Source organism: Helianthus annuus, chromosome 11 (assembly GCF_002127325.2).
Source record: "Helianthus annuus cultivar XRQ/B chromosome 11, HanXRQr2.0-SUNRISE, whole genome shotgun sequence".
NCBI classification, from domain to species: domain Eukaryota; kingdom Viridiplantae; phylum Streptophyta; class Magnoliopsida; order Asterales; family Asteraceae; genus Helianthus; species Helianthus annuus.
This window is the reverse complement of record NC_035443.2, coordinates 40,747,624-40,819,712: the sequence shown is the minus strand read 5'-3', so window position 1 is coordinate 40,819,712 and position 72,089 is coordinate 40,747,624. Positions and strand designations below refer to the sequence as shown.

The following is a 72,089-nucleotide window of genomic DNA, read 5'->3' as shown; positions in this document are numbered from 1 at the left end:
TTACTTTTATCACTTTTGGGGTGTAACATGTTTTATCTATCAACAAACTTACACATGAACATTTTGCTTAAACACATGAACATTCCTATAACATGCTTGTATACGTGATGGCTTGATACTTTAAACTTGGGTGAAACTTATGTGTTGAATTTATCATTAACTTCGTACGAGCCAAACCGTGACATATGTAGCGCTATAGGATTAACGACCCGCCCTTTATCATCGGTAATGTCATGAGCATATTCCGTTTCCTTGGTTTGATATGTTAGACACATGCCATATTTAAATGTTTATCTTGAATCACATGCTTGCTATGAGGAATTGTTTAAAACTTATCTTTTGCTAAGTATGTATCAAACTTGTATACTCGCCTTTGCTTTTGCATTGAATTATTTTAAACATGTTACAGGTTGATGAGGATGATGCTAAGAAAAGAAGTAGCGTTGATGCCTAGATACACATATAGACGTTAGGGTTTAATATGTGGTATCAATTTTGTTATGTTGTCATGTTATTTTTGTTAAACTTGTTGTATTTGAATTTCTTGTAATGTTGACAATTTATCTTATGAAATGAAATCGGATTATTTAAATACTTGTCACAATTATTAGCGTTATGATGTCTCGAGCAATCTTCACACTTCGTCTCATCCCGATGTTTCCGCCATTGGTTGGGGTGTGACAAAGCCGGTTAGAGATGGGCATAACCATGGATACAAAAAGTGTTTCGTTTTATTGATAAAATTAAACATTACATTGTCTTAACATAGAATAAACAAGTTTTATATTGTCTATCTTAGTTATTATGTCACTAAGGCCTTGTCCAGATCCTATGTGACGCATGCATCCTAGAAATCAATCAAGCATCAACACCTGAAACATATGTAAAAACTTAGTCAGCAAAGAAATGCTGGCGAGTACATAGGTTTTATAAGAGTATTGGAATCATGGCTTCGTTTATATGTTGCAGTACTTAATTAGACTACAAGAGTCAAAATACAAACCTTGTTTTGAAAAATGTATTGCAACATAATTAACCAACTCAAATCAAGATGGTTATAGTTTATAAAATCTCGTAGCCATGCTTCTTAACCCCAAAAAACATTTGTTTTAGAAAACCAACTTGTAAAATATCTTGTAAAAACTCGTTAAAAACTCGTATAGTGTATATCTCTTAGAAAAACATCGTTGTGTGACATCGTTTCAAAATCGTTTACCCAAGTGAACTAAATAACGCCACGATATGTAATATGATGAAAACACTTATATATAGGAAGTACCAGCGGCGTATCCACCATGCTTTCATCACGTTACACCCGTCCCGTTATCTAAACACTAACCAAAAACCAATAGTTTACCCAAATCTTTTAGCTCGTTAAAATCGTTTCGAAATCGTTAACTCGTTTAAAATCGTTTAAATCGTCCTCGTTTTAATTTGTGAAAAACTATATATGGGCGTCTCGCTAACAACATTCAAACCTTCGTGACTCGATCACCTCACTTCTCGCTTCTCGAATTAACAAACCACCAAAGGGTAAGTTAACAAACATCAGATTCAGTCGCTACCCACAACCCCCACACATAACCATGGGTGTAGTAAAGTAACGGGATTTGTCAGATCCTATGGTACCATAACCTAATACTGGTCGGTTGGGCCACTATTAATGAATGTCATTTGTTATGTAACTACAACCATCAAGTTTTGTTCACATTATTGAAATCGTTATTAGTTTTGTAAAAATCGTTTTAATCGTTTTTGAAACCATCGTTTAAACCTTGAAAACATTTCGTACATATGAATCACCCCAAAGCATTTAAAAACAGTAAAATAGGGGAACTATGTATTCACATGAAGTGCAAAGTATCTTCAATCAATAGAACTCAAGCAAACTCAAGTAACCCAGAGAAATCAAGTAGCATCTAGTAATCGAACCACTAGTCAAACAATAGACGCCTAAATCGGACGATCGGATAGAATGAAGTCTCGCAAACCAAATGAGTGTTGGAACTCATGTGATATGGTTTAACAAAGCTTACATCCTAAATTGAAACCTAACCTAAGTGCTTTCGACCCATCACGACCCATTAAGGTAGCTTACGCTACTTTAACGCGTCGTGTGCGCAAAAGCGCGTTTAAGACGTCTAACTAGTCCTATGACAAGTATTATATGCCCATACATGTTTAATTATGTTACATAATCCGCTACGTGTCAAAATTTTAGGTTACATATGCTTAATTACCAATTATGTATGAAAAGGGTATTTTGGTAATTTACCAAAGGCATATAAACTACCTATCATGCGACTAATCAAACCTAAGTGACCATAAGGTATAACCTCGGAAGGTTATTCCCTACGCTACTATGGTCACTTAACATGTTTGGTCGGATCCTAATGATCGACCAAACGGGTCATGTTCGAAAGTCTAAGCGGGTGTTTAGTCCGCTTGACTTTCGGCTCCACACAAGCACTAATCTAAAAAAAAGTGACGAGCTAAACATGCTAGAACATGTTTAGTTAAGTTAGAAAACAGGTTTTGATATCAAAACAAACGGTTTTGATATCCTAGAGTAGTTTGGTTACAAAATACACGAGAAAACGCATTTTGGCCGAAACTACGACTCGATACTGAGCCTAGATAACGTGGTAATCAGTAGGTATAGTCACTAGGGACTATAACCATCGTTATTACGCTCACGTTATGAAGTTCAAACGAACTTCGCGTTGACCATAAACTGGTCAAAGCAGAAAGTCAAACGCAGTTTGACTTTAACGACAAAAACGAATGAAAAGAACGAAAGAATACTTACAGAAGGTCCCCGCAAGATTTGATTCCGATTTTTCTCTCAGGTAGGAAGCATATACTTCCACTTAGAGAGCATAAATCAGATTTCAAATTGTGGGTTTTGAAGTGAAATGGATGGGGTATATATAGGATTTCTAGAACCGTTAAGATCGTTCCTCGAAAACTGAGCTTTGATCTGGACCTTACATGTGTGCCCATGGTTTTCTAAAACCATGGGAGCCCCTAATGTGGACTATGTTCATTGAATACCAGCCCATGGTTTTGCAAAACCATGGGTGAAAACCATCAACACTTCAAAATGGACTAGGTTCATTGAATCTGCCAGAAATTTCAAAAATGGTCCCTACACTTGTAAAACTTGATTTTTTTGCACTTTTAAGTCCCTTTAACCCCATTTCAAGGCTCTAAAATAAAGTTAAACTATAGGGATCTTAAAATATGCTAAAAACATCTCGGATGTTAGTTCGTTTGGTCGTACGGTTGCGTTGTTCGGTTAATTACGACGGAAATCGTAATGAACGCAAAAACGATCCAAATTACGCGACGAATGGAATTTTATCATGCCAATCACTAAAATAAAATATTTTAATGATTACATAAATTTTTGGATGTCCGGATATATTCAGGACGTAAGATATGCGCAAAAATGCAAACTTATGCACTTTTGACGCTTTTAGTCTCTATTGATCAAATACGTTCATTTTAGCATACCAAACCCCTCAAAGCCTATTTCTAAGCTATGTAAAGGATATTTAGGGTATGTTTAACTTATGATCAAGTTCCGGAACGTTCGTTACTATACAAATCGGTATAGTTTCGCAGTTTGGCACAAATAGTCCCTGCGATCGAACAAACTTGATTTCAACACACCAAACCATCCAAAACTTATTTCTAAGTTATGTGGAGGTTATTTAAGGTATGTTAAGCCTATTTCACCATTCCGGAGTGTTTTTTTTTTGCATTAAACTGGTTATATTTACGAATTAGTGCACGTGTAACCTTCCAGAAAGCGATTTAGAGCTTGAAATCGGAATTGAATCAAATTGAAAAATCACAAAACACAAATACACACATAATAACACAAAAAACATATAATAACACCAAAGCACATTGTTTTATTAATAATCCACATTGTTTTACATTGAACGTCGATTACAGAGCACAATTGTCACAGTCTCCCCTACTTCAGGAAATTTCGTCCCGAAATTTTAACTAGAGGAAGCTTGTGAAAACAAATGCGGATATTTGGTCATCATTTGGTCCTTACGTTCCCAAGTAAATTCTAGGCCACGTTTGGACTCCCAACAAACTTTAACCAAATGAATCAGTTTGTTCTTCAACTATTTGAATGTACGGTCCACTATCTCCACGGGTTTCTCGACAAAGTGCATCGTTTCATTGATTCGGATTTCGTCGAGAGGAATGTGAAGATCAGCGTCAGCTAAACATTTTCGCAAATTGGACACGTGAAAAGTCGGATGAATATTTCCAAGCTCTGGAGGTAGCTCTAGTCGATAGGCAACCTTCCCAATTCTTTCCACAATCTTGAATGGTCCCACATATCGAGGTGCAAGTTTTCCTTTCTTTCCAAATCTCACGACTCCTTTCAAAGGTGAAACCTTGAGTAGGACACGATCTCTGACTTGAAATTCTAAGGGCTTGCGTCGTATATCCGCATAACTCTTTTGACGGCTTCGAGCTGTCACAAGATTATCGCGGATTTTCTTGAATTTGTCCGTTGTTTCTGGAATGAGCTCAGGTCCAGTAAGCTGAGCTTCACCGGTCTCGTTCCAACAGACAGGTGAACGACATTTTCGACCGTAGAGAGCTTCGAATGGTGCCATTTTAATGCTAGCATGATAACTATTGTTGTAAGAGAACTCGATCAATGGCAGATGAGAATCCCAATTACCACCAAAGTCTATCACGCATACTCTAAGCATATCCTCCAAAGTTTGAATCGTCCTTTCAGATTGTCCATCTGTTTGGGGATGATAAGCAGTGCTTAGATTTAGTTGGGTTCCCATAGCAGATTGCATGGTCTTCCAGAAATGAGATGAAAATCGAGCATCGCAATCGGAAATGATATCCAAAGGAACACCATGTCGTGAAATAATCTCGTCAACATAAATCTTTGCAAGTTTATCAGTAGATAGATCCTCGCAAATCGGAATAAAATGAGCTGATTTCTTTAATCGATCGATAACAACCCAAATAGCATCGTGACCTTTAGATGTACGCGGTAAATTAGTGATGAGATCCATCGCAAGGTTCTCCCACTTCCAAACCGGTATCTCTGGTTGTACAAGCAAACCAGAAGGTCGTTGATGTTCAGCCTTGACTTTAAGACAAGTTAGGCATTTCGATACATACAAGGCAACATCTTTCTTCATACCAGGCCACCAGAACTTAGTACGAAGATCCTTGTACATTTTATCAGCACCAGGATGGATAGAATATCGAGATTTGTGAGATTCGTCCATCACTAGGGTGCGAAGATCGTCTTGTTTCGGAATCCACAAACGATCCTTGAAGTAGAGTAAACCATCGCCTTTCCTTTCGAGCTTAAGCTCAAGCTGACGTGGTAATTCCTTACCCATCAAATTTTGTGAAACACAAAATTGCTGAGCTTGAAGGACACGAGATTGAAGATCAGATAAAGAGTTCGAACAGAATGAAGCTGGACTCGCTCCTTTCGACTAAGCGCATCGGCTACGACATTCGCCTTACCAAGGTGGTAGCGAATCTCGCAATCGTAATCACTTAAGAGCTAGACCCAACGTCGTTGCCTCATGTTCAACTCCTTCTGATTAAGAATATGCTGGAGACTTTTGTGGTCTGTGAAAACCACACACTTCGTTCCATAGAGGTAGTGTCTCCAGATTTTGAGCGCAAAAACCACAGCTCCTAACTCAAGATCATGAGTCGTATAGTTCTTCTCGTGAATTTTCAGCTGTCTAGATGCATATGCAATAACTTTACCTCATTGCATGAGGACGCAACCTAGGCCTAAGTTGGACGCATCGCAATAGATAACGAAATCATCGCTTCCCTCGGGCAGAGATAGAACAGGAGCATTACATAACTTCTGCTTCAGCGTTTGGAACGCTTCTTCTTGCTTGGGTCCCCACTCAAAAGGCTTATTCTTCTGAGTCAAAGCAGTGAGTGGAACCGCAATCTTCGAGAAATTAGAAATGAATCGACGATAATAACCGGCAAGACCAAGAAAAGATCGAATCTCTGTAGGCGTCGCCGGTGTACTCCACTCCTTAATAGCAGCAATCTTGGATGGATCCACATGAATACCTTGCTCATTGACTATATAACCCAAGAATTGAACTTCTTTAAGCCAAAATTCACACTTGGAGAATTTAGCAAAAAGTTGTTCCTTCTTCAGGAGTTCCAATGTTAAGAGAAGGTGTTGCTCGTGCTCGGCTCGAGACTTCAAATAAACAAGAATAGCGTCGATGAACACAATAATGAACTTGTCTAAATAAGGCTTGCAGACCCTATTCATTAAGTCCATGAAGATGGTTGAAGCATTTGTCAAACCAAAAGGCATGACTGTAAACTCGTAATGGCCATATCTTATGCGGAATGCAGTTTTGGGAATATCTTCTTCGAGAACACGATGTTGATGATACCCAGAACGCAGATCGATCTTGGAAAAGCATGAAGCACCTTGCAGCTGGTCGAAGAGATCATCAATTCGAGGTAGGGGATATCGATTCTTGATGGTAAGCTTATCAAGCTCATGATAATCAATACACATTCGAAAAGATCCATCTTTCTTTTTCACGAAGAGGACAGGAGCTCCCCAGGGTGAAAAGCTCGGTCGAATGAATCCTTTATCAGATAACTCTTGAAGCTGCTTCGATAATTCTTGCATCTCGGACGGTGCAAGTCGATAAGGCGCTTTTGCAATAGGGTTGGCATTAGGTACAAGGTCAATATTAAACTCGACTTGATGAACTGGAGGCAAACTAGGCAGTTCATCAGGAAACACCTTCGGATAATCCGGAACAATCGGAATATCCTGAATACTCTTACTCTTGTCTTTCTCCTCGGTGACATGTGCTAGAAAAGCAACATATCTTTTTCGTAAATACCTTTGGGCTTCCATACACGACATAAGCTTCAATCCACCTGAAGGTTTCTCGCCATGAACCTCCAGAATATCGCCAAAAGACAAAGGAATACAAACAATCTTATCAAAACAAACCACCTCAGCGTGGTGTTTGGTTAACCAATTCATCCCAACGATGATGTCGAAGCTCCCAAGTTGCATCGGTGTGAGGTCAATAGGAAAAAGATGGTTATCAAGGTTCAACTGACAACCACGAATAACAGAATCAAGAACAAGAGGTTTACCAGTAGCAACTTTGACAGATAAGGGTTTCCTCAGTTTAGTTCTAGGTATCGCAAGCAAAGGTTCAAAAGACGATGAAATAAAACTTCTATCGGCTCCAGAATCAAAAAGAATAGATGCAGGTCGGTTGTTAACAAGAAACATACCGTTAACCAGAAAGGTACCATTGACAACGAGGTGGTCAGCTCGAGCCTCGTTTGCATTCAGATTGAATGCTCCTCCATGAGCGGGATCGATAATTGGAAAAACACAAGAGGCATTGAAAACATCAACAAAACACAAGAGAGGCGATTATTCGTTCGTTACCTCGAACAAACAAACAACACGCAGAGATTAATCAAAGTAAATGGATCAAAAATAATGTATCGCCGAAGACATGCTCGCCTATAAGTGGACACTCACCCCAAGAGTTCCCAGGTAAGAGTGACTGGTCCGATACTGCGGATTTGTACGAACACTCTAGCCTTAGACAGAAGACCTAGGGTACAGGCACCCACCCTTCCAGTTCGCATGTGTTCACACTATTTAGACCCAAACTTTGACGAGATTTTTGAAAACTTAAAGGGTTCAAAACCTTATAACAAAGGGTTCAAAACCTAGTAATCAATCATCCTAGAACAGATGATTAGTTTTCAAAGCGGATTCGAACTTATTGTGGTTATCACCTAAGGATAGGTGACGGTATTGTTTTAAAATCTAAACACAAGTAAACTTGCGTTAGGGTCCTAAAGTTATAGTCTAGGTCAAAGCATTACTAATAACCTAATTCCCTATAACCATTGGCTCTGATACCAACTTCTTCTGTCACACCCCGACCACGTAGGACAACAAACCGTGGCGGAAACGTCGGGGAGTGTTGTAACAGAAGCTATCATTTCATAACCATGGATACAAAAAGTGTTTCGTTTTATTGATAAAATTAAACATTACATTGTCTTAACATAGAATAAACAAGTTTTATATCGTCTATCATAGTTATTATGTCACTAAGGCCTTGTCCAGATCCTATGTGACGCATGCATCCTAGAAATCAATCAAGCATCAACACCTGAAACATATGTAAAAACTTAGTCAGCAAAGAAATGCTGGCGAGTACATAGGTTTTATAAGAGTATCGGAATAATGGCTTCGTTTATATGTTGCAGTACTTAATTAGACTACAAGAGTCAAAATACAAACCTTGTTTTGAAAAATGTATTGCAACATAATTAACCAACTCAAATCAAGATGGTTATAGTTTATAAAATCTCGTAGCCATGCTTCTTAACCCCAAAAAACATTTGTTTTAGAAAACCAACTTGTAAACTATCTTGTAAAAACTCGTTAAAAACTCGTATAGTGTATATCTCTTAGAAAAACATCGTTGTGTGACATCGTTTCAAAATCGTTTACCCAAGTGAACTAAATAATGCCACGATATGTAATATGATGAAAACACTTATATATAGGAAGTACCAGCGGCTTATCCACCATGCTTTCATCACGTTACACCCGTCCCGTTATCTAAACACTAACCAAAAACCAATAGTTTACCCAAATCTTTTAGCTCGTTAAAATCGTTTCGAAATCGTTAACTCGTTTAAAATCGTTTAAATCGTCCTCGTTTTAATTTGTGAAAAACTATATATGGTCGTCTCGCTAACAACATTCAAACCTTCGTGAGTCGATCACCTCACTTCTCGCTTCTCGAATTAACAAACCACCAAAGGGTAAGTTAACAAACATCAGATTCAGTCGCTACCCACAACCCCCACACATAACCATGGGTGTAGTAAAGTAACGGGATTTGTCAGATCCTATGGTACCATAACCTAATACTGGTCGGTTGGGCCAAAATTAATGAATGTCATTTGTTATGTAACTACAACCATCAAGTTTTGTTCACATTATTGAAATCGTTATTAGTTTTGTAAAAATCGTTTTAATCATTTTTGAAACCATCGTTTAAACCTTGAAAACATTTCGTACATATGAATCACCCCAAAACATTTAAAAACAGTAAAATAGGGGAACTATGTACTCACATGAAGTGCAAAGTATCTTCAATCAATAGAACTCAAGCAAACTCAAGTAACCCAGAGAAATCAAGTAGCATCTAGTAATCGAACCACTAGTCAAACAATAGACGCCTAAATCGGACGATCGGATAGAATGAAGTCTCGCAAACCAAATGAGTGTTGGAACTCATGTGATATGGTTTAACAAAGCTTACATCCTAAATTGAAACCCAACCTAAGTGCTTTCGACCCATCACGACCCATTAAGGTATGTTACGCTACTTTAACGCGTCGTGTGCGCAAAAGCGCGTTCAAGATGTCTAACTAGTCCTATGACAAGTATTATATGCCCATACATGTTTAATTATGTTACATAATCCGCTACGTGTCAAAATTTTAGGTTACATATGCTTAATTACCAATTATGTATGAAAAGGGTATTTTGGTAATTTACCAAAGGCATATAAACTACCTATCATGCGACTAATCAAACCTAAGTGACCATAAGGTATAACCTCGGAAGGTTATTCCCTACGCTACTATGGTCACTTAACATGTTTGGTCGGATCCTAATGATCGACCAAACGGGTCATGTTCGAAAGTCTAAGCGGGTGTTTAGTCCGCTTGACTTTCGGCTCCACACAAGCACTAATCTAAAAAAAGTGACGAGCTAAACATGCTAGAACATGTTTAGTTAAGTTAGAAAACAGGTTTTGATATCAAAACAAACGGTTTTGATATCCTAGAGTAGTTTGGTTACAAAATACGCGAGAAAACGCATTTTGGCCGAAACTACGACTCGATACTGAGCCTAGATAACGTGGTAATCAGTAGGTATAGTCACTAGGGACTATAACCATCGTTATTACGTCAAGTTATGAAGTTCAAACGAACTTCGCGTTGACCATAAACTGGTCAAAGCAGAAAGTCAAACGCAGTTTGACTTTAACGACAAAAACGAATGAAAAGAACGAAAGAATACTTACAGAAGGTCCCCGCAAGATTTGATTCCGATTTTTCTCTCAGGTAGGAAGCATATACTTCCACTTAGAGAGCATAAATCAGATTTCAAATTGTGGGTTTTGAAGTGAAATGGATGGGGTATATATAGGATTTCTAGAACCGTTAAGATCGTTCCTCGAAAACTGAGCTTTGATCTGGACCTTACATGTGTGCCCATGGTTTTCTAAAACCATGGGAGCCCCTAATGTGGACTATGTTCATTGAATACCAGCCCATGGTTTTGCAAAACCATGGGTGAAAACCATCAACACTTCAAAATGGACTAGGTTCATTGAATCTGCCAGAAATTTCAAAAATGGTCCCTACACTTGTAAAACTTGATTTTTTTGCACTTTTAAGTCCCTTTAACCCCATTTCAAGGCTCTAAAATAAAGTTAAATTATAGGGATCTTAAAATATGCTCAAAACATCTCGGATGTTAGTTCGTTTGGTCGTACGGTTGCGTTGTTCGGTTAATTACGACGGAAATCGTAATGAACGCAAAAACGATCCAAATTACGTGACGAATGGAATTTTATCATGCCAATCACTAAAATAAAATATTTTAATGATTACATAAATTTTTGGATGTCCGGATATATTCAGGACGTAAGATATGCGCAAAAATGCAAACTTATGCACTTTTGACGCTTTTAGTCTCTATTGATCAAATACGTTCATTTTAGCATACCAAACCCCTCAAAGCCTATTTCTAAGCTATGTAAAGGATATTTAGGGTATGTTTAACTTATGATCAAGTTCCGGAACGTTCGTTACTATACAAATCGGTATAGTTTCGCAGTTTGGCACAAATAGTCCCTGCGATCGAACAAACTTGATTTCAACACACCAAACCATCCAAAACTTATTTCTAAGTTATGTGGAGGTTATTTAAGGTATGTTAAGCCTATTTCACCATTCCGGAGTGTTTTTTTTTTTTGCATTAAACTGGTTATATTTACGAATTAGTGCACGTGTAACCTTCCAGAAAGCGATTTAGAGCTTGAAATCGGAATTGAATCAAATTGAAAAATCACAAAACACAAATACACACATAATAACACAAAAAACATATAATAACACCAAAGCACATTGTTTTATTAATAATCCACATTGTTTTACATTGAACGTCGATTACAGAGCACAGTTGTCACAGTCGTGTCCAGTCAAATCAAACCGGTTCTGTCGTATTATAACCGGTTGTGTTATTTAAATCAATATTTCTAAATCATAGTTTCATTTCATACTTTCAAACCTCTACCAAAAACCCACTATTAAACCTCTCTAATTCATAGTTTCATACTTGCTAAGAGATATGGCATGCAATGATGAAGTCGTTACGGTGTTGGAAACAAAAAGAAACCCGGCTATTTGGAGTTTGTAACTTTGGAATTTTTAGTAGCCATTATAGAAGAATAAGCTAGAAGAAGAAGATTAGGGAGAATTATGTGATAATCTTGAAAAAATGGCAATGTTTTTATAGGCGGAACCGGTTCCAACGGTCAGGAATCGGTTCTAACGGTAAGATTTGTATTAAATGTTGAATTTGACCGTTAGAATCGATTCCAACAGTCAGAAATCGATTGCAACGGTATGATAGTCTGTGGGTTTTGCTTGATGGGCTCTATTTTGAGAGTAGAAAGCCCAGCTTTATAAAACTTTAATAATTAAAGTGGCACCGGGTACGCATGGAAACCGGGTACGGGTAGGAACCGAGTACGCATGGAAACCGGATACGGGTAGGAACCGGGTACGCATGAAAACCGGGTACGGGTAGGAACCGGGTACAAGTTGGAACCGGGTATGGAACTTATTTTTTTTAAAAAAATATGAAACAGGGTAGGAACCGTCGGGTTTTTTAAACCGGAACCGGGTATGCTTTATATCGGGTTGGACTGGAACCGGTTCCGGGTAGGTTCTAACGGGTCGGGTTTGGAACCGGTTATTATGCCCATCTCTAAAGCCGGTGGGAAACCCACCAACTTTGTCCTTTAAGATTGTATACAATAACTATATAAGAAAATAATGGGAAAATTACTTTTTGAATCCATATGTGATAATAGTTTTAATTATTTGAGTCCAAAATCAGAATATCTAACGTCTTGAGTCCTTAAACGCTTATTTTGTAACCTTTTGAGTCTAATTTTTTACACCATCCACTAAGTCTGTCAAATAGGAGGGCAATTTAGTCATTTATACACAAAGTACAACTCTTTTATGCACATAAGTATAAGGAACAAGTGTCTAATGCGTAAAGATATTAATATTATATATAAAATAAATTACATATACTATTATATACACCTGAACACAAACATTTCACACACACACATGTCCATCCCTCCTCTCTCTCTCTCTCTCTCTCTCTCTCTCTCTCTCTCTCTTATCTAGACCCATACCACCACCGTTAACACCACTGCACCACCACCATCCCCACCGCACCTCCACCACTATCACCACCTTCCCGTAAACAGGACTGGGTTGCATTATTCAAGTAATTGAGTAGTTTGAATGTGCAGGTGCTCCAGATATTAGCTGAATGTCAACAAGGAGAGCAGAGGAGCAGTCTGGCACAGGAGGAGGCAGTCCCCCTGTAAATGAAAAATAAGGAGTTTCTTTGTTTTTGTATATAAATAAAACATAAAACATAAAACAAAAACCTAAAAATAGAAAAATTTTTAAAACTAAAAAATATGTTTTTATTTTGTCAAAAATGAAAAATGAAAAAATATGTTTGTTTTTAAATGTTGTTAAAAAATCAAAAATTTAAAAAAAAATATATGTTGCTTGAATATGCCGAAACCCTCACGACTGAACAAACATGATTAATTTCACAAGTGGTTGAAAAATGGTTTTCAAACTGTTAAATATCAGTGTTGTAAATCATGGGGGTACTTTATGCAAACAGAGCATGTGAAGTAGAAAATGGATGGCGAGATGAAGCTATCTACATTAGTTATCAAATTTTCTTTAAATGTTTTGGATTTTAAGGGGAGTAAAAATTTTGAAAATACAAAAACATTTGAAAATTTGAAAAGTAAAAAAAAAACATGAGAAAACTTAAAATGAGTTTTTTGTGTAAAAACAGGAAATGATAGTACATCAGTAAGACAATCACAGCATGCTAAAGAAATGGAATGTTAAAATGTGATAAACGGTCTCACTGATGATATGCCAGTAGATTTTTACACACTTAGTAGATTGATTTCGATACATAAACCTAAATATCAATAACTTACTTATCTTGTGGGGAACTTCTCTCGGATATATGGACTTAGTACTCCGAAATTTCCTTTGAGAGGTTGCCTGATTCTGATATATTAGGTCTTTATACTTATTGTCTTATTGATATCTGGGGTATTATACTTGGACTTCTGATTTTACGTCAGCAATGGCCTAGACTTCGTATAATGCTCTTTGCGTGCTTAATGCTTTCCCTCTGCATAAAAATTGAAAAATATCGAAAGATATGAATCAAGTGCAGTTGTAAAGAAGATTCCTAAGTGGAACACACCTCAAAGTCGAGCCTTCATCTCTTTGACTTAACGGTAGTTCATACCTGAGCTCTCAAGATCTCAAACTAACCCATAGTACAGATATCAATATAGTATATTCACCTGTAAGACCGAATCTAGGGAATCTTGATACGGGAGTATATTCTGAGGTGGGACACGCGAATAAGTTAAGTACATAAAACATTAATCTCGTATCTTGAATCAATTGAAGTTTGTGTGAAAATTTAAGTGGATCAGTATACTGATAATCTAAGTGAATCGTTTAGAACTTAAAGTCTTTAAAAGGTCAACGGTGCTCGTGATTTGTCATAAACTGATATGATCCTCTGACACGAATTCAAACAAAAATATGTTTCTAAATAGTTCTTTACTGCTTTATATTTCAGAAAAATCACCAAAAGATTTTCAGTGTGTTTTTGCATAAACCTTATTAAAATACAAAAAGATTTTGTTTCTGCTTTATTTTCAACAACTGATGTCTGAAAGCTGAGTTCAAAGTCCAAGTATGTTGAACATGTCTCAGAAAATAAATAAGTTCATTAATTTGAAACATCATGTTTTAAATGAAAATTCAAAAAAAAGTTTGTGAAATCTCCAAGGTCATTAATGTGGACTTGGATGATAATCTATGAGGTTTTTGGTAGTAAGATTCTTTCATTGTCAGATATTTAGTTATTTGATTGGGGAGAGAGTCAGTATGAAATCCTGGAGTTTTAAAATTATCAAAAGGTTTTCATAGAGCCAGGTTTCGATACCGGAAAATAATAATCTTTTAACTGTCAAATTTGTGAAAGCCAGATTACGATCCTGATAGCTGAGACTAAAGGGGAGTCTGGAGAAAAGTACAAAGTAAGGGGGAGCTTGCAATGGTTGAACCAGGTGACGATCCTAAAAAGCCGGAAGATTAAAGAAAGGGGAAGCCTGGAGAGATAGTTTACCAAAAGGGGGAGCAGCAGGAGCTAGATGCTAATCCAAGGGGAGTCTGTTAGAGAGGGAGTCTGTGGAACTGAAGCTGTTAAAGACTTCGTGAAGACTCAGAGAGAGAGAAAATAGAAAGCTACGAAATTGACTGCAGCAATATCCAAGGGGGAGTCTGTGAGTGCATATGTCTATCACTTCCGTCAATCACGTATCGTAGCTGAGAAATGATCAAGACATGGTGCTAATAAGTCAAACATAAAGTTCATGTGTTTAGATGTTGATTCGTACGAATCAACATGACTAGATTCGTACGAATGAGCAAAGTAGGTTCGTAGTTATAATTGTCCATTCATAAGTGCGGGTTCATACAAATGAAGGTCCATTCGTAGGTATCCTTGTACAAATCTACTGTTACTATAAATAGGTGTAGGGTCTTATTCATTGAGGTAACTTTGCTGACTTAGAGGGGAAATTCGTGCAATTTGATTTCGTGGTTGTAAACTATTAAAGCATCAATAGAAATTAACATTTAATTACTTCTTGTGTTCAATCTACACACATACTTGGATTCCGCACAAGATACGTATTCTACGCATTCAACGGTTACGGAATCGATCCTAGAGCGAATCCACAAGTTTACAAGAATCAGAAACAAGATAGTTATGTCAAAACAAAGCAAAGTTCATCCGAGTGGAAGTCACCGAGTGTTTAGCCGCTCATGATTGTCCTCACAGCTTCAGTTGTCATCCCGAATTGATTAGACATGCACGAGTAGCTTGAAAGATGAGAAGATAGTGATAAAATCGCCTTGGAATGCGTACCCGAAGGCTGGAATGAGAAAAGATGATCTAATAACCTAATTTGGGCGATTATAACAATTCCCGTAAACAAGGTCTGCCGCACGTCGCGGCATTACCCACACAACCCCCCGCGTGTCGCGGGGGTCACTAGTTGACCGCCATTGACTAACTTAACCGACGTTGACTCGATCTTCCCAGCGCGTCGCGGAGCCCTCCGAGCTACCTGCCGCGTGTCGCCTGTGCGTCCCAGTTGATTCTTTCCTTTATAGGTCTTGCGGTAACCCATCAAACCTGTTTCTCGACTCGCTTTCTCTTGTTCTCTCTTGTTTATCCTTTTTAATACATGTTAAGCAAAACATACAAACACACATTAAATAAATAAAAAAAATGTGACTTAACAAGTTTAACGCACTAAAAACCAACACAAATTAATATAAAATACACTTATTTTAACCCGACATCACATCACACCACCATGGTTCCACCATCACAGCCACTACCACAACCGCAACCACAACCTTCAGATAAGTAATTGAACAGTTTTTTAGGTAAATTCTCATCACGGTTGTTAGGATTCCGATGAGGAAATGTGAGGAACGAAGACGGCATATATACCTTTTCTCTTCACTTTAGATATAAAAAAACGTGTCTTATCGTCTGTTGCTACAGATTGGGGGAGCTGTTGTTTATAATCTTTTATCTCAATGTGGGGTATGGCTTAAAAAAATCCTATTGGTTATCGTAGATAATCGCGCCTGTAACCAGCTGATGTTTCATGAATGCAATGATTTGAGACCTCTCATAGTTGGTTTGCTTGAGATATGATATAGGGATTATAAATATTGGGTATATGAATAAGGGGTATATTAAGTTATGAATAAGAAGCTTAAATAGGGATTATAAATATTGGGTATATGAATAAGGGGTATATTAAGTTATGAAGCATATGAATAAGAAGCTTAAGTATATGAATAAGGGGTATATTAAGTTATGAAGCATATGAAGCATATGAATAAGAAGCTTAAGTATATGAATAAGGGGTATATTAAGTTATGAAGCATATGAATAAGAAGCTTAAGTATATAAATAAGAAGCTTAAGTATATGAACAAGGGGTATATTAAGTTATGAAGCGTAGTTTGGCGAATACCGGTGGAGAAACGCTTAGAGATTAGGTTGCAAATGTAGAAATATTTTGCATTGTTGATTTTGGTGCATATTAGGAGGAGTAGTTCGCCTGGGAGGCGTTTAATGTGATCGGTTTCTACTTGTTCTCCGGCGGATGAAGGTGGATGTTGCGGTTACGGTTGTGGTGGTGGTTGTGATTGTAGATCCACGATGGTATGGTTGTGTTCTCTAGAGAGGGAGAGAGAGAGGAGGAGGAGGTTGGGTTAGGTGTAGGTTTTATTTATATGTTTTTGAGGTTTTATAATTAAAATAAAATTAGATATAAAATAACCATTATCCTCTTCATTTAAGTGAGGAAAAAGACAAAAAAGGGAGTGATTAACAGAAATTTTTAACCCAGTTTGCCATTTGGATGGAAATGACAACAAAAATAAAACCTTAAAGACCCAGATACAAAAAAAAAGTTTCGTTTTTAGACTAACCTGGCAAAAAAATTAATAGTTTTGTCACAAAATTTTTATAAATTTTCATCCAAATCACTAACTCAGTTTATTTTTTCTGATAAGGTGAAGGATGTTTTAAATTTTATAAATTAAGACATAAATTAATTTACAGCTTCTTTATATAAATCAGTTTTATAAAGAGAAAACGTCATTAGTGTGCAACACATAATAATCGATTACAACTTTTAGTATTTATCAGTTGTAGAGATAGAAAAAATTTGTAAAACATTAAGTATTTTTTAAATGTATTGAGCACCTAGGAAATATGTTGATAGAAATAAAATATTTATTTAATTAAGATTATGAGTGTAACTAACTAATACTTATTCTAAGTGGCTTGAGTAAAGAAACTTTTGGTTCATAGCATTATAATTACAATTTGGTGGGTAATTTTAAGGTTTGGTAACGATACGTTGTTTGATAGGAGGGGGGCACTGGCTTCTGTTTTTTCCTTAGGAGCGAATTTAAAAGAGTAGAAGATGAATTACAAACTTGGGACATATGATAAGATTTTTTTATTTGAGATTTTCCAATAAGGTCATCAGCATTTTAGTTTTATAAAATTTAAAGGTTTAAGTAGATTTTATTTTTATAAAACTGGTCTATATAAAAAAATAGAAATTAATTTCTGTCTTAGTTTATAAACACCCTTCGCCTTAATAGAAAAATTAACTTAGTTAGTGGTTGGATGAAAATTTATTAACATTATGTGACAAAGCTATTATTCTTTTCATATAAAAATTGCATATATATTCTTTTTTTTATTATGTATGTAACAAAATTAGTTAAATAAAAGAAATTTAAAAGAGTTTGAGTAAATTGCCAAAATCGTCCCTGTGGTTTTATATTTGCCAGTTTCATCCAAATATCCTCAACTTAACAGAAAAAATAAACTAAGTTAGTGGTTCGGATGAAAATGGCAAAAAGTTACAAACGTTGGGGGTAATTTGGTACAAAAGTGTCATTTTGGACGAAAATGACAAACCTGCCCAAACCTCAAGGACGATTTTGGTAATTAACTCTTTTGATATTTTACTTTATATTAAAATGTAAGGTTGATGAAAGGTGTATTTGATAGATTAATATTGTATGTATTTTTTAGGGATATATATCTAGTTAGATTTTTCTATAATAAACCGCGTTCGTTGAATTTTTTCAAAAAAATAAAATAAAAATTACAACTTTTTTTAACATTTTTTCTCTACATCCTGGCATAAATTTTGTTGAACAACGCTATATTCAAGATAAGTATGTTTTTGTTATAGCTAGTTATACTAGTGTCGGTATTGTCGCGTATCAAACCGATTCTGATTGAACAATATCTGCATTAATATTATCAGAACCATGGTTTTCGATTGATGTTAAATGCTAGTTGACATGATGTGGGGAGAGAAAGAGTGAAAAAAGGGTAGAGAGAGAGAGTGCGCGCAAAAACTACAAATCAGACCAAACACCAAGGACCAAAACAAAACAAAACAAAACAACACTTTACTCTATTGTGAAATTGTTATTGGATTTTGGGTGTTCCATATCGAAATGACAAAAGGGTTTCTTAACGTCAATGTTCCCATTTCTTTTATTTTAAGGTGGAGGCTTATCCAAGAATTCTTATAGAACAATAGTTGATAAACATTGATTCTAATTTGATGTAACAACTATGTATTTAATTTGGTTCTTACAATTGAAACGAATTTTTTATGTTTTTAATGTAACAAAGTTGAGAAAAACTCATATTGTATGTAACGAACTACACCAAATTGTACCATATTTGCCGTTTAAAAACAAACTCTTACCATGTACTTACACAAAAAAGTTGCTATCGTGTGGCCTCTAGACGGATATGTGGCCTTTTTCTAAACAGAAACATGTTATGCATGTTACGGAAAGGATAATTAAATAAAAAAACATTTTTTATTTAGTACATGCATTATTAAGTTATACCTCGATTTAGGGGCTCTTTGTTTATCTCTTAATGAGTTTTTAATGGTTCAGACCTCTTACTGGTTCAGCACTTAATGGTTAAGACTGTTGCGCGAGCAGATGTTTGAATGATTCATACATTTGCCTCTGAATGATTAAGCATTATACTGAGTCTGAATGGTTAAGATCTCTAATCTGAATTGGTCAGACATTTACCTCTGAACAGTTAAGCATAATACTGGCTCTTAATGGTTCAAATCTTTACTGATTTAGCATTTAATGATTTAGACCTCTTACTGGTTCAGCACTTAACCATTCAGAAATTACCAAACAACCCCTAAAATACATCTCAAGTTAATAGAAAATTTGATTAAGCTAGGCAGCCAGACTCAAGTGACAACGAAATGTAAACTTCATTGTCATTTTGGGAAAAAAATAGAGAAAAATGCAAATCTGATCAAACACCAGAGACTAAATTCGCTCAGATCCATTTGTATAAATAGTAGTGAATAAGAAAGACAGGTACTTTTAAACTGCTTACGGAAAAAAGGATAAAATAAGGCTCAGGCGATTCACGCACGCCTCTTGACTATTTACACACACTGAAACGCCGCGCTTTGGCCAAAGCGTGGCGTTTTGGTGTAAAGTCAACAGGCAATGACTAAACCTGTCAGTCCTTGTCTGTTGACCTCATACCTAAGGGTTGCGCTTTAGCCAAAGCGTCGCGCTTAAGTTGGACTGTTTGTTTTTGGGTGGAAAATTTGGTGGGGTGTTGGTTTGTTGTTCGGTTGTATTTGGTTGTGTTTTTTGTTGAAAAGTTGTAGATTTTTGTTTTATTTTTATAAAACATATATAACTTAAAGTTGATTTATAACTGTAGTTTAACGTGAGTGTACCGGTTATAGTTGACTTATAACAGTCGTTTATAAGATACGTTTCATTATGCCATTGTTTTTATAAATATTAACCGATTTTATTTTGTTAAATTACACGAACATGTTTAATTAAAACACCGTACAATAAGTTGCAAAAGAGACGTATGAAATAAACGCAAACAATCGAAACAAACATCGTGTAAATAAAAGATCAACTGCATATATATATATAATCAATTTGTACATACAAAACAAAAAGTACATTTGAATGTCTAATACAAAAGTACAATTGAATCTCTAATAAAAAATAAAAATTAAAGCTACTGATCCTCTAGCGCTGGGGATGGTGGCAGTGGATGGGGCGGCAATCCCGCGTAAGCCCGGAGCTCCATTAGCGTCTCTATAATCCACATCTGATATCGCTCAGAACGTCGGAGGCGCCGATCGAAGTCCCGAGCCACCTCCTGCGCAGCAGGAGGCAGGTTTGCATAGACGTGTTGTGGGTACTGCGATGGGTGCGGAGGTGGCGCCGGCCGCGGTGGTGGGATCTCGTCGTCAACGACGTGATCAGCCGGAGGCGAATGCAGCGGAGACGGAGGCTGAGCCTAATCCTCAGGCTCATCCAGACCTAGATCCTCATGCTGAGCCTGCCGGGTCGCCTGCTGAACAGTCGGAGGCGCTAGTACTCCATCCCCAAGCTCAATGACTACTTGGATCACCTCCGGCGACACCTCGGGCTCCCAAACCTAGTAATCGCGCGTCCAAAACCGTAGGCCAATCCCGTCAAACTGGTGTGTCAAACGCATGCTTGATATTGACGATCGTCCTAATCTAGTCGACGGAATGGCCGGGGATAGCAGCGGGCCACTCTCGGGCACGATCCCTAAAGAGCGCGCGTCGTGTTTTGGTCGTACGGGCCGTGTCGGAGACATTCGGTATCGTGACGTTTATCGTCTTTTAGTGTCGTATTATTGCGTAGATTGTCTGTAAGTGTCATATTAGTGTGTAGATTGTTTTTTATGGCATATTATGTCTCTATTGTTCGTATTATGGCGTATTTTGGCCGATTCGGGTGGCATGACACATGATAGAAGCACATCTTTTGAACAATAACAATCACAAACACACTTTTGGATTTAATTGGATTACAATTATACATCATCATCATCATCATCATACTCAGTATTTCCCACCAATAGCAAAGCTAAAGTAGGGTCTGAGGAGGGTGAGATGTAGACAGCCTTACCTCTACCCCGTAGGAATAGAGAGGCTGCTTCCAATAAGACCCTTGGCTCGATTGTAGTTTTGCATCAAGCCTTGGACATAAGGCACATAACACTCAGCAATTGAGACAAACGCCGATTAGTGCATGTACCTCCTTGTCTTTGGGCTATCAACGCCACCACAAGATGCATGATTAACCATACCCTCTTTTAACGTTATTTTCACTAAATCAGTAAAATAACGTTAAAATTGGTGCACTTTCACTTTTGCCTCTCGAGCGCCCACAACTACTGATGCACTTTCATTTTCACGAACTACTGAGCGAAAAGTTCGGGGGTCGGCTGCCCCTTCCCGCCCTACTTAATCTTCGCCCATGGTACCAGTTAAATTGTTTGATAGAACCAGCTAAATCGCCCGATATACCGTTTCTGAGCCAAATCCGATACGATAAAAACCGGATTTTAAAATATTGGCAATAACACTTTATCAAGTAGGGATGGCAATCAAACCCGAACCCGTTGGGTAAACCCGAAACCCGACACATTTGGGACGGGTTTGGGGTCGGTTAATCGGGTTTGGGACGGGTTTGGGAATAGTTTTTTTTTTTTTTTTTTTTTTTTGCGGGTTAGGGATTTAGTGATATACCCGTTTACCCGACCCAATTACCCGATAAAGTGTACCTGTTTACCCGATTGTATACCCGATATAATTTCTTTTATATTATTAAATATGTATATATATAATACATCTATTTTTTACACATATAGGTATTCTATTACGTATACATTGTAGTTATTTGATATATATTTTTATAATGACAATACATTATGTAACCGGTTAGTAGTTACCCGATAAATACCCAATGAGTTTTGAGATGAGTATACCAACGAGTAATCTTTTTAAATTAACGGGTTTACCCGAAACCCACGGGTATACCCGATACCCGATGGGTATTTACCCGTTAGAAACCCGACGAGTTTTGGGACGGGTTTGGGACAAGCTTATCTAACCGGGTTTGGGTTTGGGATTACCTAAACCCGTCCCAAACCCGACCCATTGCCATCCCTATTATCAAGTACTTTTTGTTGAAATTAGCCTGCATTTATGATGATAAAGTTACAAAAACAAAAGAAACCATTCATTATCTTGTTTCATATCCAAACTGCTTTTCTGACAGTGAAACGTGATTTCCGCACCTGTATTGTTGATATATCAATGTAAAGTTCACACACTCGTGTATATGTATATGTATATATATATATATTATTGTTGTGTGTATCTAGAGGAAGAGGATGACGTCAGGGACGAGGATGCCGACGTAGAAGGAGCGAGAGAACAACAAGAGGAGAGAAAGGAGGAGGAGAGCCATCGTTGCGAAGATATTCACCGGTTTGAGGATGTACGGTAACTACAAACTACCGAAACATTGGGATTACATTATACATACTTAACATATATCTTGAATATCTGGGAAAACATTAAAGTCAACGGGTGTGTACATTAGCCTTCTATGTGCGTCGATTCGATCCTTGTATAAGTCATGCCAAGTTGCTGCACTCTTTGTTCTTTTCAAAGTCCAAAGGTAGTTCAGAGGAGGCATTGGATAGGATTCTTCAAGCTTTACGTGGATGAAATGTCCACCGTCGACGGGCACAACTGCAACCACTTTATGAGGTTCCTCAGCTTCCGGACCGCCCAACAGAGGGAAAATTGTGTCGTTGCCACGAATGTCCAATGTGTGAACAATCACACCATATCTTTGAGTAATAAGAAATCCCGTCCCAGGCATCACCATATAATTTTTGGACTCTGCTCTACCCAATCCATGAAAACTTATCCTTTTAAATAGCTCATCATAATGTCCTACATTTTTCGGATCGAAGACTTGCCTCCAAATACCCTCATTCACACGCAACTCCATTAAAAGTTGTCATCGGATAGACAAATACTTTGTTTGTTTCTGTCATAACCCCACTACTACCGATCGAAACCCACAGTGACCATCTGGTTTCACATCCTTTATTTTCGAAATGTATGGGTGAAACACTTTTGGAATTTGACATCCATAGTTCCCGATAGCTATATCCGACTTAGGACCCAACGTGATCATTGGGAAATCAGGGAGAAGGTTAAGCGATTGTTGGTTTTTTTTCGTCTTCGAGAGTCTTGGGATGATATATACGCGCTGTGACGAGGAAGATCGTACGAGGCGTCGAACCCACTTTCTTCATATGGTGTATACGAGCTTTTCTTGCATCTTCTGTCATCCTTTGTTCTTGCGTCTTCAATGTAGGACGGCCACGGGTGTTCATTTGAACAATAGGAGGTTTTTTGTATTGTTGCCTGGCATGATGATTTGTTTAAATTTTTCCAAGTAGCTCTTTTTCACTTGAGGGGGTGTTGGATTGATTTGTTGTTTGAGTTTTTCAAATTTCGCGTCTACATCGATATCTTCAATCTTACTCCTTGTCGGCTTGAAGTCAAGCTTCTTCCAGAACACGTCTATCGAATTGATTCGGATTTGCCCCCTATGAACGAAAACATATGGTAGTAAATTAGGTAGTGAAATCATAAAAGCCAATAGTCAATGTGTAAACATAACGTTTTTTTCTAACTTTTCCAAACGACAAGCACGTGGCAAACCACAACTGGTAAAAAGCTAGCAACCTCAAGTTGCACCATAGGCTCTCAACCCATCTTCCTTACGTCGTATCTCGAAAGCCATAAGTTCAATAGCATATATTGAAACCTTTTGAAGTACATTTGCAACCATAGGGTGAATCTTGTGGTGGTTCATTACTTTTCTAAGGCTTGTTTCAAAACCTCTTTTAATCTCTGTATATTGTTTCTCAACAATCTGATCAACAAACCCCACAAGTTTAACCAGCGCGTTGCGATGACTTGGAAGTGGCTTTTTAGCAATGCATGCATGCCCTCAACTCTGTTGGTTGTAGTCTGGTGAAAGTTAAGTGTTTTGTAAGTCCATGCAGCTACAAACTTTTCATGGTACGGATCCAACCATGATTTCTTCATATACTCAAAAACCTCTAAAAATATAACCATAACTTGTCAGGTATGTATGTATGTAAAAAAGTATTTAAATAATTATATAAGAAATACTCACGTCCACGACCAACTTCTTTCAGTTGTGCTTCAATGTTTGCCAAATTATACCTGTATATTTCCTCTATGGAAGACTCACATAATGTCGAAAATGAACGAAGAAATTCTTTCCGCCCCTTCTCAGTAAATTTCTCCTTGCTGTTCTTATTGATATTTTGATGAATATGGAACCGATAAAAATACTTGTTCGCTTTTGGGAAAACTTGTTCACACGTGTTCATTAGTGTCACACCCCAACCGATGGCGGAAACATCGGGGCGTGGCACTGAGCGAAACAGATTGTCCAGAAGTTTCCATAACAACTATTATTACCAATTATTTAAAGCATCACGTCCCATACCATGATATAAAAAGTAACATAATTATTACAGGCAAAGTCAAGACAAATTGTTCTGTTCCGACAACTCAGAATTTAAGTACAGACAATTCATTTATTTGTTTCTAGACCTTTCCTAGCCTCGATTTCACATCAAGCAAAGCATCTTAACAACTTAAGTACCTGCCACATACGTTAAAGTAAAAGTCATTGCACATAGTGTAAAGGTGAGCATACAAGTTTAATAGATATAATAGAGTTCGAAATCGTTTACGCATAACCAGCACGTACACAATGTGAAATGAAGCACGTAAGTTATTGATATGATTCTATCAATACCAATGACTGCGGGTTGACTGCCCGAGGCAGTTTGTAATACACACTCACCACTGTGAGCCATGTAATTAATTGTCCTTAACAACCCCTGAGTGAACAGGTGCTGAGTCCAAACTATAGTACTATCGTTGCTAAGGCAGGTAGACAGCAATCCATGTGTAAACATAACAAACACGCATTCATTAAGTCACGTATAACATGTGGTAACGGTTAGCGTTAAATTATTGCATAGTGTTCCATGTGATTTAGAATAAGTAACGTATGTAACACCCAAAAGTGCGTAAAGCAAAAAGGGTTCGAGTATACTCACAGCGATGATGGATTGAAGGGAGTGCTAGAGTACGTTTAGCCTGATCAGAATGATAGCACAAACGATAAGCGGCACGTAAAACGGTGCAAAGTGTCAGTGGATCGGACGGTAGTTTGATCGGGTGGCAATCCGTTCGGATGGTCATCCGATCGGGTGACCATTCGATTAGATTGTTACCTCGTTTGGAATGGATATGTTTGTGTATGATGGCTTGTGCTTTGAAGTTTTCGTTGTAGCATTTTAAAAACAGAGAAGTATCTCTACCTTTCAGGTCGGTCGGTCGATCGAACGGCTGTTCGATCGGGCGACAATCCGATTAGTAGGACACTTTAGTGAGAACAAGTTCACAACAGTTTATCACTCGATCGGATTGCAATCCGATCGGGTGGCAATCCGTATTGAACATGTTGAAAATTGTTTTAAGTCCCAACGTCACATGATCGGATGGTCACTCGGTCGGGTGGCAATCCGATCGGGTGGTAATCTGTTTCAACGTTTAGATCCTTTGAATAGTTTGTGAAATAGTTTAAGTATGGAACCAAGTGCAGCCCGATCGGACGGCAATCCGATCGGGTGGTAACCCGATCGGACGACAATCCGTTCCGACGGTCTGATCGTTCTAACACTGGTTTCTGTTTGAAGTGTTGTAGTTTTGAATGAGATGTCTTGATATCTTGTTTGAACAACAAGACCCTTATCTCGTCCCAAGTGACCCGACCGAACAGGAATCACCCTAGTCCGAACATTTCACGGTTCGAGTCGGTTGTTCATGTTTAAACCCGAAATCAACATCTCTCCCGGATAGAATTCAGATCTGGAACTAATGCATCACTAAGAATGAGTAGAAGATCAGAACAAGCTCCGATTCCATCGGGTTTGAGTGCATTGAGTGTAAAAGAGTTGAAAGAAAGTTAGGAAACCATCTTTCAATCCTTTTCTCCATGAATATGTTCAGATATATGCAAGATCTTTGTTTATTTATGTGGAAATCGTCCAGATCTAAGTTGTTCTTGGTGGATTGAAGCCAAAACATGAAGTTCATATGAACATCATGATGACGTCATCCTGTAACACCTCAAATCTAATGATTTCACGGTTAAAAGTTAAGATTCAAAAGATAGAAAGTTGTAGAAGTGCGTGTAGATCAAGAAAGTACAAGATTTAGGTTGAAAACTTACAAGAATCGCGAGAAATCGGAAGAAAAGTAGGCTGGAGCGAGCTGGTTGAGTGAGAGCTGTCAACATCAAGGGATGTTGACATATGGGGGGTATTTATAGGGTTTCCATAAAAGGAAAGGGGGAAAGTGGTTGGTCGATCAGGTGGCAGCGCAATCGAGTTGCAACTCGATCGGGCAGCGCGATCGAGTTGCTACTCGATCGGGTGGCAGCTCGATCGAAGTGCAACTCGATCGGGTGGCAACTCGACCGGTTGGCCACTCGATTCGAGTGTTCGGTGCGACGAGTTTTGCTGTTTCGATTCACGTATTGAGCGTTGCGATGCGATAGAGTTTCCCATTCAAATTACTTTTAATCCCAACTACTATATCTAACATATAATCATCATAATTAACTTGCGTTTAGCGTTTGCGATTCGATTGCGATTGCGTTTCGATTAATCACCACAACATAATATACATAAACATGCACAAGTAACACATAAGAAGCACACACACGTAAAACAATATCCAGAACGTATAATTCGAGTTGCGAGAGCGATTGCGAATAAGCGATAAAAGTGATAAAACATGCGATAAACATCGATTAAACCTCGAATATTAATAAGTACTCCACATAATATAACTAACGTAAAAGCATAAAAAGACTATCTACAAGTCAAAGAAGTCAAAACATCAGTTGAGCAAGGAGTGACAGATCGCAATTAGCAATTTTTTCTTCCTTTGACTTCAATCTTGACTTTGACTTTGACTTTCGAAACACAGGGTGTTACAATTAGCGCCAAGTCCCTGACTGTTATGATGACACGCGGCTCCATACAGTCCACCAACATAGACTTGATCCTCTCCAACACCCATATGTAGTTTTCTGCCTTCTCTACAGAAATTAACACAACAGCAACCAAAAATGACTGGTTTGTCGAAGTCATACCTACGACCTGCACAAACCGAAGATTGTACAAGTTTGTTTTGTAGGTGGTGTCAATCATTAGCACATGCGGGAACGCACACCACATAGTAAATGAAAGTTTGTGGATAAAGAAGATATCTTCAACTGCGTTCGTGGTCTCATTTTCGCGCATGTAATAAGTGAAATCTTTTTCGACAAGTAGGTTTTCGAGTTGTTGCATTGGAGATTCTCCGACCCTTTTTCCGGCATTGATCTTCTGAACATCATTGTGTACATCTTTCGGAATAATCTTTTTATCCGGGTTTTTTTCGTCATTGTACGCCAGATGCTACATTTTGGAATATCTTGCTCTACCAGCTGCTCAATCAGTCTTTTATCCTCCGAAGAAAGCCTTCTCACATACGCGTGACCCTCCAAGTTTTCAATAGGAGTGTGGTTGTGCCTCGCGTTCGTCACCTCTATCCTCAAAACACTTCCCTTTGATTCCGTAAACCCTATCAACTCAAACGGGCAGCCTATTTTCTTGCTACATGTTTTCCTCACTGTAGCTACACTCTTGTACTCCCCACCAAGACTGCATTGAAACCAATCCTTGAAATTACCTCCTCAATTATTCGACCTTTTAATCACAATGACGTAGCCATTGTCCTTTCCGTCTTCTGTACCCAATCCACCAACTCACCACGTGACGAAAAGGTCCGGTTTGTATCAAAAGAAAATATAATTGGGTAAGAGCCTTCCTCATCCTGTTCACCACCCTCTGGTCGGGATAGTCTTGTTGTACATAGCTCCGCTCACCACCGTAACCTTGGTCGGGATAGTCTTGTTGTACATAGCTATGCTCACCACTGTAACAGTGGTCGGGATAGTTTGGCTAATCATACGGATATTCAGCCTGAGGATATGGTTCACCTCCGTATCCGTAATTCGAATAGCCGTGTTGTGCGTACGAGTCTTCCACGGGGATATTCAAGTCCAGCTGCACCGTATTGTCACGATAACGAATGACAGATGCAACCTCCTCCTCACTCATGTTGTACGGGATCGGTTTATCGTACGAGGCAGAAATAGTGGTTCCCTCGTAAGAATCTGGAACAACGGACTCGTCAGATTATTCAACAAAAAGATAGTTGCTAAACCACGACATCGTATTTTGAAGAAGCGCTACTAAAACAACAAAAAACCCGAAAGAGTGAAACACGGTTTGCGATTTCGAATTTTCAATGAATATCGAATGCATGGCCAGCCTTCTTAAAAGCACCAGAATTTGGGGACGAAGAGCCGCGCTTTGGCCAAAGCGCGGCGTTTAGGGTTACGCATGGCACAGCTAACAACCTCATACAGAATATAACCTCGTATCACATTCACATCACCTTTTGTCTGGGAAAGAACCCTAAACGTCGCGCTTTGACCAAAGCGCAACGCTTTGGGGGTGTGGAAATAAGGATGCATGTGTAGGGATGGCAAAAATACCCGAGCCCGACGGGTATACCCGAAACCCAAAGAATTTGGGACGGGTAAACCCGATACCCGGCGGGTAATGGGTCGGGTATGGGTATGGAAAAAATATATTTCGCGGGTATAAGATTAGATGATACCTACCCGAATACCCGAATACCCTAAACTATATACCTGTTTACCCGAAATATATACCCGAAAACTTTGAAGTTTTGTATTTATTTTCATATAACTATAGTTTGGTAATCTTTCATCATTATAGCTTTTATTATTTGAAAAATGAATTTTTCATTTTAAATATATATTTTGATGGCAAAATTCATATTTATATGCTATGAAATACAAATTATTTTTTGAGATTAATATTATAATATGTTGATATCTTTAAATATATCAAATATTAACATGGTGATGATGATATTATGTTATTTATCATAATTTAATATATAATATAGATTTTTAAAGCACAAAATTATAAAGGAAAGTAAAAAATATATACATGAAAATCCCAACGGGTATACCCAATACCCACAGATATGCCCGATACCCGACGGGTAATGGATCAGATATGGGAAACGATTTTACAACGGATATAAGTATGGGATTAGCCATACACGACCCATACCCAACCCATTACAATCTCTATGCGTGTGTAAATATCATGGTCTTAAAATAAATGTCAAACTAGTGTTTTTCAATGACGCGCGTTGCGCGAAAGGCATTGGTGTTTTCGACCGACATCATTCTTCAAACGATTTGAGATAAACGATGCGTAACCAACCATATCCTGCATCGTGGAGTGTATTAAAAAGGGAGCAATTGGACGATTGGATGCTGGGCTAGGTGTTTCTTGGAATGCCCACGGATTGTTCGGGTCAAAACCACGATTATGAGGATTCATTTTTCGTATTGTGGTTGGATGAGATTTTTTTTTAAAAATAAGATAGAGATGATTATAGAAGAGGTGGAGTAGTTGTAGTAAAAAAATGAATAGAAGTGTGAGTATTTACAATGAAAAAATAATTTTTTTAAACACATAGTCGTTGGCCAACGGTTAGCCCAACGATCCCGTCATGTCATCTTGATAGCCCCGCCCAACGCCCGTGCTAAAACCCCCGGCCAAGGGGCCATGCCGAAACCCCCCACCCGGGATGGTGACTTGGACGTTTATACCCAACCCACGCCACCCATACCTTATATTCTAATATACACTAGATGAACTACTGCTCATTCACTTTCCTTTTTATTATATATATAGATTGAGGACTTTTAAACTACGAAAAAAAAGGATAAAATAAATGTCAAATTGGGGATAAAGGGACTTGAACCCTCATGATTTTTGAAATTGACCGAACATAATAGTTTAATATTATATGTATTTTTTAAATACATATTTATTTAAATTTTTCTATAACAAATTGCAGTTGTTAACTTTTAAAAAAAAAATCAAAATGCAGGGCTCCATTTTTTTCCTCTGCATTCCGACATAAGCAATACCGGTGTCCGTAATGTGGCAAATTAAAACGATTTCGAACGGATAATATTGGTATTATCATAACCAATATTCATTTTTTTAGTTTTTGATTGATCTAAAATACTTGTTGATGTCAAATGTTGATAATGTTAGGAATTAAATAAATACCGATTGAATTCTCGTCGCACAACACGAAAGAATCTCGCTAGTCACTATAGTTTTAAAAAGCATAAATTTTTTGCAAGAGTATTCTCTTCATACAAATTAAAATACTTTTAAAAGAAGATCCTCAATTTCACAAGTAGGGGTGTAAACAAGCAGGCCCACGCCCAGACCCAACTAGGCTCGACTTTGGCTCGTTGTGTTTTTATAAAGCTCGAGCTTGACTCCGTTCGAGTCTATTTATTTGAGCTCGAGCTCGGCTCGCGAGTAAACCCCAACGCTCGAGCTCGACTCGAGTTATTTTGTGAACAATCTCAAACGAGCTAAAATCTCGGCTCGATCTCGCTTCGATATCACTAAAACAAGCCAAAGCTAGGCTCGAGCTCGACTCATGAATGTTATTAGTTTAAATTATATGGGCCTAAATTGAAACCGACTTGGACTTTTTAGGATTGAGTTATAATCATCATTATCATTATATAAATATATACATATAAAAAAACTAAAATTTTATTTGATTTCCTTTAGACTTGCGAGCCTAAACGAGTTTTGTATTTCAGACTCGATAACTAAACGAGCTCTATTTCAAGTTCAGACTCGTTAAGGCTCAGCTCATTCGAGGTTTTAGTTATGCCGATCCCGAGTAGTTCTTGAGCCTTTACGCTCCTATCAAATAGGGACTATATATGTAATAAAAACAAACCAAAGGGGTCTCTATAGAATATAGATAGGCAAGTGGTTGGCTAAATTCAAATGAATCAATGTGTTGAACTTGAAGAGATCAATTGGTTGATTGTACGGCTTCACAATGTCTTATTTCCTGAAGCTAATTCTCGATTCTGCAAATCGTTTCAATTCCAGCAATTCAATCTCCAGCTCATCATCCAATTCGGTTTCAAGTAACGTGTACGATTCGGATCAGATCATCGTGTGCTCCACCGGTGAATTTGATCGGATTCCGATTGATATTTTTATCCAAATATTGAAATTAGTTGGACCTAAAGAGGCGGCTAAGCTGACAGTTGTTTGTAAGTCATGGAGGCTAATTGTTTCCGGTAATTTGTTGTGGATTTATTTCCTTCAGAACCAGCTCGATCCATGGGACTCTAAATTCTTCGCTGAAACCACCTTACGCTCCGGTTATCCGCTTCGGTTAGTTAGTTAGTTTCTGTTTCTGTCTGTTATTATAAATTTTTCATATATTGTTTGTATAGTTAATAATAATAATTCACCTTGATTGTTGTTATGAATATACCTGTGTTATTATTATTATTATATGTTATTGCTAGTTTGATATATGCTAAATTGCTAAGAACAAAGTCTGTGTTCTTCATGAGCAGGATTAAGTCAAAATGTGAGGGCTCTGTATGAAGACTAGTTTAGTTGTTAGGTACAAAGATGCCTATGTTGACCTTAACGATTGTTGTTGATTCTTTTAGATTAGTAACTTTTTTTTTTATCTGTATGAATTTTGATTAATGTTAGTTGTCCTGATTTAATAAGAGCTAATAAGTGGAGGAAATTTGATTTAAGTTGAAAAGGGGAAGTATTTGTTTTGTGGTTAACTTGTTTTATAGTTTGTGCTGATTGGTTCTCTATTTTGTTTATACTTTATAATACGTTGAGCCCATGGTTGCAAAAGTCGCTAGGCGCTCCCTAGTCAGTCGACTGGGGAGTAGAGAGTACTAGGCCTAGGCGGAGAGTACTCGGGGAGTACTCTGACATGTTTAATTATAAAGAAATTAGTTTTCGGAAATTTAATATATGTCAAATAACATAAATTTACTAATATTTATAACAAAATACATGAAAATGATATGCATTCTTTAATATGATAGGCATAGATATTATATTTTATTTTTTTAAGTCAAACTCGACCCGAGTTGACCTACTAGATCCGAATCTGGCCGAGGTTGACCATGTTTTATTGATTCCGAGTAATTAGGCGGAGTTGAAGAAAGTCGCATCGGCAACCTACCTTGTAGCGACTACTCGGCCTTGGAGACCTTGTTTTACTTGAGCCTAATGTTCTTGATTTGTGATTACAGAACATATCCTTGTCAGATGCAATCGTTTATGCAGATCTACGGCCAAAGAGCGCAGGTTCCTGGAGCCATCATCATTGACGGTATATATGCGCATTTTATGTTGTGTAATTGTATCTCTTATCGTGTTTATGGAAGTGGACGTATAGGTATTTCTTCGTTTGGGGGGGGGGGGGTCACTTTGTTTGATTATGTTACTCTCTTTTCTTTTCTTTATTTTGTGCACTCCATCTTTATCCACATTTTTCATACCTTCTAAATGGGACCCAAAACATGAAAGTGATGAATGCTCAAATTGATTGGTTAAGTATTAAATCAATCCTCAAGATGTGTATGCTTCAACTACATCTGCTATTATGAACATGTTAGTTGATTGTGTTCATGCTAAACTTGAATAGTTTTTTACTCTTATCCTCACTAAAGGTGGTTCTGGCTATTGTAAATTTGGTTGGAGCAAATACGATGCTCCATCTGGGCGGGCTGCAACATTTTTGGTAAGTGACATATTTCCAATATTATAACATCACTCTTTATTGATTTTTACGTGTTATAAAAATCTACTTCTTACAGTAGTGATTGTAAATGTAGGAATTTGGTAACATCGAGGCTCCAATGTACTCTAGGCTTCGTCATTTTTTCGCAACAATATATAACAGGTGTTCTTCGTTGTTCAGTTACATTTTTACACAATTTCAGGACTTACTTGCCCCCATTAACAAAGATCTGTTTTTTTTTTTTTTTTTTACTTTATCTAAAACTGAAGTTTTTCTTGATGTTACAACCTGCAGGATGCAAGTGAAATCATATACACAACCAACTGTTGTCTCAATTCCAATCACCCAATATGGAGGTATGCTAAATTTTTATTGCTGACATTTATATAATATTAGAATCGGCTTCACTACTGTTACGTTTTTAATATGTTCAGATACGCAATATGATAAAACGGCTAGACGGAAACTAAAAGAAGCCATCTACTCAGCAATGTTTGATATGAATGTTCCTTCAGTCTGTGCAGTCAGCCAGGTCTGCATCTACGTTTTCTTCTCTCTTTGATTTCATAACAAGAGTATACATTACATAAAATCCTAAATGTTATTGTTGCATGATGTGCAGGCAACTTTAGCTTTGTTTGCAGCAAGAAAAACTTCAGGGATTCTTGTCAATATCGGTTTTAATCAAACATCTGTTGTACCAAGTATGCTATCTCTTGCTCTTTTAATCATTCTACTAATATCGGAATTTATAAACAAAATCTTGTGCAAGTGTGAAGTTATTTTGAACCCTTTTAGTTTTATAAATTCTGATTTTATTGTCCACAGTTTTACAAGGTAAGATAATGTACAACGTGGGTGTAAAGGTTGTGCCAGCTGGAGCTTTAAAGCTTATTGGATACCTCAGAGAGCAAATGCAACAGAGAAATCAACGTTTTTCTTCGTTGTACACAGTGAGAACATTGAAAGAGGTATCTATCTTTTCATCAATTGTTGAAGTGAACATGAACGAAATAGTGATTTCACCATGTTATTTTTTCATATAGCTTGACATTATCTGGTTGAATGAACTTGCAGAACCTTTGTTATGTGGCTATTGACTACCAAGCGGAATTGCAAAAGGATACCGAAGCTTCATATGAAGTTCCTGTTGAGGGTTGGTTTACTCTTAAGCAAGAGCGTTTTCTAACAGGAGAGATTTTGTTCCAACCACATATTGCAGGATTGTATGTACATGTTTCCTCAATCCTTTCGTTGTCTGTATCAATTACAGCTGGCAATTTCGACCCCTCTACTAATAAAGCCGTTGATTTGGGTTGTGCTTTTAACTTTTTATCTCAAACGGGTTAAACAAAATATCGCTCAAAAGTCTGTTTCTTATGCGCACAACTTTTTCATATGTTCAAAAATTTAAATCAAGTTTTGTAATAATAATCGTAGGAGTTCAAAGGGTTTGCATCAAGCGGTGGCACTTTGCATTGAACAATGCCATGCTGCGGGATTGTCCCCTGATGATTCTTGGTTCAAGACCGTTGTTTTGGCTGGCGGCACTGCGTGCTTACCAGGATTAGTCGGTATAAATCAATATTTTTATATAAATACAATGTGATTCATAAAGTGATGGGGTGGTATCTCGATTTTTCAACTTTGTATTTCCCGCGTGCAGAAAGATTAGATAAGGAACTCCGTCTTCTTCTTCCCCCATCGATATCTAGTGGGATACGCGTTATTCCACCCCCGTATGGTGCAGATTCTGCATGGTATGGGGCCAAGCTTCTCAGCAATGTAAGTTATATCCATATCATCATTTTTATTAAATTTCACGCACTTTATGTTGATGATATGCACACGTTTCCTTTCAACGCAGTTGAGCACCTTCCCTAGTTCCTGGTGCATTGACAAAAAAGATTTCCGACCCAAGTCCAAAAGAAACTTCCTTTGGTAAACGTTGTTGTTTTACACCGGTTGAAATTCTAAAGGTTTTAATGATATTATACCAAGTTTTGAAAGGGATGATGAAGTTATACCATAACAATATGTATGTTGTGTAATAATATTGTTTTATACTAATAAGTAACGCGTGATACATTTATAAGTGTTATCTAAAATGTACATAAAATGTATTTGCGGGTCGATCGAACACAACTCGGATCGTTTAATCTAAACACGACTCTTATCTATTTTGCCACCTCTACTGGACCGAGTGTCCCTGGAACACGCTATATATTTCTTGATATTTTTTATGATCAATGTCACTTGCAACAAATTCATGGATCTCCCCATCAACCTCAATCAAGCTCAACCCTTGTGTTACCTCTAAATTTCTGTGTTGAATTTCTTTTCTAAGTTTATGTGCGCGTTCTCGTTCACCTCTATCTGCCAACAAATGACTCGCTAGCTTATACCGCTCACCTGAATCGGGCTCCAACTTAACTAGTTGCCTAAAAGCATATTCCCCTAACCTAAAGTCTTTATGGATTCTACAACCTGCGAGTAACGCACCCCATATAACCGCGTTTGGTTCTTCCACCATTGTTGAGATTAGCTCTTCTGCCTCGGCTAACCTTCCAGCACGACCAAGAAGATCAACCATGCACCCATAGTGTTCAACCGATGGTCTTATGTTATATAAACTCGACATTTGATTGAAATATAACCGACCCAAGTCTACTAATCCCGCATGAGAGCATGCGGTTAGTATGGCTACAAATATAACTTCGTTTGGTTGTGTTCCTTCTACGACCATTTCATCAAAAAGTTGAAAGCATTTTCCGGCAAGCCCGTGTGTTGCAAACCCGTGAATGATAACTCCCCATGTCACAACATCTTTCTCGGGCATACTTTTGAAAACTTCATAGCCAAACTCGACACACCCACATCTCGCATACATGTCAATAATGGATGTGCCGAGATTAACACTAATCTTATTTGTATTTTTGTTGACGTAAGCGTGTATCCATCTACCCTGATCCAACGCACCCAAATGACCGCACGCAGATAGCGCGCTCACAAGGGCCGACTCGTTTATTAAAACTTTAGAAGCTATCATTTCTTGAAACATGACTAAAGCCTCTGTATGCATACCGTTTCTAGCGTACCCTGTTATCATCGCACTCCAAGATGCAGAATCTGTTGTAGACATATTATTAAACACTTCACGGGCAACATAAACTTCGCCCCGGTTCATGTAACCAGTAATCACGGAGTTTTTTCCATGCACGTTCTCTTCCGAAAACTCAGTAAGAACGCGTTCCGCACAACCCATCTCGCCTGAATTCGCATACATGTTTATCATCGAGCCGTGAATGTACCCATCGGGTTTCTTTCCCACCTTAATGATCTGGGCATGCAGTTGCTTCCCTTGAGAAACGGCTTTTACGCGGGAACATGCTTTTAGAACATAAGTGTAAGTGTGGTTATCTGGTGTTAGGTTCCCCTGCAAGAGTTCATTGTAAAGTAAGAGTGAATCATGTGGACACTCAGCCAATGTTAAGCCTCTGATAATGTTGTTATAGGCAAACACATCAGGATAAGGTATTGTGTGGAACACAGACAAAGCTTCATAGATTTCACCACATGCCACATAGGATGCAATCAGCCTCCCTGCATTAACCCGTCTATCGATCAACCCCGACACCACCAGCCGGGCGTGCAATTGCCTGATTTCCTTAAAATCGGTACACATTTGCAGCAGTGTAACAGGGACCGGTACACGTGAAGAAGCCATGGTCTGTGCCACCATTTTTTGTCTTGCTTAGATAATTTGACTTGAGTATGTGAAGTCTTCTATTCATTCACAGCCATCCAAACATTATCCACATTATCAATAGACAAAAGAGTTTGGGCATGGTCCGGTTCGGCTGATTTAAACAAAAATTTTGCGCCGAGCCATTAACTACAGTTTCGAAAAACTACAAACCAAACCGGTCGGGTTAGCTGGGTCGGATGTGCCGGGTTTGGCAGTTTGATGGTGAACGTTTGGTTTGGCGGTTTTGAACAAGTATTTTTTCAAAAGTGTTATTTTATATACATGTTCCTGAACTGAATAAGTAAAAAAACAATAATAATAAATGTTAAAGGGCTTGCTTAGTTTACACGGCTGGTTTCAAGTTCTAAACTGTAAACCGAATTGTAAAATTGTCAAACCACATTGTAAACTTGAGCGTATACATTTCAAACCAGCCAAACCGACAGACTTATTTTGATTTAAACAGTTCAATGAACCGGTTTTCAATCTTTATGAACACAAGAAAACCGTAGCAATAAATCCAAAATGAGCCATTCTACACACATTTGTGTAAGATTAAATATATTACGTATTAATATTTAATCTATAGCCATCATAATCATTTACATTATAGAGATCAAAATATATTAGAACCTATTATTTAATTAGTTGGTAATTGTTGATGGACCATATTACCCTTAGTAACTAATTAGGTTTCCTCCTGGGTGCTTATATAAGGAGAGTTATGTGGAGGTTTAGGGGTTACTCAGATATACGATTCACACACCCCATTAGCCATAACATCATCACGAAACCTCCTCTCCATAACCGATACCCCTTTTCGGTTTCTAAGTCACCATCATCAGTCAGCACCCTAAGGAGGAACCAGATCAAGATGACAGGCATGTCGAACTCCATTACTGGATTCTCTTCTGCACTATCTGCTGTGACAGGTATGATTTATATTGTTTTCCTTCATGCACAAACAGAACTGAACCAACATGTGGTATCAGAGCATATGTTGATTAGTCAGTTCTGTTTTCGTATCCATAATTCTGGGATTGAAACTTGGAAAACGGAATTTTTTTTGAAACGTATGAACTTGACAGCCGGTTTCGAGTCATAAGAATCGACTCGAAATCATGATTTTCGATGAAAGGATTAATTGTTTGTTCACCGAATTAACTGGATTATAATTTTAGCCGAAATCTGTTTAGTAAAATTATTAAAATTCAGGTTTCGGGTTCCAGAATTTTATTTTTATGATTAGGGTTCATCATGTTCATGTGAAAATTCGAAAATTCTGTTATGATTTGGAATGATTTAGGATTAATGGGTGTTTTTTCCATGATTGATCTAATTTTATCTTTTAATTTTTATTCGAAACTGTTATTAGATAAACAGTTATTATTTTCGAAATATGTTGATAAAATTAGATCACTTTAAAACAGGAAATAATATCCCATAATCCCTTAGATTTCGAATTTTCAGTTATGTCATCACAATTAACAGCTGTAACAGGAAGTTTCGAGAACATGAGGTTGCTACTCGCAACCATGAGGTTGCTACTCGAGACCACGAGGTTGCTACTCGCAACCATGAGGTTGCTACTCGCAACCATGAGGTTGCTACTCGCAACCATAACGTCATTAGTCGAGACCATGAGGTTGCTACTCGCAACCATAACGTCATGACTCGCAACCATGAGGTTGCTACTCGCAACCATAACGTCATTAGTCGAGACCATGAGGTTGCTACTCGCAACCATAACGTCATGACTCGCAACCATGAGGTTGCGACTCGCAACCATAACGTCATCACTCGCAACCATGAGGTTGCGACTCGCAACCATAACGTGAGTAGTCGAAACCGTAGTTGCGACTCGCAACCATAACGTGACTAGTCGAAACCGTAGTTGCGACTCGCAACCATAACGTCATTAGTCGAAATCGTGGTTGCGACTCGAAATCTCATTATTTTAAGCTGTTTAAATGTGAACAAAGAAAAAAAAAAAAAAAATTTTCGGGGCTCCGCCCCGAACCCCGGGCGGGGGCACGCTGTCCCCCGCACCCCCCAGCGAACTCACCGCGGAGTTCGATCCGCGCTAACGGGTGGTTTGCTATTAAATTATTGGTTTTTGTAATTATTTAGTTAATTAATGAGGATCAAATAATGTTTTACAAAACCAAAATGGCTTTACTTGAATGAGCTTCTGATGCATCATTTCTGGCCAAAGCTGACTTGATGCATCTACTTATCATCCAAGTATTACGAAAGCTATGTTGTGTGTGCATCATAAGCATGAATGTCTTTATTTCTGGCCAAAGCTGATCTAATTCATTCATAGATGGCATACTCAACAAGTGCATAACTAAAGTGTTTGTCTCAATTTCTGGCCAAAGCTGATTTGTTACAACCACCTTGCACATATGCTTAAATGATTACACTTCTGGCCAAAGCTGTTTTGTCTTCGTTTAAGTAGAACTTTAAGTAGTCTATTATTTTGATGTTAGTAATAGACATATCACAACCTCTTCACATAATGATCCTTATATTAATGATCCTCAATTAATTTTTGTGATCATTTTGTCTGCCTTATTCTTAGTAGCCATATTTTTCTCACTATGATTTTCTTCTATAAATCTATATCTCATCCACTCTAATTCCTAAGCCTAAAATGTTTTGCTTTATTTAAAGTTTCTATAAGAATTAGCTCTTAAATTAAATCCTTGATTATCTCTTAAGACACGATAATTCTATTGCTCTCTTCTGATAAAGCACTACAGAAAAAAAAGTAGAGCATGATGATTAGGATAAATCGAATATGATGTCTCTCATGATAATCAAGAATAAGTGCTATCACTAAAAGTTATTCCAGATTAAGTTTTTCCTAAGACTAATCTATAATTGTGGAATAATTACAAGAACTCCTAAGGTGCATGTCTTCATTTAACTAATTATAAATTATATGGTTAAGTGGTATATGTGAATATATTATAATGTACAATACCATGACCCATAAAGTTAAGGGCTTACGCATGGAAATAAGTACATTTTCCAGTACATTACATACTAAGTTTTCATTTGTACAATTTGATGCATTATAAATCAGCTATAACACTCAAAAGTACCAAAGTATAACGAGTGTGTTGATAAGCAACATATGTACATAGAAATAAATGTTTGAAACTGGAAAATAAGATGTTATTCACCTTACAACCACTAAAACCTTAAGAGAGGATTGTTCTAAAGTCCATAGACAAATTACAAGTGCTAATCCCAACGTTAAGGTTCTTCAAGGGAAAATCTCACTGCATAATTATGTCATTAGACTAGGCATAAGCAACGAGACTATCCATTATTCTAAAGAGCAGTTGGATAAATTGATTAGATAGTAACTTACTAATGATATTTAAGTCTGATAATTTTAATATTCCAATTAACACATGATTAGTTGACTCTAGTTCCATACGTTTCCTTACCAGAACTCGACAAATAACTAACATGAGAGTTAGTGACAAAATTAAATGCTAAGACTATAAGAACCATAATGAACAGTCTTCCAACAACGCTTTTCGATACCTTATATATTCTGGAGATTAATCAGAATACAGTATCAAAATTAAGCAATGTTATGAAGATTGTGAGGTTTGCATAGTCAACATAAAGTCACACTTATCTTAAACTCTCCTCTTATTTGTTCTAAATATCTGGATAGAAACATTACTAAGATGAAACTAGATGATACCTTATTTTTCACAACCTTTGTCATCATGCTAACGAGAATTTGACAAAAAGGAAAATGAGACTTATAAATTTCATCCATTAGAACCAAAATTTATGAGAAATCATGACATGGTTAATGAGGATGATTTTTTTTTCTTATTTTAAGTGATTTTAAATCATGACGTTAAAGCCCTAAATATTACTTGGCTTAAGGAATAAGTATAGGTCCATCATAAGTCATTCATTGACATTTCGTGGAACTTATTCCAAATGGAATATTCAGACATAATTCATTTATCATTTAACAGACTATCGACTTGTATCTAAATTTTGTCACATATGGCACATGGTCTTAGAAGAAATCTATTCATATATATACTTAATAAGATTTCTATTAAAAGTGTCCCTAAGTTTTCTTATGATATCTGGACATTAAAGAAATCAAATAAAGTCTAATGTATATATGATAGGTTCCCACGTCACGTAGCTCATTGAAACTTCTCTTGTAGCATTCTAGAGATATTAAAGATCAGTGGGAGCATTAAGTGTCTTAATAATAACTTGCAATAGTTGCAAGAGGTGGGGGAGTGAAAATTTTACATTACCTCATAACTTTACACCTCTTGCACAAGACATCGCTCCATCACGACACTGTTCTATCAAACCTTATCTCCTTAAATCTAATGCTACTCTTACAAAAGTTTCATTGTTGCTTAATTGTGGGCGCACTTAGATTTCTTACCTAAACTAACATAATCCTCAACAAGAGAAACTACAACGATTAATGTCATTAATTTGTTTTCTCTATTAGAATTTGTTGGTCGTTAAGTATTGACCCTAAGCATGCTGAGTTCCTAAAGATTTCTAAGGTTAGTGGGAGCAGTCAAAGTCCTTATTATGACTTGCAAGGAATACAAGAGGCGGGGGGAAGAGTGTCATTAAATTCACTCCGAATTTAACTCCGATTACACCTCTTGTATACCTTACTGCACCAACTCTTACAAAACTTAGAATGAAAATGATAGCAACCAAACCAAGAGCTAATCCATAAAGCTGAAACTTTTAAAACCCAATAATCAACTCAGGAGGTCATCTAGGTTTAAAAGCCTACTAACTTTGATGATTACATAACCTCCCTAATTGAAGTTGAAATGGATTTTGGAAATGTTTACTGATCCTATCTCTTCAAATTAAGCCATTAGTGTCAATCAATCCTCTGAATGGAATAAAACAGTTTTCTAGTAAAACTGATTTTATGTGTTCTTATAATGTTTGGGATTCGATTGAATTACCTAAGAGTGTTCATAAATAAACCAAATCCTGACATAAGCATTAAGACACTAAGAAGCATGATTGATTGTCAAAGGTCATACTTAGGAAGAGATAAATTATCAAAGTTTTCTTTGAGGATCATCACTGTTCTAGTAGATTATAATAGTTTTAAGCTACATTAGATGAACATTAAAACGATTTTCCCTAATAAATGGCTGACACATTTACATGTTCATTAGATAGCAACCTAAAGTTTCAAACTGAAGGTTAAAGAACACTTTATTTGTAAGCCAATAATATCCATGTATGGGTTAATGCAAACATCATAATGTGATGAAAAGCTAACGTAATTATTTTCATCAAGAATCAAGTGGATTAATGTACCTACCTCAAGATGAGTGGGAGCAACTAAAATAAACTTGTCTATATAGATGACATTCTTTGACAAGCATATGTTACATAAGTCAAAGCATTGTTAACACAAACTTTGATATAATAAAACTCAGAGATATCTCTTACGTGATTGATATCATAACATACTGAGATAGACCCAATGGGATATTAGTTTCGTTCCATAAGTTTAACATTAAATGGGTCCTTACATATGTAACAATCAATATTGCTCTCCTATAGAGGATAATAGGATAAATGAGATTATTTATTTACGCTTTATTAATTAGAAGCCTTATGTAAGGTTAAGTCTATACTCGTTTAGATATTACTCATATTGCAACACACTAGATATGTCTAGATTAATGTGTAGCATCTAATGGAGTATTACAATATCTTTAAAAGAAACGAGAGACTACAATTTAAAGAAGAAGTGAGAATTAAAACCGGTTTATTACTCTAACTTTGAGATATTCAAAGATTATAAAATGCATTTTGGGTATATCTTTATGTCAGCAGACAAAACCTATTTCATGGAGGAGTCATAATGCACTGATATTAACAACCTAAGTTATAACGACATAACATGGTCACTAAATGTTGTTGGAAATTTAATCAGTGGACTCATAAGTTTATTAACTCCATATAATGTTTTGAAGAATTAGTGTGATAAAGTCAGCTACCATAACTCCTTGAACAGTAACAGTTCAAGAGGTGCTGCATTAAGTTTCGATACGCAATTAATTATTCGTTTATGAACGAATTGAGGAAACTAAGTTTTGTATCGAATACATTCATGATATGCTTAAGGATCCTATAACTGAAGGGCTATTACCCATAAGTCTTATTAAGAGAGCTCATAGACGGGTATTAATTAATAGTCGTGCGCAATTGCATATCGTACTATGAATGACTAAGTATTAGTTAATTTTCCTCAAGTTTGATTTTGTATGTCTGTTAGAATATGTTCAACCGGTATAATGGCATATAGACAAATAAAAGTTACAAATCAAACAAAGGGCTTACGCGTATTTTGATCATGATGATTAGGTTTTAAATTAAGGCTATAGTATGATTAATGGGGGTCCTGAGTCGCATAATGATTCAACGGCTGTATTTTTCTGTTATAGTACTTGTTTAAGGCTAAAATGAGTGTTAACTCCTGATCAGGCTTATCTAATACTCATAGTAAATGATTATTCGGCTAAGTGGGAGAATGTAAGATTAAATATATTACGTATTAATATTTAATCTATAGCCATCATAATCATTTACATTATAGAGATCAAAATATATTAGAACCTATTATTTAATTAGTTGGTAATTGTTGATGGACCATATTACCCTTAGTAACTAATTAGGTTTCCTCCTGGGTGCTTATATAAGGAGAGTTATGTGGAGGTTTAGGGGTTACTCAGATATACGATTCACACACCCCATTAGCCATAACATCATCACGAAACCTCCTCTCCATAACCGATACCCCTTTTCGGTTTCTAAGTCACCATCATCAGTCAGCACCCTAAGGAGGAACCAGATCAAGATGACAGGCATGTCGAACTCCATTACTGGATTCTCTTCTGCACTATCTGCTGTGACAGGTATGATTTATATTGTTTTCCTTCATGCACAAACAGAACTGAACCAACAATTTGTTGTAAATATATTGTTTTTACTGTATACTAATAACTAATAAGCAGTGATTACACACATATAATTTCATCAAGTGGCTAATTGATACATTTGGTTGATGATATAACATCAAAAAACTCGAACATACTTGGAAACTATGGAGAAACGAGCATGACCCGCTAAATCAACATGAACAAGATAAGGAACCCAACGGTTAACATCAATAATGACGAACCGTGGATGTTGGGGCTGTTGTTAGAATCAGCCCCGATAACATTGGTGGGTGGTGAAGCAGGGCAGATCAGACCGATTTTGTCATCCCGACACAAGTTAGCAAAGAGCCCTTCTGAATAGTTACCATAGGTATTGATGTAGCCGAACATTTTTGATGAACAGTCGTTTGACAAATCGTTTAAGTCAGCAGCGTATGGGCAAGCAAATTCTTTAAAAGCGTCACAACAAGGTGTAGGAGGGTATTGTGGTGCTTTGCAACGGCTTGTGATGATCGTGTAGTTCATGATCTCAAAGCTTATAGGGCAAGCTGCAGGTTGAAATTAATATTACTAAAAGCACAATTATTATCTTCTGTTCACTGTCTGGTTCAGCCAGCGTGGAAGCAGATTCTGGTCCGAACCGCTAACTATGGTTTTGAGAAAAAACAAGCCAAACAGTTTGGTTTATGTGGTTTGAACCAATACTTAATATTTTTTACAAAACCGCTACTTCGAATTATACCTTTTTATTATAATAAAGATGGTTAATGATTATAATTAGGGGTGCAAACGAGCCGAGCGACTCGCGAGCTACTCGAGATCGGCTCGAGAAAAAGCTCGAAACAAGCCGAGCCTTATCGAGCCCGAGCCGAGCTTGAGCCTAAAATAAAGCTCGTTTGCTTATCGAGCCCGAGCTCGAGTCTCGCATATGAAGCTCGTTAGGCTCGTCGAGCCTTATCGAGCCTTAGTGTAAACGAGCCGAGTCAAGCCGAGCTTATTCAAACGTGTTTACAAGCCGACCTCGAACCTAAAAATAAGCTTATTTAGTAAACGAGCCTGAGCCCGAGCTTCACTTATCGAGCTCGCGAGCCTAAAAAGTCTATTATTTATATTATTTTTATTTAATATATTAAATTAATAGATAATAAACGAGCCGAGCTCGAGCTTGAGAAAATACAAACAAGCAGAGCTCGAGCTTTGAAAACAAAGCTCGAATCAAGCCGAGCTCGAGCCCGAGCTCACATAAGTTAATCAAGCTCGAGCTCGAGCCTGATCAAGCTCGGGCTCGGCTCGGCTCGGCTCGTTTGCACCTATTTATAATACATACATAAACAAACATAACTACATATTCTAAAAAGTGAAACAGATAAAACAATAATGGAGAGGAACATGAAACCTTTCTTAGCCTGAAGAAGGTTCCGGCCGAATGAAGGTTCTGCACACACAAAGTGAAGAAGATTAGATTAGTGGTAAGAAGAAGAAGTGTATAAATCCAGAATTAAAGAAACAAACAAACCTGAATTAATGGAAACAGGAGGAGAAGAGAAACAAGTAGAGATGCAGCATAGAAGGAGGAGAAATGAGATCAAAATCTTCATAGCAACCAAAATGGATTTTGATTGATTATATGTTCTTCTAACAGATCAATGATATAGACTGTAAGTTAGCGACGACTCTATATTTATAGTTTAATCTCATTTTGTAAGTTAGCGACGACTCTTGCTTTATTGCCGAAGACTTTCTTTTTCAGCTATCAGGGCTTGATTATTAATTTATAGCCTTAGGGTGTAAGGAGTGGTTAAACACTTTGGAGTGGCAAACTAAAAAATCAACCAATGAGAGTGTGCCACGTCAATCAGTGAAAAGTGTTTAAACTTTGGTGAAAAGTGTTGGCAATGGTTTAAACACTTGGTGAAATGGTAAACTTTTTTTTAAAAAAAAAAAGGAAAAAGGTGTGATTGGTTGAGAGATGGCATGGACCCCACCCCACAACACCCTCTCTCCCATACACTCCCTCTCTCTCTCCTGCTCCCTCACTCTCTCTCTTCTTCCCGAGTCGGCAACATGTCACCGATTCGTTTTGTTTGCCGCGTCGCCAAAAGGTCGGCGCCGGTGTTTGCCGATCGGCAAACTGGTTTGCCGCACGTTGCCGAGTCCCACTCCGTATACCCTTATACAAACAAAAAATATCCATATTACAAAATAGCAACCATTAACCTTACTTTTCCACCACCAAAACATTTCATGGCTTTGGCTTGATTGGTGTAAATTTGTAAATATGTAGGTTGGTTTTTTGGTTTTTGGCTGCCTTGGTTTTGAGGCTTGCCGGTGTGTTAATGAAATTTTCCTTTCAAAAAAAAAAAAAAAACATTTCCAAACTAATCAACTCCCCACCTTTTTTCACCGTTGTCGGAGCCCGACCCATTTCACCAATGTATCTGACTTAAAAGTTAAAACTCTACTTTTTTTATTATTTTTTTCATTTAAAATTGTTTCACTCAAAATATTGCTCGTTTTCGCTCAATTGTCATTCACTTAAGATGCATATAAGTTTAACAAATACAAATATAAGATTGTTTCATTCAAAAGCAAAAAAAAAAATAAAAATAAATAAACCATCTTGGAGTCCAAGCAATCATCGGCTTCTTCATTAACAAAATCCCCTCTCAGACGACGTCGTTGCTAATTACGATGGCTGTGAGTGGTGGGGGCTGCGGCTGAAGCGTGAAGACGTGAGGTAATTTGAGCAGGGTGATATTGTCAGTGAACGTATGAAGTCAAAACAAAAAAAAAATAGGTTTAGTGACTTAGATTTGGTGTTGGGTTATTGATAGTTTGGGAGGGTGATATTGTTAGTGAACGTGTGAAGTCCAAACAAAAAATAATAGGTTTAGTGACTTAGATTTGATGTTGGGTTATTGATAATTTGGGCAGGGTGATATCCTCAGTGAACGTGTGAAGTCAACTAAAAAATAGGTTTACTAATAGTAATAGTAGCAGTACTAGTAATAATAATAGTAATAATATTAGTTTGGTTTATACAGCCAGTCCCAAGTTCCTAACAGTAAACAGGACCGTAAAACTGTCGAACCACACTGTATACTACAGAATTGTGTACATTTCAAACCAACCACACCGACGATTTTGTTTCGATTTAAACAGTTGTCGGTTTTCAATTGTTTATGACCACCCGTGTCTCCTGTATCATTGCATCTAGGACCACATAAATATCAAGATTTATTACAGATGACCCTGACTGCCAAACAACGACACAAGAAACTGTAATAATAGGTTCATAATGAGCCATTTTACACACATTAGTTGCAAAAATATCGTTTTTCTGTATACTAATAAACAATAATTATACAAAAAGAATTTCATCGAGTGACTATCTAATACACGTGGTTGGCGATATAACATAAGAAAAAACTCAACAAACTTACAAACGATCATGACCCCTTACATTAACAGGAACACGTAGATTATGAAACCCACAGTTAACGTCAATATTGACCAACTGTGGATGTTGGGGCTGTTGTTAGAATCAGCCCCGACATTGTTCCTTGCTGTTCCTGGTGCTAAAGCAGGGCAGATCAGACCGATTTTGTCATCCCGACACAAGTTAGCAAAGAGCCCGGGTGGGTAATTCCCGTAGAGGTTGATGTAGCTGAACATTGTTGAAGAACAGTCATTTGACAAATCGTTCAAGTCATCGGAGTAAGGGCAAGCAAAATCTTTAAAAGCATCACAACAGAGTTTAGCAGGGTATTGTGGTCCTTTGCAACGGCTTGTGATGATCGTGTAGTTCATGAACTCAAAGTTTACAGGGCAAGCTGCAGGTTGAAGCATATTAATATAACTACAAGCACAATATCTATGAGATTAATCACCTAACAGGTTGTACATTGCGTGGTTCTGCCGGTTTTGATAAAATTTCTAGGCCGGGCCGCTAACTAAGTTTAAAGAAACAACCACCCAAACCGACCAAACTGACCAAGTTTAGTGAGTCAGACAGACACTCCAATTTGGCGGTTTAACGGTTTGTTTTTGTTTAATAACTTTTTTACAAGAACATTAGCGTGTCAAAAACATTCATAGTTCATGATTATAATGAACATACATAACTACATATTCCAATAAAAATAAATAAATAAACTGAACCGTTAAGCCATCAAATTGTGAAATCTGAACCGTAAACTGACCAAACCGGGCGACTTGCTTAAATTCGGGCGGTTTTAACGCCTTGTCTCCTAACAGTCTAATATCAGACAGTGTCAAATTCAATATTCATGAAATGTAATCAACAAATTTGAGTTAAAATAAAGATCACAAACCCTAATTTACAGATCACTTAAATAATAATAATAATTATACTTCAAAATCATCCAATTTTGATAATCAAATCAAATCCGCAAGTGAACACAAACAGCAGACTAAAACAATAATCGAAACAAAATCAACTACAAATAAGAAGAAGAATTAAAGAACAAACGTTTCTTAGCCTGAAGAAGATTCCGTCCGATTGAAGGTTCAGATGTGAAGACACCATCTGCACACACAAATCGAAGATCAGAAGTTGATTTGACCTAAAAACAGTATAAAACCACAACTGAAATCAGAAACAAACAAACCTGAAATGGAAAGAGGAGAGGAGAAACAGGTGGAGATGCAGCATAGAAAGAGAAACGAGATCAACATCTTCATACTTGTTGAAGAAGTAACCATAATGGATTGAATTTAGGGTTTTTACAGGATGAGATACAGTGAGAACAGATAGATCCAGGATACGTGACAGGCAATATTGTTCACGCGGTGTGACGGATGGACTTTTTCAATCTAATCAGGTTGTGGTTGGTTTCAATAACAAATAATAATGATATTATTACTCTCACACTTTGTCCCGTAGTGAGTAGTGACGACTAGAGTTGATTTAACATACTCCGTTGCGGTGTTGATCAAGTCTTAGTTGTTTATACCTAGCGATATGTTTTAATCATATAAAAACACGTGTTTCGACGTATCCGATCTAAAGCATTGTGGTTACAAGAGAAAATGAATCGAACCTGAGTTGGTTCGTTTAGTGAGAGTCTCATCTTACAACTACACCACCCTTACCTTTGCATCAAGAGTTAGCGGCATCAAAATGTACAATAACTCAAATGTATATCATCGAATTAAAACGTATTATATTTGACTTGACTTATTTACGAACACGGTTGACGTCAAAATGTAGACCAACCAAAAATGTACACAGCTGGTCATAGATGATCCAGTGGATGAGGTGAAATATAGAAGATGTTTACTTACGTGGAGATGTTATGTTTTATTTTGTTTTGTTATATTGCATGTTGTGTCATTTGGGTGTGCTATTTGGAGGAATCGAGTGATGGTTTAGGGCATATTGTAAGGATTTAAAGATTTAGATTAGCCTAGTCAATTATGATGTTTAAAAATTTGTTTGTTTACATTTTTCACGACATATAACACGTTGGATTAGAAAGGATGATGCAATATTGAGAATAACAAATTAAGAAGTTTTGATGTTTTGTGTAATTCTATCAACACTTATGATCATTTGTTACTTTTGTTTGGTAGAAAAGGTTGTTTTCATGACTCGAACTCGTGACCTCTAGGGCACATGGCAACATTACCGTTGCTTCAAGATCACATGACAACAACCTTAGCTTATTCAATATCAAGAGATATGATTGAAAATCATTACATATGATATTTTTAAGTATTTTTGTTATATATAGAAATACTTTTTTTTTGTTAAAGATGTCAATTGCTTAGTGCAAACAAGAAAACCAAAATTAATATATTTTCATGATTTCACTTTTGCTTTCTTCTCATTTCCTAGCTATTTATACCAACCAAGTAAACCTTTCTCTACCGCTTTTGTTTTTACATTAAAACAAAGTTATCACCCTACTCCATGGGTTCACTTCCTACTTCATCTCTACATGACACCATGGATGCACTTTCTCCCCCTCCATATATGCTGCTAAAAACGATCCTGGCCGTCCATCACACTTCAACAAATCCTTCGTCGCTGCACACCCACAGAAAACCACTTCCATCATTCCAATACAAGTCGGGCTGACCCACAAACTTTATATATAAACAATATGTTGAATAAAAAAAGAAAAGTTTATATAATCATGAGTAACTTACGCGGAATTTAGTATCCTTCATATTTTCCATCAACGCTGCAATCTCAAGTTGCTTTACCACTGTCGCATGAAGTACCTGTTGAAAGCGATTATGTTAAGAGATAGTTAAGTCAACCACATCAATTAAGAAAATCTGATGAAAATAAAAGTCAAAAGGGCCTACACTTTTGGTTTTATTAAGATCAAATTCAACAGATTTAATCCTCTCCAAAGAATCATGCAACATATGTTCTTTCTCAACAGGTATATCAGCAGGCTTGTTTTTGAGTTCTTCCAATAACACTTCAAGATTCTGAAGTCGCTCAGCAAATGGAAACCCGTTATCTTCCCTATCATTTTCTGGTTCGGATTCTGTTTCAGCTTCTTTTTCCACTGCATTCGCGGGATATGCATTGTTCTGTCTTCTCCAAAACTCAACGGGTTGACTTCCAGTCAAAGCAATCAGTCTTGCAAACAAGAACACAAGTGGTCTTCCTATTATATTGAGGCTGTTCTTCACTATCTTCTCGTAAATAATATCCAACCATAGGTTAACTAACATATCGGAAATAGATCTATTATGAGAAATAGAAAGTTCTTCAACGGGACTAAAATGATCATGACAGTTATAATAAACAGGTGAAGCAGATTCCATCACCTGCATAACAATTATAAATCAAATGAGCATAAATTGTTAAAATTAAATAAAGAGTAAAATGCCATTTTGTCCCTGAGGTTTGGCCAGTTTTGCGACTTTCGTCCAAAGGTTTGTTTTTCCGCATTTGGGTCCAAAAGGTTTGAAATCTTGCCATTTTTATTCGGCTCGTCTCCATCCATGTTTTTTTCCGTTAAGCCAGGGGTATTTCCGTCTTTTTTGTTAACTTAAAGGGCAATTCGGTGTTTTTCACTTTATGTACGACCATTTAGCATAATGTACAAGTATTCAAAAGACCGAATTGCCCTTCAAGTTAACAAAAGGACGAAAATACCCCGAACTTAACGGAGAAAAATAGATGGAGTTAACGAGCCGGATGAAAATGACAAGATTTCAAACCTGTTGGATCCAGATGCGGAAAAACAAACCTTTGGACGAAAATCACAAAACTATCCAAACCTCAGTGATGAAAAGGGCATTTTACTCTTAAATAAATAAAATTACAAGACTTACCTCTTCACAAACTGATTCTAATTTTGGATTCATAGAACTCGTTCGAGTAGTTAGAGAACAAAGATTTTCTTCAAAATCTAATCCTGATTCGATAGTTGATGCATCACTTCTCCTACCCTGTTTCATTCAGATTAACCAAATTCTAATTAGAAACGTCATGATATATTAATATTCAAGTTATTCCAGCGCGCGAGCGACTTACCTTTACAGGGTGTACTTGTACATAAGAATCAACTTTCTGTTGATCACTAGAAACACTGGTGATTTGTCTTATAAATGTGGCTTCTGCATTATTCACAACCTGAAAAGAAAAACAAAAATAATTATTAAAAGTTGTTTTTTTACTTCAAGTTTACAAAATAAATATTCGCTAGAAAGTGAATACCTTCATAATTTCAGGGTCATTCCACGGACCCATGTTAGACCTAAGGCAACCACCCTCAACTGGACACGCGCACGAACCACCAAGGAAATCAGGCAATTGGCTGTGGCAATTCATTAGCAAGGATATTATACTTAAAAAGTCAACGGATTAAAATAATAACAACAATAATTATAATAATAAAACTAACAAACCTCGGGTCAATGGCTTCAAGCAGTTTCCCCAATGACTTGGGCTCCAACACGTGAATTTTTGAAATTGTTTTTGCATCCAGGAATTTTTGAGCAGCAGGCCATATATATCTTTTGAAGGTGGAGCCAGCATTGACCACAAACATACGATGTAATGTCTGCATTTTATTATAGAAATTCATTATTCCAAAAACAAATACCAATTCTGATTCTATTTAGAGTAAAATGCCATTTTCTTCCCTGAGGTTTGGCCAGTTTTGCGACTTTCGTCCAAAGGTTTGTTTTTTCGTATCTGGATCCAAAAGGTTTGAAATCTTGCCACTTTCATCCGGCTCGTTAACTTTATCCATTTTTCTCCGTTAAGTCAAGGCCAAACCACATAGACAAAAATGGCATTTTACTCTTTTTTTAATCGCAGGAATGATTGATTTACCTCAGGATAATAGTTATTGTCAACCTTTGCCATAGCTCCAAGAATACTTGCAGCGCTGGGAGTAAAATTCTTCAATCCCTGTATATCATGTTACACGAGACAATGAATTAGAGTCACAAACAATATCATCTATACAAAGAGTACCGACAGTTTAATATCACATACCAAGCCTTGCACGTCAAGAATTGTTGTAGTAGAACATATCTGCTTCTTGGCTGCAATTGAACAAGCTGGGAATTTCTCACAAAAAGCCCGTTCGAATTCTTGGACGTGATATTTTAGGTAACGGTCGATGTTGGTAATGCGCATAAGTCTACTGGGGTGCGCTTTCCCAAGCCTTTCGATATAAACAGGCCTTCCTTCTCTATCAACTCCATGGTACCCGTGAGGGTAATGCTGTAATACTTCTTCGAGTTCTTCAAATTCATAGTCCTATAAGTTCAAATTTAAATTTTTATCCAAGATTACATGAGTCTACATTTAGAAAGTAAACTGATTTCAACCAGAACACTAAAAAGATTTCAAAATTATAGAAATAGAGTAAACTTTTAAGTGCAAATGACAAAGCGTGAAAGAAAGTTTATAATGTGGTCTAATAAACCCTTTTAATTACCTCTAGTATTGTGTCTGCCCCGTACTCTTTTCGCCAATTTAGCATATCTTCCCACATTCGGATCGTTCTCTCAATGTGAAAATCCCTTGCCTTCAAAAACCTAAATGAAAATCAACAAACAAGTTGAGTACATGATTTTATAACATTTCAAACAACTCACATCTTGCATTTAGTATTAAAAATGAGAATTTTTTTCGTTCTTTTCAAACAGTTTAAGAGCATTTTCATAATTTAGTATATTTTTGGTCTAATATGGTATAAACTAGAGGGGGCAATCTTGACCCAAAGCCTTCTAAATGGGTCAATTTGGGTTGCTTTTAAAATTATATGGGTTGATTTGGGTAAGATATTTTAACTAATTGGGTCATAATGGGTCACTTGAAATTCCATCTTGTTATTTTCGGGTCAAAGCGGGTCGACAACATTAAAGAAATGGGTCGATGTGGGTTAGTGTCTTAAAGAAATGGGTCGGTTCGGGTCGGGTTTTGGGCCGACACGGGTTTCTGCACGGACGGGTTTCGGATCGCAACAGGTTTTGGGCCGGCACGAGTTTCCGCACGAGACGAGTTTCGGGTCGGGACGAGTTTCGTACCGTTTCGACGCGTACCGTTTTGACCCATACCGTTTCGACCCGTGCCGTTTCGACCGGTACCGTTTCGACACGAACCGTTTCGACCCGTACCGTTTCTACCCGTACCGTTTCGACCCGTACCGTTTTGACCAGTACCGTTTCGAATCGAACCGTTTCGACCAGTACCGTTTCGAATCAAACCGTTTCGACCTGTGCCGTTTCAACCAGTACCGTTTCGACCCGTACCGTTTCAACCAGTACCGTTTCGAACCGAACCGTTTTGACGCGAACCGTTTTGACGCAAACCGTTTCGACGCGTACCGTTTCGACCATTACCGTTTCGAACCGAACCGTTTTGCGATGAATCGGTTTTCTACGATGAATGTTCTTCAGTAGGTGCTTTTTTTCTTTTATAAATTCTTAGTTCGCGAATTCCCATCTTTCGGGATCAATCTTTCTGAAACCATGTAAAAAGAACATTCAACTTTGTTAACTATAACTTATACAGGATGTACAATCTCTTGATAAGCAGTTTTGGAGCAAATCCCACTGTTTATGAGTTAGATGAGCATCCAAAGGGGCATCAATAGAGAAAGAACTCAAGGGGTTAGGGTTTAAGCCTAGTGTCCCAGCTGTGTTCATAGGACAGAAGCTGATTGGTGGGGCCAACGAGATAATGGCACTTCATTTGAAGGGTCAGTTGGTGCCATTGTTACTCGGGGCTAATGCTATATGGGTTTAGTGAAACTTTTTCAAGATGATGTTAGTATAGAGTTAATACAACTATAGGAGCAGTTTGATGCTTCTGCAGTTGTTAGAGCAGGAAAGATGGGAGTTGTTTTTGGGCCGTCTTTTTTCCGTTGGTGTTCGTTTTCCTTTTTTCTTGAAGGACCATCAGTTGGTGCCATTGTTATTCGGGGTTAATGCTATAACATATTCTTGAACAAGTTTCAACCCGATAAAATTGCCCCTTGATGTACAATCTCTCTCTTTTTTTTTAAAAAAAAAAAGCATTTTTTTAACAAAACTGACCCGACCCGACCCGAAACCCGTTCTGACCCGGACCCGTTTCAACCCGAACCCGTTCTGACCCGAACCCGTTCCGACCCGAACCCGCTCCAACCCGAACCAAAACAACCCTTTTTTTTAATTGACCCGTTTTGACCCGAACCCGTTCTGACCCGAACCCGTTTTGACCCATGACCCAACCCGATCCGACCCGACCCGTTTGCCAGGTCTGGTATAAACTAAGTATACAATTATTGGACATATACTTTAGGAAAGTTATCCATCTTTTATATACCAATAACTTTAAAAACTAAACTTTACTAACCTCAACAAGGTATGATACTCATCATGTCTCTCAGGAAGCAAGTCTTTGTCAATAAGTTTTTGCCTGAGTTCATGAACAGCTCTTTCTTCACTTGCATCGCGTACATCTTCAATCGAAACCGAAGGAACTCTGTAATCAACTTTCCTTTTCCCCCTTTTCTTAAGTGAATGAGTGAACTTGTTAGAAGCGTTTATCGCTTTCTTTCTCAGAGCTCCAATTTTAGATCTTCTTCTTTCATCTTCAGAAATGTCTAAATCCAACCTTCTTTCCCTTACTTCATCAAAAACATCAACTCCTTCAAACCCTAACAAAATCAAAAACACAAAATGTTCACAGTTGTACTGTTCAAAACCAATATATGTGAATAAATAATAAATAATTAACTATGGAACTTACCTGACATTTTAGGCAGGAACAGAATGGTGGTCCAAACTCAGCAGAAGTCTTCACATACCACCATTAATACATAAACAAATCACCCTACAATATAATGCATAAGATAATATGTCATTGAGTTTTTGTTTTAATCTCTAAACGCCTTTAAAGAAAAAAAAACTAATCAGAAGTTATCAGTTCTAGCTTATTCTAATTACCTTAACTCCACAACAAATCTCATCCAAAATTCATATTAACAACAATAACAACCAAATGAGAAACAAACCAAACAACAACTACAGATCTACAACTTTTCATATATCTAATCAACAATACGGATCTCAAAACATCATCATTTGCCCTAAATTTCTTCAAATTCTCAAATGCCGTGATTCTAAAGCAACCTACACTAATTTCAACAGTATTTTCAACAAAATCAAACGATTATCGTCACATAAAATCAACAAACTCATCCAGATTAATCTAATACACATAAAAACTATAACAACAATGACGATTAACTGAATATGACACTTACATCCTACAAAAATGTAAAATAATATTATTCAGTAACGCAAGCAAACAGTCAGATCTCAACTAGTCGCAAACAAACATATTATTATTATTATTAATATCATACACGTCTCTTCTTCTTCTATAAACTTGACTTTTCGTGCGAAACAAACGTACCGAAACCCTAGCTCATAAATCACAATCTGGAAAGGTGCTTTGAAATGACTGATTCAGGTGAAACGTCTTTATAGATATGAATTTGTTAGTTCACGAGAAGATTGAAAGTAATCTCGCCGGAATCTTTCTCGATTGATGAACAAATCTTCGCGGGAGAAGAATATCAATCAATATAGAGAGATTGCTGTATGTATGTATAGGTTTTGTTTCTTCTTTCTCACACTCCAACCAACTTTCCTTCTTCTTACAAAGCTGCTCGTTACCTTTGCTTATTTGTCACCCCTGTCTGTCTCATTTCGTTTGTACTCGTCCTTTTTTTAGTTTTCCACCTTTTTCTATTGTAAATATGCATAATGCACCCTTAACTTTTTGTAATTTGTTATATGACATGAAAATAATAAGTGTTGTGTTGGGTTATCTTGTTTGATAAAAAGTTTGGTTTCAAAATAAAATGGTTGGTTGTTTAGTAATCCGGTTAGGTTAGGCCACTCTTGACGAAACTTTTAGGTTGAACTAGTAACTATGATTTCATGAAATAACAGAATAAAATGGTTGGTTGTGTTGTTTTATCTGGTTAGAGGGTTTAACAGTAATGTTTTGACAGTTTGAATGTTTTTAAAAGTTATTTGTTTGTTTTAGGAAATTATACATTTTTTTTTTGAATAGCTAATTTCTTTAATCCCTTGTCGTTTGTGGGACTTGAACCCAAGACCTTCCTCTTCCCAACCTAGGTGTTTTTAAAGGCTTTGCGTTTGCCAATGGACCACCACCCCATTGGTAGGAAATTATAAATGATAAAGAGTTAATTACTGTTTTCGTCCCTGTGGTTTGTCAAAAATCACTATTTCAGTCCATTAGTTTAAAAATTGCGATTTCAGTCCCTGTAGTTTCACTTTCGTAACCATTTCAGTCCACCTCGTAACCATTTCAATCCCTGTACTTAACAGAATAATGGATTGAAATGGTTACGAAAGTGAAACCACAGGGACTGAAATGGTTACGAAAGTGAAACAGCAGGGACTAAAATCGCAAATTTTAAACTAATGGACTGAAATAGTGATTTTTGACAGACCACATGGACGAAAACAGTAATTAACTCAATGATAAAAATGGTTTTGGAGCACCCTTATCGAGAAGTCTATAATATATATATATATATATATATATCTTTTGTAAAGTAAACTTGTCAACCCATTTCTGACATGTTTAACTTGTTTATTACAGTCTCAAAATCGCTCATAAGAAATTCAACTCGTTTACATCAATTGCAGCCTGTTTATAACACATCAACCCTTTTAACCACTCGTTTAACCTGTTAGGATAAATGAGTTACATTGATTGTGTTTATGTGACATGACTTTAAGATGTTTGGGTTGAATATAATGATTTTTATGCAATAAATATACGGGTTGTGTTTAGGTTCATTAATTTGATTTGGCCCATCAACCCGACATGGCTATCGAATATTGATCACTTAGTAAGACCATCCGTAGTGGCCCAATTTTTGGGCGTTTTCTCTGAAATCCACGACCTAAAACGCCGCCGCCACCACCCCCTTGGGCGTTGTTTCCAGAAAATGGGGGGGGGGGAGGCGTTGTGTAAAGAACACCGGTGCAATGGTTCTCCATTATTGTTTGACCAATCAAAAGCTTCCAAGTATTATTTTTTGTTTTTTTTTTAAGATAATAATTGGGTAATCATTTATGGGCATTATTGGGAATTGTCCCACTACACTCATATATGAAAAAACACCCCGTAATGCTCCTTTATTGACTGAGATAACACATGTCACATAATATTCATAGATAGAGGCATTATTCATGTATACCACCACACATGGTGTATTAAAAGAAGTTCAAGTCATGAAACAATTACATCAATACGAGGGAGTTACATGTAAAATAAAACTGTGTTCGGCGTGGTAAAAGCAGGATTTACTTTTTAACACAAAAACAAGAGAATCTAATTACGATCTTAACCCACAGCAACTAGCCAACCAGATTCTTCTGATGACCCTACGATCTGGTTTACCAGTAATAGGGTTGTTTTTATGCCACGTGGACGGCTACGATCCTGACATGTCCGTCTGATTCGGAGCATGCATACCATGTATGTAGTTTTTTTTTTTTTGAAAATTACATACCATGTATGTAGTATGTACCTAAACAAAACGCATTAAATGATCCGACGAACCAAATTAATACCAGGGGGTAGGGGCTGGCTGGGGAGATCATATGCTGTGTGTGGGTGGGTCCACCGACAAATTCTTGCATTACATTCCCTTTCCGTTGCTGTGAAAGAAAGAAATTATTCACAAATAATTGTAAAGATTATTGGGTTGGAATGTCACACTTAGAGTACACGGGGCGGTTCCGTGATATTATCACGGACAATGTATAACTCGTTATTTCCCACCGCCGGTCCAAACTATAACGCGTTAATCTTCCACGAAAATTGATTTCCGTTATTTTCTTCACGGACATGATACTTTTTTTATGAGGGTAATTGTTGGTTGGGGGGAAACTGTTGGGTGTGGTGGTGAGTGATGACTACCCCATTAAAAAAGGTTGTGAGTAATGAAAAAATGGTTGATGACATGGCGGAACTTGATTGGTGCTTGTGAGTGATAGAATTCTATCACTAGTGACCACCCCCCTCCCCTTTCTTTGTCTATGTTAATTTAGTTATTGATGAAAATATATATAGTTTTGTTTTTCTTAGTTATACATAATCTCGTCGGTCGAAGTAACAATATAGTTCCAATGTTATGTTTATTTACTGAATGATTATGATCAGCTAAAATATCTTTCATGCTTCTTTTGTTTTTTGTTTGTTTGAATGAAGTACAAAATCAAGAGAGTGATGTCATGATTGTCACTGAGTTTTCTTATCATTTTGGTAGCTAGGGTAATCTCTATTTTATCATCGTGAAGATGCTTGTTTTGACGATATATGATGGTGGATAAGAGGAAAGGGTGTGCTCGGAAATTATCATCATACCAAACAAGAAAAATCAAACTATCGGCGTATCATTCTTTTGATACTTAGACTACACCCACCAATCAAGAGCTTTCACTTCACCCACACATTTGCCTCCACGCCGGTGGAAATTCTCAAGCCCCAAGCACAACGCGGGGAACGGGGTGGTTTTGTGGGCGTGGACTAACAACAACTTTCCACGCCCACACCGTGTGGAATTACTTTAAATGACCTATCACGTTTATCACTGGTATTTCCTATTCTAGTTACATTGTGTGTTTGTTTCATTCTTCTTAAGCATGCAATCTCACACAATTAGGTTGTTGGACTTGACCTTTTATGTTTTAAATACTATCGGTTTGTACGTTTAGCTCGCCTTACAAAGTGCAATTACTTCTTTTCATTCATCTAAAAGGTCTTGTTAGGGGACGAATCTTGGTTGGTGTCGAGATTGGTGCTATGGTATGATGTGTTGGTTTATATTTTTCCACTATAGAATTGTCAATGACATTGAAAAAACACCAAACTAATCAGGTGATTAGTTTGTGGTTTGTACCTCGACAAATAAGGGTTAATCTTCTTTCTGTCGTTTAAGTTGTTGTGATGATGATCCTGCAAAACAATAACACACCATAAGCTCGGTACAAGGAGGAGAATAGGGGGTTCTCCTTGTAACCACCCTACGGCATGAAATAAGTATCTGTTTTGAAGATAATAGTGTGTGTGTAAAATGAGAGAACTTGAGAGTGATCCTTAAACCTGGAGGTGAAGTTCACTATTTATAGCCGAGGTGGTTTTTGTGAAGGAGATGGGCTGATGGGCCTCGGGCCTGTAATCGACAACAAGGAATATCCATTCTGTCTCCTCTGCCACAACCATTGGTGCTTCTAGGAGAGAGGATAGCTGGTGCACGTTGAATGGATCCACGTGTCCTGACAGTTATCCTTGTTGTCTGGTATGTCATCAGTAGCTAAATAGAGATCGTGGGGCAGTGGTCGGCGCATGTTGATTGGTGCCACGTGTGCGTCCTTGTTAGGGGTGCTGATATGTGGTCGAAAACCGGTGCTTGTAATTGCTTAATTTGATGTTATTACACAAGTTTTAGTTTCGAATGGCCTACTTTTGATTAGATATGTATTTTGCAGGTCTAGCGGAGTTAAAGGAGCTTTTCGGGAGCTTTACGGGTCACCGGGATGAAAAACGAACCACCGGGAAGCGAAACGGGTCAACCGGAGACAAGGAACGCGAAAAACAAAAAAGACAGTTTCTGGGCACCGTCGCCGACGCCCATATGGGCCGTCGCCGACGGTCATTGTATGTTTGCGTCGCCAGAATATCCGTAGACAGCAAGATTAAGCGTCAGATGAATGAGCAAAAGCATGCACCGTCGCCGACGTGGCTTCAGGCCGTCGGCGACGGTCCCTCAATCTTGGTCACACGCTGTTTGTTGTTAATTGGTGTAGGAATGAATTAGAAAGTGGTTGTTGACTATTATTCGACAGTTACACTTATTTTGGAGATTTGAATTCATCTTGAGAGCCATTATTCATCATTCTTCACCTACCATTCCATCTACCATCATTCCGACATCCCGAATCAAGGAAAAATCACTATCATCTTCTTCATTCAAAACCCTAGCTCAATCAATCCATCAATCCATAAAAACCATTCACCCATTCACCATCATCACTGACCCAAAACCCCTAACCTTCCTCCATCAATTTATCTCCACGCTTCACGATGATCCAATTCAAGCTTTCAACATCCACTGATCAAGTTTCTTCGATCATGCTCGGCTAATTCCTTGGAGGTTTCACCCCGGTGTAGACTTTTGTAAGATTTAGGGTTTATTATGTGTTGTTAATTGTTTTGTGACAACTTGAATTGCATTTGAATCTTAGACAATTGTCCTACGTTGGTATTGAATTTGCAAACTATCGAGTGAATGATTAAATTTGACTTTGTGAAATGAATACACGTATTTATGCCTTGTCTTTTGGTAGGATTTGCTAGTCCAAAGTAACGAAGTGTATCATGGTCCGTTGTTTACAACGTTGATAGCGATTGACACCTAAGCTTTGTGATTGCGACCCGTTAATGAACTATTTCAAGTAAAGCTAATTAAAATACATAGTAACCCTAAGTCTTGCATTAGTTGAAACCGGGTGTGAACCTTATTTTCTTATTATTGTTCAATCAATCATTTTCAATTCTTGCGATTTGTTAATCACTAGTAGTTAATCCATCAAATCATTCTAGTAATTCTAATCCACGTCATTCAATTAAACAAAAATACAAAAATATATCTTAGCAAGCTTCATAATAGTGACAACATTTATAATTCAATCGAATTCGTACACAAACCACATACTCTTCGTGGTTCGACCCCTCACTACCACTAGCTATTTGTTAAAGGTAATTTGGGTATATAAATTTTATCTTTGACCGCAGCGCGACACTCCGATCAAATTTTGGCGCCGTTGCCGGGGAGTGCGTGCGCTTTGTGTTTGGATTATTGTTTGAATTTGTGTGATTATCTGTTTAATTTGTTTAGCTTTCTTTTTTTACTTGTCTTTTTCCTTGTTACGCGGGGTGTGTTACTTGTGCAGGTTACAGGTAGTGCATGCATACGCGGAATTCCGGGAGGACTTCACCTTTAGTCTACGAACCGAAAATCGAAAGAGTCGCAAGAAGAAACCTAGCAAGCCGGTTAGAAGCAACTCTTGCTTCTAATTAAACCAACCAAACACCACCACTCACACCGACCATTTAAACCGATTCAATGGCGAACCAAAACTCCAATCAAAACTTCAATCACAATCAAAACTCAAACCAATATCAATACCGAAGCAACTTCAATCCCGCCCAAAATGTTCAACCTATACCTCAAGAACAACCAGGTGGTAACATCAACTCTAGACCACCCACACCACCCTTCGGAAACCAAAATCCCAATAACACCCAACGAACACCTCAACAACAAAACCTTCATCGACAAGCTTCTTTACCCATCAACCTTGATGATCGGAATGTCAATTCCGATCGTAGAGGTAATCGAGATCGGGGCAATCCCGCGAATGAAGACCCATTTTTCAACATCGATGACTTGAGAAATGCAATCCCAGATAACGAACCTTATAGTGTTCCCGGTTATCAATCGCCAGAACACGTAAGCATTCATACAGAAAATTCGGATGATGGGGGTTACCATGATGACCGGGTGAACGATGATGAAGATTGGGCATACATAAATCGGGGTAATGGCTACAATGCAAGAGGGTACGAAGATGAAGAATTTGGCTATCAAAATGCCAATTATGTTGGGGATGACGATTACGGTTATGGGGACGGAAGAAATGATGGTTACGAGAACAACCGTCAACCACGAAACGATTACCAACGGAACTGGAATGGTGGGTTTCGCAACAATAACAATAATGCTAACCATAACCGGATTCCTTGTTTTGTGGGGGGTGGCAATCAAAGAGGTAATCAAGGTAGAGATCAAGGAAGGGATGAAAGAAGGGATGAAAGAAGAGGTGATAGAAGGGACAACCGAGGACTGGTTAATCAAGAAGTTAACGGTCCGTATCGTCGTCAACAACCTCCACGGGGAGTGAATGACCGTTTTAGACCAGTGGTCACCGAGAACGATTCACCAATCATTTGTGAGAGGAGGATGTTTGATTCTAAACCACATTACATCAACATACTTCCTCATTTCAACGGAAGGTCCAACGATGAGCCGTATACACATTTGGCAGAGTTTTCTTCCATTTGCAACACTATTGGGGGGCATAACTTCGCACTAGAGGAGGTCAAACTTCGCTTGTTCCAATTTTCGTTGAAAGACAAAGCAAAGCAATGGTTCCTTACACTTCCGGCCAATAGCATTCGCACATGGGGAGAAATGGAACAAGCTTTTCTGGATGAGTACTATTCAATGGCAAAGACCGATGATGCTCGTGATGAAATTAGGTCTTTTCGCCAACTATCGGGCGAGCCGTTGCATGAAGCGTTTACAAGATTTAGGGAGTTGATGCGAAAATGCCCACATCATCAAATAGAGAAGTGGGAGTTGGTCAAGTGCTTTGTACGGGGTTTAGACGACAATACATGGAATCGCCTTGAATCAACAAGTAACGGGACCTTTTCGAGCAACCATGAAGACGATGATTAGGAGTTTTTGGAACGGATGAGTAAACGGTCAAAAGAGAAAGAATCGACCGATAGAGCTAAAAAACATCCCATTTCCCGGTCACTTCCCGATCTTGATTCTAAGGATCGAATTTCTACCTTAGAACGGGAAATGGCTCGAATGAAGAAGAAGGAGGTGAACACGGTGCAATTTGAGGTGTGTGAAGAGTGTGGTGACATTGGACATAGAGCGGAGCAATGTCCAACGGGGTCGAGTGACTACACCGAGGAAGTTAACCAAGTGTATGGGGATCGAAAGCAATATGACATGAACTCCAACACTTACCATCCGGGCTTGAGAAATCACCCTAATTTCCGGTATGGTAATGCCTCGAATCAAATGAACCCGAATTTTCAATCGGGTCAAGGAGGTCAAGGTGGGTCATCGTACAATAATCGTCAAGGTGGTAACCAAGGGGGTTACCAAAGGAATTACAACCAAGGTGGTAACCAAGGATATCAAAACCGTGAAGGCAACTATCAACGGGGTTACAACCAAGGTGGAAATGGGGGTGGTGCATCGAACTCCCAAGGTGATGAGTCGATCAATTCGAAATTGAATGTTATCATGAACACTATGAGCACTCTCACCAACTCACATCAAGCTCTAATGAATTCAAATCAAGAAATTAAAACTGAGATGCGGAATTCAAATCAAGAAATTAAAAGTGAAATGCGGAAAGAGTTTGAGGTGGGGGATAAATCACAAAAGGCATTAGAGAAGCAAGTGGGGCAACTTGCTCAAGAGATGGCTCAAATTCGGGGAAGTGGAGGAGGACTTCCAAGTGATACCACGGTGAACCCTAAACATCAAGGGTCGAGCTCAAAGAACACACGTGAGGTACATTTAAATGAAATTTCTTTACGTAGTGGTCGAATCATTAATAGTGGTGTTGAGCCACCATCACCCAAGTTTGTTGAAGGGGTGGTGGAGGATGCAAGTGATGATGAAGGTAAAAATGGTCAAACGGGTCAAAAGAAAAATGATTTAAAAATTAACACTAACACTCCCGTTGTGACCGTTCCCGTCCCAAAGGCTAAGGAAATGGGTGTGGAGGTTAATACCGCCCCTTATCCCGAAGCTTTGTTGGGACCATCTAAGAAAGTTGTAAACAAAAGAGGACCACATCAAGAAGTGTAATAACCCTCGGTAAAACCAACACCCTCATAATAGTTCTGACACCCTAATATATCTTAAAAATGTCTCAATATGTCTTTATATGCACCCCGTATGTGAAAACCGAGCCCAAAGTAGATTATAATATATAAAATAAATTAAAAACAATAAATATTAAGTTGAGGCGGGCTGCATAGACCCACCCCAACCATTTACGCGGGCCGTGTGAGGGTGTAACCGGACTCCGCTGAATTCTTTAGTTCATGCGGGCCGCGTATGATCCCGTTTAAGTTCATGCGGGCCGCGAGAGACCTAGAATGTGGCGCAGCCCTGGGCCGCCACCTGGCCCAACACCCGGCAAGCCTACATAGTGACCCAGCTAAGCTACGCATTGACCGGAGGTCAACACGGGCCGCGTAGGCCCTGTGCTTATGTTACGCGGGCCGCGAGAGAGTCAAGATCAGACCCTATAAATAGAGGCCATCGGCTTTAGTCGACAATTCGTTCAAAATCGTTCTTTCTCTCTCAAATTTTCATATAGTGGGCATTATACCCGAATCCAATACCCCCTAAATAGCGAGGTTCTGCTCAGTTGTAAGTATTATAACCCCTGGATACGTATTAGATACTCTGCCCGATTGATCTAGGGTTCCGTAACGGCTGTCGTGGTTCTGCCCGACGTAGTCGTTGGAATGCCGTCTCGGGGAGGGTATTACTAATGTTAAAATGGGTTATTATACTAACACACGTGCATTTGTGTAAATTATAGATTATTCTCAGGAAATCATTACTGAAAACCCTAAGACAGCAATGTGAGTGATCCTTCTTTTTATGAACTCATTTTTGTGAGTTGATCCACTTCTTGTTAACTGTTTTTACAAAACCTTAAATACCTTTCCATGCGAATAACAGTTATTGAGTATTTGTAAGAATACAATTATCGTGGGTATGTTGGGGTTTTGTATACAAAATTTGTTACCACCTGGTTAAGGAGTAACATTTCCACAAGTCAGGTCTGACAGTACCGACGGGTGATAATTGATATAACTTGGAAACAAATATAATTACGGGATCGCCCTCAATACTGTTCACTGTGAAATGATTTTATTTAAATTTGATTAAATTGGGATTCACTCACCAGTATTTTCCTCTGACAAAATGTTTTTAAAACGCGTTTCAGGTAACCAAATGTGAAAGCCAATTAGAAGCCAGCTGGACAGCACTGAAGGCTTGGAAAAGTGGCAATAAAGTTACCTAATAATAAAATAAATGTTTTGTTAAATAATATAGGATTTATTCCTATAAAAGTGTGTATACTAAAAACTTGTGTTTTACCCATGTGTTTAATCTTATAAAATGTGGTGGTTTACTCTGATTTAATATTTCCTAAGTACGGTCCTGATGAAAATTTCCGCTGCCAAATTGGATAAATAAACGTGATACCACCGAAACTGGTTCGCGGCCGCCCGTTCCCGGGATCAGGGATCGGGGGTTGTGACAGAAGGTGGTATCAGAACTATGCCACTGATTCAGCCACAGAAGTGTTCCGCTGACATCAAAATTTTAGGAAATAAATAACGGAAATATGTGCATAATTGTATTTTCTTGTTATGTGTTATCTGACTATTTGTTAGTTTACAGTATGAGCGACCAAGGACCGTCTGACGTGTATCGTCAATTCTCTGGTTCGCCTAGGAGTGAAGGCACCTCCTCTTCTCAGCCTGTCCTCTCGGGGTATTCTGCTGATACGGAAGAAGGAATCTTTGTGTTTAAGGCTCAATCTGAAGAGCCATTTCCTCAGAAAAAGAGGGGATGGTTCAGTAAGGGAGCACACGAGCGTAGGAAACGTATGAAAAAGTTACAGGAACAGCGAGTGTTAGCCGCAGCAAAAAGAGAAACTGATGCCTATAACCAGGATATGCTCAATAGGGGTATAGCTAATATCCATATTTTAGCAACCACTGCTGCTGACCTAAACCTGGAGCAAATGCTAGCACCCCAACCACAACCACAAATTCCTGACCAACCCATGGAAGTAGAAAACCCTGGAAATCAAGTAGAAATGCATGATTTCAACCCGGAGGAGATACCTAGGGTACCTGCACCAAACCCCCTAGACCCAAATTATGACCCCTGGTGGGATGAAATTAGGGACTATGTGCAACAAAACCCAATACAGGAAAATGTGCCAATGTTCAACCTAGGAGCCTACCCAGGGTTAGATCCTCAAGATCCCTACAACATTAGTGATGCATATGTTAGGGAAATTTTAGAGAATCCATACCCATACCAGGCCCCTATCCCTCCATACCAGGAACCCGCACCCCAGATTCCAAACCCAGTCCTAGAACCTGCACCCCCAATGAGTGCAGAAAATGTCCAAGAACTTAGGACTTTCGGTGAGGAAATTTTAGAAAATAGTGAGAGAATGCGACAGGTGGGAGAGCGTCTCGTATGGAAATACGATGAGCGCAATATGGATTTCTGGATGAATCCATATCCCTGAATCGATGGTGGAGACGGTAGTAATAATAATAATAATAATAATAATATAATAATATATGTGTGTATGTGTTAGAAAAAAAAAACTACGGATGCATACTACTAGTATTGTAGCTTTACATTTCAGACGGTATTGTAATTTTAAATTCAGTACTGGTGTGTAATGATGCATAATATATGAATAGAGTAAAAGTCGCAATGCTCGAAGCTTTTGGCTAAAAGTGCGTGTCATGTGATTGGCTATATTCAAATATTATTTGTGATATTAATATTTGGTAAATGTTTAAAATTCAGATGGCCGACGAGGGAAATCAAGATAATCTGAATAACGATAACCAGAGTAACAATAACGTGGTTAATGAGAATCCGGACAACAATAACAATGGAAACCAAACGGATAATAGTGCCGTTCAACACATAGTGGCACAAGGAATTATAGATGCAAGGCCATTTATTATTCAAACAGTTCAAGAAGCGAATAATAAAAGTAAGCATAGCAGTAAGCGACCAAGTGAACCGGAACACAGCGTGAACAATGGGCTCGTACTTCAAGCGCCCATTCCGAAACGAAGAAGAACCATGCCATATGGTTGTTCTTATAAAGAATTCTGGTCCTGTAAACCAATAGAATTCTCGGGTAATGAAGGACCCATTTCAGCTCTACGCTGGATAGAGAAAACTGAGGTTGTTCTGAAAATAAGCAAGTGTGCTGAAGAAGATAAGATAATGTTTGCTTCGAATCTGTTTAAAAATGCAGCCTTAGAATGGTGGAACACTATCCTCCAGTCAAGAGGAAATGATAGGACTTATAACATGGAATGGGAAGAATTCAAAAACATGGTAGAAAGGAAATTCTGCCCTCCCAATGAAAAAGAACAAATAGCAAATAAGTTTCTGAATCTTAGAATGACCGGGGTAGACAGTAAGGGTTACACTACCACATTCTTTGAATATGCTAGGATAGTACCAACCATTGCATCACCTGAACCAGTGTTAATCTCCCGTTACATCTGGGGATTAATTGGAGAAATTAGACATGTAGTCAAGGCAGCTAGACCCCAGACCATAGAAGAAGCTGTAGAACTAGCCAATACCTTGACAGATGAGTTAATCCGTACTAGAGAAGAAGACCAGAGGAGAAACCTATCCCAAAGGCTTACTCAAGAATTCCGTTCTGGGAATTCCAACCGTAGGAATATAGGTTCTACCTCTGCATCATACTGCAGAAACTGCAAGAAGAAGCATTCTGGAAAATGCTCCATTCACTGTAATTACTGTAAGGCACCAGGACATAAGGAAGAAGATTGCAGGAGGAAAACCAGTAATGGAATGTGCTACAACTGTGGAGAAAAAGGTCATATTAAGACAAACTGTCCGAAATTGGCTCCAGCTGCAAACAACAAGAATCCTAAAAATGCTAGAGCCTTTGTTCTAACTGCAGATGAAGCCAAGATGATTCCAGACGTCATAGCTGGTACGTTTTTAGTTAATGATATTTTTGCTAAAGTATTATTTGACTCTGGTGCAAACCAAAGTTTTATTAATACTTCATTTTGCAAACTTCTAAATCAATCATTAACTAAACTACCACAAGAATGTCTAGTAGAGACAGCAAATGGAGAAACTGTTAAGATTTCTGAAATCTTGTAGGAAGCAAGAATAGAAATTTTTAATCAAAAATTTATTGCAAACCTTTACCCAATGAATCTGGCTGGATTTGATGTTGTGTTAGGAATGGATTGGTTAATAGCCAATAAAGCCAGTATTTTATGTGATCAAAAGTCAATTCAAGTAAATTCACCAAGGGGTGAAAAGATCACAATTAAAGAAGATAAACCATCTAGATCCACTAAATTCATCTCTGTGATGAAAACTGCAAGTTGTATAAGAAAAGGATCTATAGTGTATTTGATTTCTATAATCACTAACACTAAAGGAAAGGAATTAAAAGACATTCCAGTAGTGTCCCAATTTTCAGATGTCTTTCCAGAAGAATTGCCAGGACTACCGCCAGACAGGGAAGTCGAATTCAGAATCCATCTGCTACCAGGAACAGCACCAATTGCCAAAGCACCATACCGTTTGGCACCCGCCGAAATGCAGGAACTGAAGAAACAATTAGACGAATTGTTGGAAAAGGGATTTATACAGCCAAGCTCATCGCCATGGGGAGCGCCGATTTTATTTGTTAAAAAGAAGGATGGATCAATGCGTATGTGCATTGATTACCGTGAATTGAACAAAGTCACGATTAAGAATCGGTATCCATTACCGAGGATCGATGAGTTGTTCGATCAACTTCAGGGAGCTCGATTTTTCTCTAAAATTGATTTAAGATCAGGATATCATCAATTAAAGGTACAGGTAGAGGATATTCCTAAAACCCCATTCAGAACAAGGTATGGTCATTATAAATTTACTGTCATGCCATTTGGTTTAACCAATGCCCCAGCCGCATTTATGGACATGATGAACCGAATATGTAAGCCATATTTGGATAAATTCATAATTGTCTTCATAGATGATATTCTAATTTACTCTAAAAGTAAAGAAGAGCATGCAAAGCACTTGCACCTACTTTTAAGTTTATTAAGAAAGGAAAAGCTTTATGCTAAATTTTCAAAGTGCGAGTTTTTGTTAGAACAGGTACAATTTCTTGGACATTTAGTTAACCATGAAGGAATCCATGTGGATCCAACAAAGATCGAGGCAATTACCAAATGGAAAACCCCTGAGTCACCAACCGAGGTTAGAAGTTTCTTAGGATTGGCCGATTATTATAGAAGATTTATTCGAGATTTTTCTAGAATAGCCATTCCTTTAACTAAGTTAACCTGTAAATCTATTAAATTTGAATGGGGACCAAAACAAGAAGAAGCCTTTAGAATCCTTAAGCAAAGATTAACCCATGCACCGATACTAGCATTACCAGAAGGAACTGAAGACTTTATAGTCTATTGTGATACTTCCAAGTTAGGTTGTGGATGTGTATTGATGCAACGTCAAAAGGTTATAGCTTACGCATCTAGACAGCTTAAGGATCATGAAGAAAATTATTCAACCCATGATTTGGAATTAGGAGCCATAATTTTTGCCTTTAAAATTTGGAGACATTATCTTTATGGTAGTAAGTTTACCATATTCACAGATCATAAAAGCTTAAGGTATGTTTTTGGGCCAAAAGAGTTGAATATGAGACAAAGACGCTGGATGGAATTGCTTAGCGATTATGATTGTAATATCCAGTATCATGCAGGAAAAGCCAATGTGGTGGCTGATGCTTTAAGTCGAAAGTATCACGAAAAGCCAAAAAGGGTACGTTCTCTTAAATTAAATTTACAAGCAGATTTAAATGATCAGATTAGAGAAGCACAAGAATCAGTAATCAAGGAAGATACTGAAAAATTAAAAGGAATGATTAAGGAGTTAGAACAAGGAACGGATGGAATTTGGAGGTTCCATAAAAAGAGAATTTGGATACCTAAATTAGGAAACTTACGCCACCGTATATTAGAAGAAGCCCATAAATCTAAATATATGATGCATCCAGGAAGTGATAAAATGTACCAGGATTTAAGGAAAAATTTCTGGTGGATAGGAATGAAAAAGGATATAGCAGCTTATGTTTCTAAATGTTTAACTTGTTCACAAGTTAAAGCTGAACATCAGAAACCCTCAGGTTTATTACAGCAATTAGGAATGCCAGTTTGGAAATGGGAATTGATAACAATGGATTTTGTTACCAAATTACCCAAAACAAGAAAAGGTAATAATGCAATCTGGGTGATTGTAGATAGGCTAACCAAGTCAGCTCATTTCTTACCAATGAAGGAAACCTTTAGCATGGAACAATTAGCTAAATTGTATGTAAATGAAATTGTTTCATTACATGGAATACCTTTATCAATTGTTTCTGATAGGGATAGCCGTTTTACCTCTCATTTTTGGTTAAGTTTCCAAAAAGCAATGGGAACCAAGTTGAATCTAAGTACTGCTTATCATCCTCAAACGGACGGACAAAGCGAAAGAACAATTCAGACAATGGAAGACATGCTTAGAGCTTGTGTAATTGATTTCGGAGGTAATTGGGACGAACACTTACCTTTGATAGAATTTTCTTATAATAACAGTTATCACACAAGTATCAATGCTGCACCATTCGAAGCACTTTATGGACGAAAGTGCAGAACCCCAGTCTGTTGGGCAGAAATTGGGGAAAAGCAACTATCTGGACCTGAGATAGTACAAGAAACTACTGACAAAATCATTCAAGTCAAGGAACGACTGAAAGCAGCACGTGATCGACAAAAGAGCTACGCTAACAACAGACATAAACCATTGGAATTTCAAGTAGGAGACAAAGTATTGTTAAAAGTCTCTCCTTGGAAAGGAGTGGTAAGATTTATCAAAAGAGGAAAGCTAAGTCCCAGGTATATTGGACCTTTCAAGATTATTAGAAAAATAGGACCTGTAGCCTATCAGCTACAACTGCCAGAGGAAATGGCAGCAATACATGATGTATTTCATGTATCTAATCTCAAAAAGTGTCTAGCCGACGAATCACTCATAGTACCTCTTAAGGATATAAAAGTAAATGAACAACTCAAATTTGTAGAGAGGCGTCTACAGATTGAATTTAGGAAAATTAAGAATCTCAAGCATAAAAGATTAGTTCTGGTCAAAGTGAAGTGGGACTCCAAAAGAGGACCTGAATACACATGGGAGCTTGAATCAGAAATGCAAAAGAAATATCCACACTTGTTCCAGTAGATCTCGAGGACGAGCTTTAAAACAAGGTGAGGAGGATGTAATAACCCTCGGTAAAACCAACACCCTCATAATAGTTCTGACACCCTAATATATCTTAAAAATGTCTCAATATGTCTTTATATGCACCCCGTATGTGAAAACCGAGCCCAAAGTAGATTATAATATATAAAATAAATTAAAAACAATAAATATTAAGTTGAGGCGGGCCGCATAGACCCACCCCAACCATTTACGCGGGCCGTGTGAGGGTGTAACCGGACTCCGCTGAATTCTTTAGTTGATGCGGGCCGCGTATGATCCCGTTTAAGTTCATGCGGGCCGCGAGAGACCTAGAATGTGGCGCAGCCCTGGGCCGCCACCTGGCCCAACACCCGGAAAGCCTACATAGTGACCTAGCTAAGCTACGCATTGACCGGAGGTCAACGCGGGCCGCGTAGGCCCTGTGCTCATGTTACGCGGGCCGCGAGAGAGTCAAGATCAGACCCTATAAATAGAGGCCATCGGCTTCAGTCGACAATTCGTTCAAAATCGTTCTTTCTCTCTCAAATTTTCATATAGTGGGCATTATACCCGAATCCAATACCCCCTAAATAGTGAGGTTCTGCTCAGTTGTAAGTATTATAACCCCTAGATACGTATTAGATACTCTGCCCGATTGATCTAGGGTTCCGTAACGGCTGTCGTGGTTCTGCCCGACGTAGTCGTTGGAATGTCGTCTCGGGGAGGGTATTACTAATGTTAAAATGGGTTATTATACTAACACACGTGCATTTGTGTAAATTATAGATTATTCTCAGGAAATCATTACTGAAAACCCTAAGACAGCAATGTGAGTGATCCTTCTTTTTATGAACTCATTTTTGTGAGTTGATCCACTTCTTGTTACAAAACCTTAAATACCTTTCCATGCGAATAACAGTTATTGAGTATTTGTAAGAATACAATTATCGTGGGTATGTTGGGGTTTTGTATACAAAATTTGTTACCACCTGGTTAAGGAGTAACATTTCCACAAG

The 72,089-nt window shown here is 37.8% G+C and overlaps 5 protein-coding genes across 5 annotated transcripts; 1 reads left to right on the top strand and 4 right to left on the bottom strand.

The window, feature by feature from the left end:
* Nucleotides 1-31,074: 31,074 nt before the first annotated feature.
* Nucleotides 31,075-34,961, top strand: LOC110890152 (actin-related protein 8). Its single transcript, XM_022137724.2, has 12 exons — nucleotides 31,075-31,473; nucleotides 32,370-32,449; nucleotides 32,790-32,860; nucleotides 32,955-33,022; nucleotides 33,155-33,216; nucleotides 33,295-33,392; nucleotides 33,483-33,564; nucleotides 33,689-33,831; nucleotides 33,938-34,086; nucleotides 34,301-34,434; nucleotides 34,527-34,645; nucleotides 34,728-34,961. The coding sequence occupies exons 1-12, from the start codon at nucleotides 31,130-31,132 to the stop codon at nucleotides 34,803-34,805; spliced, it is 1,428 nt and encodes a 475-aa protein (XP_021993416.1). The 5' UTR covers nucleotides 31,075-31,129; the 3' UTR covers nucleotides 34,806-34,961.
* LOC110890151 (pentatricopeptide repeat-containing protein At5g66520-like) lies at nucleotides 34,904-36,808 on the bottom strand. Its single transcript, XM_022137723.2, has one exon. It carries the CDS (start codon nucleotides 36,600-36,602, stop codon nucleotides 35,052-35,054), a length of 1,551 nt encoding a protein of 516 aa, XP_021993415.1. The 5' UTR covers nucleotides 36,603-36,808; the 3' UTR covers nucleotides 34,904-35,051.
* Nucleotides 36,809-43,626: 6,818 nt separating this feature from the next.
* LOC110890150 (GPI-anchored protein LLG1) lies at nucleotides 43,627-45,337 on the bottom strand. The gene is made up of 3 exons (XM_022137722.2): nucleotides 45,117-45,337; nucleotides 44,997-45,035; nucleotides 43,627-44,148 (listed from the first exon to the last, which is right to left on the bottom strand). The coding sequence occupies exons 1-3, from the start codon at nucleotides 45,196-45,198 to the stop codon at nucleotides 43,787-43,789; spliced, it is 483 nt and encodes a 160-aa protein (XP_021993414.1). The 5' UTR covers nucleotides 45,199-45,337; the 3' UTR covers nucleotides 43,627-43,786.
* A 1,540-nt stretch (nucleotides 45,338-46,877) lies between these two features.
* On the bottom strand, nucleotides 46,878-48,537 carry LOC110890149 (GPI-anchored protein LLG1). The gene is made up of 3 exons (XM_022137720.2): nucleotides 48,232-48,537; nucleotides 48,093-48,149; nucleotides 46,878-47,433 (listed from the first exon to the last, which is right to left on the bottom strand). Exons 1-3 carry the CDS (start codon nucleotides 48,323-48,325, stop codon nucleotides 47,060-47,062), a joined length of 525 nt encoding a protein of 174 aa, XP_021993412.1. The 5' UTR covers nucleotides 48,326-48,537; the 3' UTR covers nucleotides 46,878-47,059.
* Nucleotides 48,538-49,403: 866 nt separating this feature from the next.
* Nucleotides 49,404-55,812, bottom strand: LOC110890148 (phosphatidylinositol/phosphatidylcholine transfer protein SFH13). The gene is made up of 13 exons (XM_022137719.2): nucleotides 55,509-55,812; nucleotides 54,840-54,923; nucleotides 54,444-54,747; nucleotides 52,540-52,639; nucleotides 52,092-52,358; nucleotides 51,927-52,004; nucleotides 51,497-51,651; nucleotides 51,306-51,405; nucleotides 51,123-51,221; nucleotides 50,921-51,037; nucleotides 49,937-50,410; nucleotides 49,775-49,849; nucleotides 49,404-49,652 (listed from the first exon to the last, which is right to left on the bottom strand). Exons 2-13 carry the CDS (start codon nucleotides 54,844-54,846, stop codon nucleotides 49,635-49,637), a joined length of 1,794 nt encoding a protein of 597 aa, XP_021993411.1. The 5' UTR covers nucleotides 54,847-54,923; nucleotides 55,509-55,812; the 3' UTR covers nucleotides 49,404-49,634.
* Nucleotides 55,813-72,089: the final 16,277 nt, after the last annotated feature.

Coding starts and splice junctions, on each gene's coding strand:
- LOC110890152 (XM_022137724.2), top strand. CDS start 31,130: ATGTCTTATTTCCTGAAGCTAATTCTCGATTCTGCAAATCGTTTCAAT. Junction 33,832..33,937: donor CAGTGAGAACATTGAAAGAG/GTATCTATCTTT, acceptor ATGAACTTGCAG/AACCTTTGTTATGTGGCTAT. Junction 34,435..34,526: donor GTGCTTACCAGGATTAGTCG/GTATAAATCAAT, acceptor TCCCGCGTGCAG/AAAGATTAGATAAGGAACTC.
- LOC110890151 (XM_022137723.2), bottom strand. CDS start 36,602: ATGGTGGCACAGACCATGGCTTCTTCACGTGTACCGGTCCCTGTTACA.
- LOC110890150 (XM_022137722.2), bottom strand. CDS start 45,198: ATGAAGATTTTGATCTCATTTCTCCTCCTTCTATGCTGCATCTCTACT. Junction 45,036..45,116: donor TCCTGTTTCCATTAATTCAG/GTTTGTTTGTTT, acceptor TTGTGTGTGCAG/AACCTTCATTCGGCCGGAAC. Junction 44,149..44,996: donor CCTTCTTCAGGCTAAGAAAG/GTTTCATGTTCC, acceptor TTCAACCTGCAG/CTTGCCCTATAAGCTTTGAG.
- LOC110890149 (XM_022137720.2), bottom strand. CDS start 48,325: ATGGTTACTTCTTCAACAAGTATGAAGATGTTGATCTCGTTTCTCTTT. Junction 48,150..48,231: donor CTCTCCTCTTTCCATTTCAG/GTTTGTTTGTTT, acceptor TTGTGTGTGCAG/ATGGTGTCTTCACATCTGAA. Junction 47,434..48,092: donor TCTTCTTCAGGCTAAGAAAC/GTTTGTTCTTTA, acceptor TTCAACCTGCAG/CTTGCCCTGTAAACTTTGAG.
- LOC110890148 (XM_022137719.2), bottom strand. Junction 51,652..51,926: donor ACAATAACTATTATCCTGAG/GTAAATCAATCA, acceptor AATAAAATGCAG/ACATTACATCGTATGTTTGT. Junction 51,222..51,305: donor ATGACCCTGAAATTATGAAG/GTATTCACTTTC, acceptor TTTTCTTTTCAG/GTTGTGAATAATGCAGAAGC.